At 39.4% G+C, this 71,875-nt stretch overlaps 2 protein-coding genes and 1 pseudogene across 3 annotated transcripts; 1 reads left to right on the top strand and 2 right to left on the bottom strand.

Annotated features, from left to right (window-relative positions):
• Positions 1–28,785: 28,785 nt before the first annotated feature.
• CEP19 (centrosomal protein 19) lies at positions 28,786–34,136 on the bottom strand. 2 transcript variants are annotated; one of them, XM_044252093.1, is made up of 3 exons: positions 33,794–34,136; positions 30,763–30,926; positions 28,786–30,143 (listed from the first exon to the last, which is right to left on the bottom strand). In XM_044252093.1, exons 2-3 carry the CDS (start codon positions 30,890–30,892, stop codon positions 29,782–29,784), a joined length of 492 nt encoding a protein of 163 aa, XP_044108028.1. In that variant the 5' UTR covers positions 30,893–30,926; positions 33,794–34,136; the 3' UTR covers positions 28,786–29,781. The 2 variants fall into 2 exon arrangements, with proteins under 2 accessions (XP_044108028.1, XP_044108027.1); XM_044252092.1 differs by having other exon boundaries at positions 30,763–30,959; positions 33,794–33,880.
• Positions 34,137–37,077: 2,941 nt separating this feature from the next.
• PIGX (phosphatidylinositol glycan anchor biosynthesis class X) lies at positions 37,078–70,912 on the top strand. Its single transcript, XM_044252090.1, has 6 exons — positions 37,078–37,258; positions 37,597–37,660; positions 53,554–53,695; positions 64,295–64,508; positions 66,948–67,048; positions 70,633–70,912. The coding sequence occupies exons 1-6, from the start codon at positions 37,225–37,227 to the stop codon at positions 70,774–70,776; spliced, it is 699 nt and encodes a 232-aa protein (XP_044108025.1). The 5' UTR covers positions 37,078–37,224; the 3' UTR covers positions 70,777–70,912.
• Positions 47,618–48,271, bottom strand: LOC122908835 (annotated as a pseudogene).
• Positions 70,913–71,875: the final 963 nt, after the last annotated feature.

Below are 71,875 nucleotides of genomic sequence, written 5' to 3'. Positions count from 1 at the left end.
TGGGCATGGATCCCTAAGATACTTATTTATTCAGCAAATATTTAGTGAGCCTCTGCTTTGTGTCAGCTATGTATTAGCTCTGGGGACTCATACAAAGCTATTTTTCTTTTCACTGATTGTCACTTACAGTTACTTTTCTTCACTTCCCTCTCCTGCTCCTCTTCCACTGTTCTTGACTCTGTTCAATCTCCTTGAGACCTGAGTCCTGAACTACTACTACTCTGATGAGTATAGGGCTGAGGTACTCCTTGTTATATTCGGGCAGTTTCAGAATGAGTGTGTCAGGAGACGCCTGGGTGGCTCAGTTGGTTAAGCGTCTGCCTTCTGCTCAGATAGTGATCCCAGGGTCCTAGGATTGAGCCCCACATTAGGCTCCTTGCTCAGTGGGGAGCCTGCCTCTCCTCCTGCTTGTGCTCTTTCTCTCTGACAAATAAGCAAATAAAATCTTCAAAAAAATTAAAAAGAAAGAAAGAAAGAGAGTGTCACACATCTTTTAACATATGCTCTTTTCTGTGTTTTCAGTTTTCTTAATTTGATGTGCTCCTGAAAGACGAAAGAGTTTCTGTTCCTATGTCAACTACGCATTTGACACATAATACAAATCTGCACAGGGCTCCCTTTTCCTTCTTGATGCTAAAGCTGGGTGACACAGACATCAATCCATCACAGGTCCAGTCATCCCAAAGATTCTTGAGTCCCTGCTCTGAGCCTCAGAATCCCAAAGAAACTCAGGAAAAGTAACATTGGTTTGAGCCCTAGTGCCAGTCAATGGCCTACTTATACTACTTTCAAATCCATTCTGGACCCTTGCCTGCCTTGCCCTGGACCCATCCACACTAATATAAAGAATGATTTAATAAATAATGAAAGAGGAGCGCCTGGGTGGCTCAGTGGGTTAAAGCCTCTGCCTTGGGCTCAGGTCAGAACCACAGGGTCCTGGGATCGAACCCCAAATTGGGCTCTCTGCTCAGCGGGGAACCTGCTTCCCCTCCTCTCTCTCTCTGCCTGCCTCTCTGCCCACTTGTGATCTCTGTCTGTCAAATAAATAAATAAAATCTTTAAAAAGAAAAAGAAAAAAAAACTAATGAAAGGAAGAAAGAAAGAAAGAAATATTCCCTACAGAAGAATTCCAAATAATGCATGTAGCTATCCCCCACTATATCCTCCCATCTCCTTTGGTTTTGAGTGTGGGCTCGAGTTAGCAACTGGCTTCCAAAGAACATGGAGATGGGAAAATAGCAACTTTACAGTAGAGGGATGTGGCAGGCATCACTTTTAATCGAGTGATCAAGATTAATATCACCAGGCATGTCATGTGGCTATGACATGCTCTCAGATATGATGTGGTGAGATGGGCACTTCATCTCTGTGGTATTCTTTCCAAAAACCCATAACCTTAGTCTAATCATGAGAAAAACAGAAGACAAATCCAATTTGAGAGACATTCTATAAATACCTAACCAGTACTCCTCACAACCTCCAGGTCATGAAAAACAAGGAAAGATTTAGAAACTAATAACTAAACACAACCTATTATCCTGGGTTGGATCCTGGAATAGACAAAGGTCATTAATGAGAGAATCTGGTGAAATATGAGTCTGGAGTTTAACTAACAGTAATGTACCAATGTCGGTTTCTTAGTTCTAACAAGGAGAAATAAATTGGGAGAGGTATGAGAACTTTCTGTGCTGTCTCTGCAACTTTTCTGTAAATCTGAAATTATTCCAAAACAACAATTTTTTTATGTAAAAAGTTGTCTAGCAAGACTGATAAAGAAGAAAAAAAACACAAATTATCATTATCAGGAATGTGAATAAGCATATTGCCACAGGGATGCCCGGGTGGCTCAGTTGGTTAAGCCGCTGCCTTCAGCTCAGGTCATGATCCTGGGGTCCTGGGATCAAGTCCCACATTGGGCTCCTTGCTCGGCAGGGAGCCTGCTTCTCTCGCTGCCTCTGCCTGCCTCTCTGCCTGCTTGTGTGTACTCTCTCTCTCTCTCTGGCAAATAAATAAAATCTTTAAAAAAAAAAAGAATATTGCCACAGATCCTACAACATTCAAAAGATTATAAGATGACATACTACCTTTGTGCAATAAATTTAGCGATTTAGGTAAAATTAGCAAAGTCCTTGAAAAATACAAGGAAACTGATACAGAAGAAAGACAAAATCTGAACAGTTCTATAAATTAAATCTCCAATTAAATCACCCCACAAAGAAAATTCAGTTTTCTTTCAGTTACTCAAAATAGTTTAAAAAGACACAATATAGGGCACCTGGGGGCCTCAGTCAGTTAAGCAGCTGCCTTCAGCTCCAGTCATGATCCCAGGGTCTTGGGATGGAGCTCCACATCGGGCTTCTTGCTCACTGAGGACCCTGCTTCTCCCTCTGCCTGCCACTCCCCATGCTTGTGCTTGCTCTCCCCCACCCTTATATCAAATAAACAAAGAAAATCTTTTAAAAGAGAGAGAGAGAGAGAAAGAAGGGGCACCTGGGTGGCTCAGTCAGTTAGGCGTCTGCCTTCAGCTCAGGTCATGATCACGGGATCCTGGGATCAAGCCTGCATCAGGGTCCCTGCTCAGCGGGAAGCCTGCTTCCCCACTCCAACTCCCCCCTGCTTGTGTTCCCTCTCTCACTGTGTGTGTGTCTCTCTCAAATAGATAAAATCTTTTTTCTTTTTAATTTTTTAAAGATTTTTTTTAAAAATTTGTTTGACAGACAGATATCACAAGTAGGCAGAGAGGCAGGCAGAAAGAGAGAGGAGGAAGCAGGCTCTCCGCTGAGCTGAGAGCCCGACATGGGGCTTGATCCCAGGACCCTGGGATCATGACCTGAGTCGAAGGCAGAGGCTTTAACCCACTGAGCCACCCAGGTGCCCTCAAATAGATAAAATCTTTAATAAAAAAAAAGAAAAAGAAAAAGAAAAACAGAAAGATACAATATAAATATTGCTCAAATACTTTTGAAGAGTAAAAGGAATTCTTCCCAGTCTGTTTTATGATGTGAAGATAATCTGATATCAAAAAAGAAAAATTACATTACATTACACAAAATTATTTATTCTAAAGATTTATTTATTCGAGAGTGAGAGAGAGAAACTGTATGCATGCACATCCAAATGGGGGAAAGGGCAGAGGGAGAGAATCTTCAAGCAGACTCCCTGCTGAGTGTGGAGCCCAATGGGGGGAGGCAGGGGCTCAATCTCATGACCCATGAGATCATGCCCAGAGTTGAAACCAAGAGTTGGACACTCAACTGATTGAGCCACCCAGGCACCCTCACAAAAGAAAATTAATAACCAATAAATATCTTTCATGAACTAGATATAAATATCTCAACCTAAAATATTAGCAAGTCAAATCCAGCAATGTACAAAAAAAAAATCACATCTTGATCAGTAATGTCATGTTTATTTCAGTAAAGCAAGATTAGTATAACAGTTGGAATCAATGAATGTAAATTTTACATTAAAGATTAAAGAAGATGGAGCACATGGGTGGCTCAATCAGTTGAGTGTTTGCCTTCAGCTCAGGTCATGATTCCAGAGTCCCAGGATGGAGCCTAGCATTGGGCTCCCTGCTTGGCAGTGAGTCTGCGTCTCCCTCTGCCTGTCACCATGTTCAAGCTCTCTCTTTCTCTCTCTATCTCAAATAAATAAATGGAATCTCTAAAATAAATAAATAAATATTAAAGGAGAATAATCATGTAATCCTCTCAACAGCAAAAATGCATTTGACAGAATTCTATACCTGTTAATGACAAAACACTTGGCAAACCATTCCCTGAAAGAAACCCTTTAATCTAATTAATGGCATCTATCTACACCTTGTAGGTGTCATTATACTTAATGCTTAAATATAGAACGCTTCCCCCAACATCAGAAACATGACTGATTGGTGGTGGTGTCACCACCAATATTCAATATTGTACCAGAGGTTGTAGCGATTACTATACAGCAAAAGAACAAAGGCATAAAAATGAGAAATAAATAAAACTGTCATTATTCACAGATTATATGACAATATACACAGAAAGTCTAAAAGAATCTGCAAATAAACTATTAGAATTCATGAATTAAATAAAATTACTAGATAGAAAATCAATATGGAAAAACCAGCTGTACTTTTATATGTTCTACAATCAATTAGAGGATCAAAATCTTAAAAACAGAACTTATAATAACATAAAAACACCAAATACTTAGAAATAAAAACAATGAAGGATACGCAGGAGAAGAGACCTGTACTAAAACCTATAAAACATTGCAAAGAGAAATTAAAGAGATATATATATATATATAAATGGAGAAATATACCATGTTCATGGATTGGAAGACTCATATTGCTAAGATGCTGCATGTCACCAAATTGATCTACAGATTCACTGCAATCCCAATCAAAATCCCAGGAAGATTATTTTTTGTAGAAATTGGTGGGAAAATTTAAAAATTTATACAGAAATGCAAAGGACTTAGAAGAGTCAAGATATACTCAAGAAGAGCAAAGCTGGAAGCATTACACTATCAGATTTCAAGACTTAGTATAAAGCTACAATTAATCAGTCCTGCATTGTATGGGGGTAAGTCAAGGAAATACATTCATAGAAGAGACTAGAGAATTCAGAAGTAAAGTTAACACATATACTGTCACTTTATGTACAACAAGGGCATCACTGAAATTCAGTGGGAAAGACAGTCTTGTCAATAAGTGGGACTAGAGCAACTGGATGGTCTCACAGGAAAAAAAAAAAAAGATCCTCTATCTCATATCACCTACAACATTTCATTTGAAATAGATCATAGACCTAGACATTAAAACTAAAACAATAAAATTTCTAAAAGAAATGAGAGCATATCATTATGACTTTGGGATAGGCAAAGATTTTTTAGGCAGAACATACAAGGCAATACACAAAAGGAATAAAAAGGATGCTTTAAACTGTTTAAAATTAAGACTGGATATCAAAGAAACACTATTAAGTGAAAAATCAGGTCTTATACTGGAGAAGATTTTCACAATTTCTACAGCCAAGAAAGGACTCATTATCAGAATATACAAAGAACGTCTACAAATCAGTAAGAAAAAACCCAACAATCTAATTCTTTTAATAGGCAAAAGCCACAAACAAGTTTTCACAGGAGAGGATATCCAAATGGACAAATAAGCACATAAAAAGAAGTTCAAATAAAGAAAGTGCAATTCAGTCCATAATAATTTAGTAAGACTCATTCACTACCATGACTTGTATTTTTAAGACTAATAATACCAAGTGTTAATGAGTAAATGAAACAATTGAACTCTATCCTGGTGGGAATGCAGGATAACTTTGGGAAATAGTAGGATAGTAGGTATTTATGCTAATTAAATGCCTATCCTACAAGCCAGCAATCCCATTCCTAGTATATACCCAAGGAAATCTCCACCAAAAAAATATGTGCTAGGACATTTCTAGCAGTTTTATTCATAATAACTAAACACTATCAACAAGCTAAAAGTTTATCCATAGAGGGCTGGGTAATTCAATTGTGATATTCATAGTGTAATTCATAGAATGGAATACCACATAGAGACATAAAAGAGGGAATTATTGTTACATTGTTACATATAACATTGTTACATATAACATATATATATATATATATATATATTTTTTTTTTTTTTTACATATAACAGTGGATGAAATCTTCCCACCCTATGTTAACCAAAGGAACTGGATGCCAAAGAATGCATATTGTTTGATTCAATCATGTTCAAGAAAGATGAAAACAATCTATGGTTGTAGCAGTCAAAGTAGTTGTAATATTTGAGAGAGGGGGGTAATGACAAGGAAGGGGCATAAGGAAGTCTCCTGGGGTGCTGGAGATGTGCTCTACCTCTATTTTGGTGGCATTACATAGGCGTATATATGAAAATATTCACCGAACTGCACATTTAAAATTGATGCACTTGGGGCACACTGCTGGCTCAGTCAGTATCAGATGCTACTCTTGATCTCAGGGTGGTAAGTTCAAGTCCCATGTTGGGTGCACAGATTACTCAAAATCTTTTTTTTTTAAGTTTTTATTTATTTATTTGTCAGAGAGAGAGAGCACAAGCAGAGGGAATGGCAGGCAGAGTGAGAAACAGGTTTCCAGCTGAGCAAGGAGCCTGATTCAGGACTTGATCCCAGGACCCTGGGATCATGACCTGAACCGAAGGTAGACACTTAATGGATTGAGCTACCCAGGTGCCCAAGAGTACTTAAAATCCCTAAAAAAAATAAAAATTTAAAATAAATAAATAAATAAAAGACACACTTTGCTACACTTCAATAACGTAAAAAGAACTATGGAACAAGAATGGTAACCAATCTAGACAATAATAACAATGCAGACAACAGATAATAAAAGTCAGGACCAATGCAGTGGGTATGGAGATGGATGTTCGGGCTGGTGGGGGTCATAATTTCTGAGTTGACTCTTCAGAACTTAGTATTATCAACAGTTGTATCAACTAATTCCTAAGAAAGAAAGAAAGGTGTAAAAATAGCCATCTCATAATAACTAAATATAATTCTTCTCTTTTCAATTGCATCTTGTATTTTAAAGTTGACTTTGGCTTTAAATATTTGATATAAATATTTTCTTTCAAAAAGTGAATTGCCAAGTGTTACAACCCAGTTTAGGAAAAGTTGCCAAAGGGCTTGTTAATTACCTAACACACACGCAACAAACTGTGAGAAAACAAAAATAAAAAAGGAGCTATGGGAATCAGGCCTGTGAGTAACAAAAAGATGCTTTCTCTGGCACGTGGTGAATGGTTGGCATTAAGTATGAAGGTGACTACTTTTCTCACGCAGAAGAAGGAAAGAGATGGAGATACGTCTGCAGAGAGGATTTTTTTTTTCAAAGCAGGGTGCAAACAAAACATATTGCACTACCCTAAGGCAACTGGGCTGTTTATAATTATTAGGGCTGATTTGGTAGCCAACAGATGAAGTTCCTACAATGAAAGCAAGTCTAAGCCTAAGTTTGGCCACACACACATAATGTTCATTATCAAGCGGGTATAAAAACAGTCCTAAAATTAGTTTTGTGGACTAGATGAAGCCCCAGGGCTCTGTCCCTTTAAGCACTCCACCTCACTGGAAATAAGTCGTTCTGTGTCTAGTTCCCATCAGAGGCTTTGTTAATGAGCAGAATGGATATTAGAGATGCTTTACTGCTGAAATTAGCAGTGTGACAACATGTGTGGGTTCTCTAGAAATCCTGAAGAGCATCTCTGCCATTGCATGTTCAGGGTCACAGGTTGGTGGCCCAGACCCCGAACGATGGTACTCCGGGCTTGTCGCCTTAATGGTCCCTGTGATCCACAACATTCCTGGCCTTTTGAGTTTGACAAGATGGTAGCTGAATCCTGATGAGAGAATAATATTTTTGTTTGTTTGTTTGTTTGTTTGTTTCAAAAGAAATGGAGTACAGAGTCCTGGGTCTTCATCAAGTCCTTTTTCTTTTTAGAGGTTGTAAACATTGGTAGGGTTTGTACGGGGCAGAATGTAGAAATCATAGCTACAAAGACAGGCTGAGTTCTAAAAGAGCCTAGTTGACGGATTACTGAAACCAGTGTTCAAATCCTACCTCTGCCACTCACATGATGCTAGGCTGCCTACTATTTGCTTCACTCTGCCTTAGTTTCTTAATCTGTATTATCCAAACAGAAATTTCTCTGTGAGGAAATTCTCTGGAAGGATTCCAAATCCAGCAGATTCAAGCATCTGACATTGGCACACTCCTGCCCCCTGGTGGTTACTTTTTAGAACTATGTGGGTTGAGGTAAGGGCACAAATAAAATGTGGAAACTGTAAAAACAAAAATCATGAGATGCCTTCCTTGTAGTGCACTTCAGCTTTTTGGTTGTTAATTTTCTTGCTCTTCAGTGCTTTTACCCTCCACTACTAGTCCAAGCACATACTTCAGGAAATTTCAAGAGTCATCCAATTACCCCAGGGGAACTGTAGTATATTTGCTTGCATTTGTACATTTCTTCCTCCTCCAGATCTCAAGGATTTGTGGAGCATAGTCATGTCTTTTTGTCATTAGCCTGGCCTTTTTAGGCGGTGTGACCACAGAGTCAAACAAAACCATGGGAGATACACGGTATCCACCAGGAGATCATTTAAATATGTAAAACTATTGTAGCACTAGAAGGTATAGAGAATATGAGAAAAATTCAAGATTGAATGGAGTAAATTGATAAATTGAATTTAATTAAGAAGTGAAGCCACTGAGTTATGAAACTTTACCCAACCTAATTAGGTGACTAAGTGGAAAGGAGTTCAAAGAATTATCAGGGCTTTTAATTGGACTCAACTGAATAGGATTACCAATTCAACCCTATTGGTAGAGCAGATTTCTTTCTTGTTATTTTTTTTTAAGATTTTATTTATTTACTTGACAGAGAGAGACACAGCGAGAGAGGGAGCACAAGCAGAGGAGTTGGGAGAGGGAGAAGAAGGCTTCCATGGAGCAGGATGCCCCCCGAGGACCCCAGGATCATGACCTGAGCCGAAGGCAGATACCCAACGACTGAGCCACCCAGGCGCTCCGCAAATTTCTTTCTTAAAAATATGTATTTTCGGGCGCCTGTGTGGCTCAGTTGTTAAGCAGCTGCCTTTGGGTCAGGTCACGATCCCAGGGTCCTCAGATTGAGCCCCACATGGGGCGCCCTGCTCCTCTGGAAGCCTGCTTCTCCCTCTCACACTTCCCCTGCTTGTGTCTCTATCTCTGTGTCTCTCTCTGTTTCTCTCTCTGTCAAATGAACAAATAAAATCTTTAAAAAAGTGTATTTTCCTGCTTTTCATGACGGCGAATGTGAGTTTGGAGTTGGAGAAAGATGGGAAGCAAAGACAGAAGGAAAAGGAGTTGGAAGAAGATCTCAGAAATGCAGGTGGGATGCTGGAAGGGGTAAGAGCAAAGAGCCTGGCCCCCTTGCTTCTTGGTTGACCAGGGTTCCTGCTCTGTCATCCCAACTGGACACCAGCTGGACACAAGGTGGGGTATAAGTTGGATGGCAGCCTGGCGTTTTCAGGTCCTAGTTGGGGGGGGGGGTGCTCATTACCCTAAACTTCTAGAGCTTGTATCAACTCGACTCCCCCCCCCCTTTTTTTAATGATTTTAAAGAAGTTGTAAAGATCAAATGTGTAAAATACATGGGTAAGTATTTATAAAAAGCCAAGTTCTTATTGAAAGATCCCCCCGGGGCTCCAAGCACCCCGGAATGGACCCCTTCTCAGGAGGAGACCCGCGGACCCAAAAACCAAGCCGAGTCCACTGGTCAGATGCAAACAGCACGAGGTTTATTGAGTAGACACAGGTACCTGCGGGCGGTCAAGTCTTAGGAGGACTCGCGCGCCAGCCCTTAGTTCAGGGCCTTTTTATGGGGTTTGGGGAAGCGAAAACATACGTACAGAAGCAAAAGCACGGTTACAAAGTTTTCATTGGCTGGTTTGAATGTAAAGGCATACTTGGTGTTTGTAGATTGGCTAGTTCAAATGTAAAGGCATACTTGGCGTGCGGGAATACCCCTGATTGGTTCGCTCAGCATCCTTCATTTACATAGTGAGAAGTTACTTTCATTGGTCGTTAACAAAAAGGGAAACAGACAGTATTGGCTAGATTTCAATCCTTCATTAGCATGTAGACTGACCATCGGCATTGGCCAGATCCCAATCCCTTATTAGCATGTAGACTGACCGTCGGCATTGGTCAGACTACAAACCCTTATTTGCATGTAGACTGACCATCGGCATTGGTCAGACTACAATCCCTTATTTGCATGTAGACTGACCTTTCAACATTCCTTGTAGTATCTTATCACTTTTTACAACATGAGAGGATTGTTTAAGGGAGTGGGAGAAGGGGGTGTTGGCTAAGCAAAGAGAAGGGGGAAGGAGGGGGAAAGGGAGGGAGAAAACCCTTTTCATTATCACTATCAAGCAGTGGCATTAAAAGCTAGTATGTGATAATCTGGGGCCTCTAGCCTCCCCAGATCAACTTTATGGTACTCTCAGATTCTCATTCCTTTCTGTCTTTCCCCTTCCCCTATCATGACCTGATCTTTGTGTAGAATTGCTATCCACACCCAACTAGTAGTAAATCAGATTTATACAATCTTATCTGAAATGATTACATCTTGTGCCAAAATATTTGCAAGTTAAACCTTACCTCTCTTCGGTAGTAAAAACATTTAGCCCTTGTTCAAGAATCAATAGGGGCGCCTTGGTGGTTTAGTTCATTAAGCAGCTGCCTTTGGCTCAGGCCATGATACCAGGGTCCTGGGATCAAGCCCTATATCCCCATATCTGGCTTTCTGCTCAGCTGGGAGTCTGCTTCTCCCTCTCCCTCTGTCCCTGCTTGTGTTCCCGCTCTCTGTTAAATGAATGAATGAATGAATAAATAAATAAATAAATAAAGTTTTAAGAAAAAAGAAATGTTAACCAGCAGTTTGTGAGAGGGAATAGAAGCAAGGCTTTCCCATGCTCTGAAATCACTCTTATTTTATGCTTGGATTATCCTATCTCAGCTGGAATTCAGAATGAATCTTTGGATCAGTATTTTTTTTTTCTTTTTTGGATCAATATTTTAAAAGGACAGCTCTAGAGAACCTAAATTCCATTTTTCTTTCTATGTGTATGGTTTGTTTTTAGTTAGGCTACTACTACACATATAGTTAATAGTCCGTTGAGAAATGTATTAGTAAGGGGGTTTAGTGCACAAATTCTGGAGCCAGTTAACCTCGGTTCAGATCCCTGCTCTTCTACTTGTTATCTGTGCAGCCTTGGATAGGCCATTGAAATGCAGCGTCTCCATTTCTTTATCTGTAAAATGGGGGAAATTAATAATACCTATCTCCATCGATTTATGGGAAAGTTTCAGTAAGTTAATGGGTCAAAAACAGTGTCTGGTACTCAGTAAGCATTAGCTGGTATTTCTTCTAATTACATGTAAAAAATCTCAAACCATACAGAAATTCAATTTTAAAAAATTAAAAATCCCACCTAAACTCCCAAGCTCCCCACCTCCCATGTTAACCTCCTTTCCGTCCTCAGAGACAGCTGTGTACAGTTCTCTTGTGATCATTCTTCAAGAGTTTTTACAGATATATTTTTCAAATCATGGGGTTATAATATACTCATTTGGCAGCTTGTTTTTCTCGCTTAACTGTGTAACTAGGAGACTTTTCCAGGTCACTAGTCCAGCCCTATCTCCTTTTTCCTATGCGTGTCACAATATGCCATCATGGGCAACTCTACAATTTATTTAACCAATGTCTTTTTTTTTTTTTTTTTTTTTTTGGCACCCTGAGCAGGAACAGGAATAACGTCTTACTGATGGATGCTTGGGCTGCTTCCATTTTCCACTATCAAGTTCACTTTTCTCTTTGTAATTCAAAACCATACAACTGAAGCCAGGCAGGACTTCCGCATTGCAACACGGGAGCTCATTTCCTATTGAGCAAAAGTTCTTCCTCAGGTCCGCTCTTGCCACACCCTGCACGGGTGGGGGCTTTTCCACAGAAAGAAGAAGTGGAATTATCTCTCCTGGGCCTTGGGAGTAAACACGCTCACTACCTCACGGGAGCTGCCCAGCCCACACAGCGCCGCTGCCCCCCACCTCCTCTGGGGATCCTCTACAGCCTAGCAAACTGATACAACAAAATCAACGCCTCCTGGCCTGCAGGGCTTCATATGTTCTCACAGTTGTGGCCACAGACAGGATGCTTTCCCATAGCAATACTTCACCGCTTTGTCCAAGAGACGTGTGGGCCAGGGTGGGCCCGTCTCCCCGCCCAGTGTCATCCCAATATATGTGTCTGTTTTCAGGGGTTGTTGGCTATTGGTTTACTTGTCGGGAATACCCTTTCCAAAACACTCTAGAGTTTTATTTTATTTATTTATTTATTTATTTATTTATTTATTTTTGAGAGAGAGCGAGCACGAGCAGGGGACAGGGAAGGGTGGAGGTAGGAGCAGAGGGGGAGGGAAAAGTCGGCTCCCCCCTGGGATCATGACCAGAGCTGAAGGCAGATGCTTAACCTACTCAGCCACCCAAGCTAAACAGACAATCTCCCTTTGAGAATGAACTGAAATCTGATCCCTTTTCTGGAGCTTTTCTAGTTGCTCCAGCCTATGTTAGTCTCTCCCTTCTCTGAATCTCCTCAGCAAGAAGGCTAAGTGTACAGCACCTCGTAAAGGGGATCCCCTGGGCCACAGATAAATGGGCACAGAACCAGAGGTTGTGGGAAGGTTCCAGATGGAAGGCCACAGTATACATGAATCTCATAGAAATCATGTTATTGCGAGAGGAGAGGCCAATAAGCAGAGGGCACTTTGGAATATGTTGGAGTTAATAGGAACCAAAGGGAATCGTACATTAGAAACAGGAACATCCACCACAAGAAAGAAGGAAAGCAAGTCTCAGGGAGTGTTTCTCACAAGGTGGTCTTGGGAATTCATTAGAAATGCCAATTCTCAGGGGGCGCCTGGGTGGCTCAGTGGGTTAAAGCCTCTGCCTTCAGCTCAGGTCATGATCTCAGGGTCCTGGGATTGAGCCCCACATCGGATTCTCTGCTCAGCGGGGAGCCTGCTTCCTCCCTCTCTCTGCCTGTCTCTCTGCCTACTTGTGATCTCTGTCTGTCAATAAATAAATTAATTAATTAAAAAAAAAAAAAAGAAAGAAAGATATGCCAATTCTCAGGCCCACCCCAGACCTTGAATCAGAATCTCCAAAGGTGGGTAGGGCCCAGCAATGTGTGTTTTAACAAACCCTCCAAGTAGGTGTGAAGAGACTTCTGCGATCCAAAGTCCTATGGGTTGTAAAGTAAGTGGAAGACTCTAGGCATTATTTAATGCACCCCATCCCCCTCCACTGTCAGTTGCTGAATTCCCACCTGGTGATGGAAAGTGGAGGAACAAATTCAGATGACACATGTTCCTTCATTTTAAGGGAAGACGGGATGCGTAAGATAGGAATCATCATGAAAGGTAAGATGGGCTCCGAGCCAAAGGGAGTGATAGACTCCACTGGTTCCCAAATGGGGTCCCTTGGGAGACACTTGTTACAAAGACAGGTTCCCAGATATTACCCTGCAAGATTCTGATTCAGCCCATCTGTGGAGTTACTGGGTCTGTACTTTTAAGAAAAAATTGCTCAACTTTTTTGAAGCTTAGTTTGGGAAGCTTTGGTATAAATGGTAGTAATGAGGAGGTTCTGAGGGAGGAGAGAGCTCAAGTCTGGGCAGAAAGGAATCCTACCTGGAGAGCTCCCCTCCAAGGGCTGTGCTGGTCCAGTCATGGCTCCTGAAGGCCTGCTGGACAGGAAAGGTACAGATGTCCAGGGCTAGACTTCTGACTGCACCTTGGCCCCAGGATTTCTCTCCCCCTTGGGGATGGAGAGGCAAGCCTTATCTGCCAGAAGTGGATATTGATGGAGGAGGGAGGACAGGAGGAAGGCCTGCACGAGGAGGCAAACCAAGGTGGGAAGGGGGCTTGTGAGGAAAAGCTCAAAGGTTAATGCTAGGTCTCCAGCATGCTGTGAGGGATTACAGACAAAGGGCTGCTGACGGAAAGGCTAAGACTACTGTGGAGGCTGAAAAAATCAAGGCCATCCCACCTCAGATTTAGCCTTAGCATAAGTACAGCCATCTTAGCTCTGGCAGCCATCTCAGACCCCTGTGCCCAAGGGCTGAACTTTCCCCCAACCTGCTTTAGTAAGCCCCACCCTGCTTTGGTTCCAGGAATCCCCACCCTGCTTTAGTAACAGGAACCCATAAATACTCCTGCCTTAACTAAGCTCAGGGTCCAAGTCCCTACTCCGCTGTGTCGGGTATACTTGGGCCCAAGCTTAAGCTTGTCGAATAAACCCTCATGTGATTGCATCGGTGTTGGCTCCTTGGTGGTCTCTCGGACATGAAAACTCGGATATAGCACTACCTTATTTTTTTTGTTTTAAGGGAAGAGAAGAGAAGGGCCATTTAGGAAGCTGCAGAAATGACTGAGCTCAGACAGAGCTAAGACTTATCTAGATAATATTCTAGAGTGCTCTCTGACCAGTCTTGGGCCAAAGAGATGGGTGTTAGGTCGACCCCTGAGTTGGTGAGAAACCCATCAGTCTCCAGTGGTTTTCAAAAATTTGATTTAACAGCAGAGCCCTTGACAAATACCTCAAGTAGAAATCGAAATGGGGAAAACTGAAAACGTAAGAACCGAGCTACTGTGGTTAAAGTAGGGATCTCATTTAGTCTCCCTCCTTTCTAATCATTCTGGAATGATTACCATTCCCCTCCCCCACCCTAGTTCCCTAGGATGCCACTCCCTAGAAAGCAGTTTGAAAACCACTGATCCACTTAACCTCCCAATCACTGCCTTCCTAGGTTGCTTTCAGGAACGGTGAGGTCATTATTTAATGGAAGTCATCCTTCCTATTGCTGAAACTGATCCTCAGAAAGTTCTTCCTTTTATTGAGGTGAGATCTGCTCCTTAAACGGCTACCCACTGTGCCAGAGTTGCCCTCCGGAAGTACTGCTGCATTCTTCCATACAAAAACTCTTTAAATAACATGCATTAAGAGCAATCTTCTCTTTTCCAGGCAAAAACCCCAGCATGTCTCCCCATAGATTCTCATGTGGCATGGTCCACTTTGTCAATGTCCCTTTTAAAATGAGGGTCCCGAAAGAACGTGGCTCCAGACAGGAACTGGCCAAGGGAGAGTACACTGGGCCATTCCTTCCCTGGATCTGGACATTAAACCTCAATTAGTGCAGCCTGGGATTACATTAGTGTCCTTGGCAGCTGCTCTGTGGTCTGCTCAGGCTGAATCTACTGTCAATTAAACCCCCTCTGTCTCAGGCTAATTGCTGTTAAGTGAATTCTTCCCCAGCGTGTGCTCCTGCAGTTCATATTTCTTAATGGAAGCTCTGGACTTGACTTTGATCTCCGTAATATTTCATCCTATTGGTTTTAGTGCAGTCCTTCAAAATACTACAAAATCTTGATTCTGTTCTTCAGTGAGCTATTACTGCCCAGTCTCAGTTGCTTTGAATTTTAGTGTTCCTTCTGTATGTCTGGAAATACAGATGTACACACTAGCGTGTATCTGGAGCTTACAAGAGCACTAGAGGGGGGGGGGCATGCCTGGGTGGCTCAGTCATTAAGCATCTGCCTTCCGCTCAGGTCATGGTTCCAGGGTCCTGGGATCAAGCCCTGCATCTGGCTCCCTGCTCTGCGGGAAGCCTGCTTCTCCCTCTTCCACTCTCCCTGCTTGTGTTCCCTCTCTCCCTGTGTCTTGTTGTGTCAAATAAATAAATAGAATCTTCAAAAAAAATTTTAAATAAAAATAATTTTTTAAAAAATCGAACTGTAGTTGACACAGAGTGCTAAATTAGTGTCAGGGGGCCAGCATAGTGCTATGACAAGTCCATGTGCTGTGCTGTGCTCGCCGCAAGGGTAGCTCCCATCTGTCGCAATACAACTCTATTACAGAATTATTGACTGTATTCCCTATGCTCTTTTATTTCCGTGGCTTATTCATTCCATTAACTGGAAGCCTGTGTCTCCCACTCCTCACTCATTTTGCTCATCCCCCCACACCTCTCACCTCTGGCAACCATCAGCTTGTCTTCTATACTTGTGGCTCTGTTTATTGCATTTAGTTTATTTTCTGTTTGTCCCTTTTGTGTTTTTCGATTCCACATATGAGTGAAATCTTATGATATTTGTTTTTGTCTGTCTGACTTACATCACTTAGCATAATGCCCTCGAGGTCTATCCATGTTGTCACAAATGGCAAGATAGTTCTTTTTTACGGCCAGTATTCCATTGTGCATTATGGCTAATAGTCTGCATCTTCTTTGTCTGCTCATCTCTCAGTGGAACTGGGTTGCTTCCGTATCCTGGCTGTTGTAAATACTGCTGCAATGAACAGAGGGGTGCATGTGTCTTTTCAAAGTTGTGTTTTCATCTTCTTTGGGTAAATACCCAGTAGTGGAATTATTGGACCAAAGGTTATTTCTAAGTTTAATTTTTTGAGGAAACTCTACACTGTTTTCCAAAGTGGCTGCACCAGTTGACATTCCCACCAGCAGTGCATGAGGGCAAGAGACATTTTTTTAAACTTCCATCTATTGAATACTGACTCCTTGCCGGATGCTTTGTACGCATACACTACCTTATGAGTCTTTACGGGGGCCCAGTGAAAACAGGTTGTAACATCTCACTTCACACAGGAGGAAATGGTGGGGAGGGGACAAGAGGAAGGTATTCTGTTCTCTAAGGGCCTCTGAGGGGTCTTTCTCAGCAGTCATTGGTCTCAGAGACAACTGAGTGTACAGGTTCTCCTTTGCACACAAACCTTATCAGCCTCCCCCTAAAGGGAGTCTTTGGCTCAGCTGTAGCTGAAAAGATTGGCCCCGGGGGGAGGGAGAGCAGAAAAACTAAGCCCTGGCTCCTTTCCCTTAAGGTGACCTCTCATTAGCCTTTTGAAGAAGATGAAGCCACGCATGAGAATGGACAAAAATTAGAAACAGCTAGAAGATGAAGTTGGAGTGTATTTTTAATTTTTATTTTTTTTAAAGATCTTATTTATTTATTTGACAGAGAGACAGAGAGTACACAAGTAGGCAGAGACGCACACAGAGGGAGAGGGAGAAGCGGGCTCTCTGCTGAGCAGGAAACCAAATCCCAGGACCCTGGGATCAAGACCTGAGCAGAAGGCAGCCACTAACCCACTGAGCCACCCAGGCACCCCTGAAGTTGGATTTTAAAAACAAAGTTTAGGGGCACCTGGGTGATTCAGTCGTTAGGTCCCTGCCTTCAGCTCAGGTCATGATCCCCGGGGTCCTGGGATCAGACCGCATCAGGCTCCCTGCTCAGTGGGAGGCCTGCTTCTCCCTCTGCCTCTGTCCCTGCTTGTGGTCCCTCTCTTGCTGTGTCTTCCTCTGTCAAATAAAGAAATAAAGTCTTAAAAAAAAAAAGTTTATTGGGCATAAAATGTTACAAAATGTGACTTGGTCATACAGGTGTTTTAGTTACATGATCTTGGAATTTCCATTCGTGGCTTTATCAGGCTGAATTTTCTTTCCCTGTTTTCCTTTCTACATTTTGTAGGAGGAAATGATGATTAAGGGAAGGATTAACCCCAAACAGCCCTACTTTATCTGCACAGCATTTATAGTCATATGAGATTTTTCTTATTTACTTATTTCTCCCCACTGAAATGTGAGCTGCAAGAACATGGGTTCCTGTCTGCCATGTTCTCCTCTGTATCACTATTATCTAGAAGAGTGCTCGGCACATATTAGATGCTTAAAATAAATGAATCTAAGTATGCCCCAGAAAACCTAGCATTTTAAAAAGATTATTTAAAAACTATGTAAAGGTTCACCCCAGCATTCACTCTGGATGTGAGTGTAGGCACATGGCTTACCTTTTAAGAAAATATTACTAACGTCCTTCCAGTGCCAAGCCAAAGCTGCCTTTTGATAGATTAAACACACACACACACACACACACACACACACACACACACACTGCCCTCTAATGGTAGTGGGGGCTTTTTGTTTTCAGTTTTAGCAGAAATACTTAAATTCCAGTTCCCTTTAAGGTGGAACTATGGCTGCGGATAATGGCAGAGCCAAGGAGTGGCTGGAGAGGGACTTTGAGTGTAAGATGTATGATGTACTTGCTATGGGGATACCTGGGTGGCTCAATGGGTTAAGTCACTGCCTTCGGCTCAGGTCATGATCCCAGGGTCCTGGAATCGAGTCCCACATCGGGTCCCTTGCTCAGCGGGGAACCTCCTTCTCCCTCTGCCTCTGCCTGCCACCTTGCCTGCTTGTGGTCTCTATCTGACAAGTAAATAAATAAAATCTTAAAAAACAAACAAACAAAGAAAACAATGTACTTGCTATATGTGTTCAAGGCAAGTGCCCTGGCTACCACCTTTCCCCAACCTTTCCAGCAAAATTGCTGCCCTCCGCACTCTTAGTCTGGAGTTCCACTGGTTAACTGGGCTGGAGAGGGTAGGCCTGCCTAGGGGCCAAATCAGGAAGATAGGGACACTGCTTGCTTGCCAGGGCCAGCTGGAACCCAAAGTGGGGTGACTCCTCATAGGGCAGTTTTCCTTTATTTGTCTGACTTCGCAACTTGGCCTCTTCATCTTCTGCCTGTTTCCTGTTCCCAGCTCTTCTCACAGGTGGAAATGTCAAAAGTTGAAAGTTTAAATTATGTCACCCCATTATGTCAAAATTATGCTCCCATTAATCCTTTTATCAGATGGGCTACCAGGTGTCAGAGTATAGTTTAAAAAAATATAAAAACCTGTAACTCTCATACCAATATAAAATGAACACGTGTCTGAGACTTACTAACTTACTGACGAAGGGGACCAGTAAGACCATAAAACTGGTTCAAAAATATTCTGAAGAGGGGCGCCTGGGTGGTTCAGTGTGTTAAGCCTCTGCCTTTGGCTCAGGTCATGATCTCAGGGTCCTGGGATTGAGCCCCACATCGGGCTCTCTGCTCAGCAGGGAGCCTGCTTCTTCCTCTCTCTGCCTGCCTCTCTGCCAACTTATGATCTGTCAAATAAATAAATAAAATCTTTTAAAAAATATTTTTAAGAACTAAGAATGTGTAGGCTTTCACAAAGGAATGTTAGAATAGGTTGCTATGTTAATATCCTAGAGGCAAATAAACCTATTGATTATCTTCTCTACTGGACAGATATTTTTTAATTAGCAGGTGAATGGACAGTATCTGGGCTTTAATCAAATAGGAAACAGCCAAGTCAAACATAGTTTGCCATAATGCTAGCAGTATGGTAATGAAAAGATGTGTGGCCCTCATCTTTTCCCTTATTTTCAAGTTTTGGATAATTTTTTACCTCAAGTCTTTATATTTTTCATATATATGTATATATATTTTATAGAACTAAACTTTTTAAAAAAAATTTTAAAGATTTTATTTGTTTATTTGACAGAGATCACAAGTAGGCAGAGAGGCAGGTAGAGAGAGAGGAAGGGAAGCAGGCTCCCTGCTGAGCAGAGAGCCCGATGTGGGGCTCAATCCCAGAACCCTGAGATCATGACCTGAGCCGAAGGCAGAGGCTTTAAACCACTGAGCCACCCAGGCGTCCCCCAGAACAGAACATTTTTAATATAAAGCTTGTATATACTTCTACTATTAGTCTTTTCCCTGTTTTGGAGTATTAGTACTTCTCAAACACTAAACAGTGGATACTCCCCCCAAACTGCTTTTGTTGTAAGGTGATAACTCATTTCAGGGTGAGAGTGTTTGGTGTAGAGCAGAGGGAAAAGAGGTCAAGAGAGGGAAGATATTAAGTTTTGGGTAAAATGAACTTTTGAGGATTACATTAGGATTTTAAGGCATCCTTCCATTTTGTGGTTCATTATCAGAAATAAGGCATACCTTTAAGTTTCTTATCAGTGGCGAATGCATCCAATCAGAAATGTGAAAATTATGTAGTACCCAATATCCAATAACAGGAAAGAAGGACAGTGGAATCAACAAATACTTAATGGTGGTGATGACAGATGCTTGGCTCTAGTTAAAATTCCCTTTTAAGTAGTGAAGCATATGGTAAACGTCAAGAAGGCAGTCCTAATGGAATTTGCTAACCTAAGAGTTTTTATAAGAAACTCAAAATCTGGGCGCTTGGGTGGCTCAGTGGGTTAAGCCGCTGCCTTCGGCTCAGGTCATGATCTCGGGGTCCTGGGATCCAGTCCCGCATCGGGCTCTCTGCTCAGCAGGGAGCCTGCTTCCTCCTCTCTCTCTCTGCCTGCCTCTCTGCCTGCTTGTGATCTCTCTCTGTCAAATAAATAAATAAAATCTTAAAAAAAAAAAAAAGAAACTCAAAATCTCCTACAGCCATAATCATACAGTAGGTGTCCCTATTTAGGCTAGGAACAAAGAGCATCGGGGTGTCTGTGAGGCTCAGTTGGTTAAGCGTCATGATCCCAGTGTCCTGGGATGGAGTCCCACATCAGGCTCCTTGATCAGTGGGGGAGCCTGCTTATCCCTCTGCCTGCAGCTACCCCTGCTTTTGCGGATGCTCTCACTCTCTCTCTAACAAACAAAATCTTAAAAAAAAAAAAAAAATGGAACGAGGAGCATTCATTCAAAGAATATCCTACCTGTCTTGAACGTGTACTGCCATTTTGTTTGTTTGCTTCTGATAGAACAAGAATTTTTTCTGACTTAAAAACAAAACAAAACAAAACCTAATCTTTTATCATTTTTTCCTCTGTACCTGTTCTCTTCCTCTTTCCACATATCCACTATTAATTCTGTCTTTTTACATTTTCTTCTTTAAATTATTAACACTGTTGTCCCAAATCATTAAGCATTTTATATCTGCCCAATGATTTTAGGATCTGGCTGATTTTCTGCTGCCCTCTGCCTCTCAGTGTTCCCAGAACCTTTCAACATCCAAGCAGTTGCTTCCTCCAGACTCTGTAATTTAGCAGGAGTCCCTAACTCTGGGTGTTAGATGCTAGGGTTCTGGATCCATCTTCCTGTGATTCTCTCTGTTCTGCTCTCATTAAATGACCAGTGTTATCCTCAGGCTGTCTACAGTATTTCCAGGTGTCACATCCAGATATAACATGTCCAGAGTATTAGAGGGGACTTTTCTTTTCTCCAACAAATAAAGAACACTTTTTCCACAAGTCCTTGTAGATCCTCTACACATGTCATTGGCTATCACTGAGTAACACACCCATCTCTAAACCAATCATAGACAAAGAAATGGGACCACTGGGATTTATTGAGACCAGTCAAATTTGCCTCTGGATCTGTGACTTCTGTGGGAGCAGTTACACCTTACCAAATAATATTGGGCCTCTGCAGGCAATGAAGAAGAGGGAAAGGATATTGGGTGGGTAATCCACAGCATCTGCTATCATGTGAAATGGTAAACCATTGAGACAAGGACTTTTATAACCATAAAAGCTAAAAGTTTTGAGCTTGAAGATTGGTTGTAAATTCAGTCATCCAACACTCCTATAAATTTGACCACCGGAAGTAATTTTCTTTGTTTTTAAGGGAGAGGAGGTAAGGATGGGGAACATTCTTTTTCATTTATAACTCCTGGATTGTAGATTTTCATTCAACCCCTGTGTTCTACTTTCTCCATGTATGTTGAACACATCCAACATTATCCTTCCATCTGAACAAAAGTTCTTCTGCTCACTTCTCATTTTCACCCCACTTCCTCACACTCTCCTCTAGGTTCTTGTCACTGCAATCAGATGGCTCTGCCAGGTTCATTAAGGAAAAGACCAAAGTCATAAACTGAAACTTGCTCCTGCCATCCTATCTGGTCCTTATCAGTCTTCTGGCTCTTCCACCTCTTTTATTTTTTTTTTAAGATTTTATTTATTTGAGAGAGAGACAGTGTGAGAGAGCATGAGAGGCAAGAAGATCAGAAGGAGAAGCAGATTCCCCGTGGAGGTGGGAGCCCAATACAGGACTCTATTCTGGGACTCTGGGATCATGACCTGACCTGAAAGCAGTTGCTTAACCAACTGAGCCACCCAGGTGCCCCTCTTCCACCTCTTTTAAAACCAGATGTCTTTTCCAGACTGCCTGGAGAGTTTCCACAGAGTAAGTATTCAAGAAGTGTCTATTAAATGAATGCCTTTATTCCACCCCTCCTCCAGTCTTTTTCAAGCTCCATCTCTTACGAGTGTTTAGAGAGGTTTAATGCATTTTTAACCCTCTTGTTCATTATTAGAACAAATGATCTGATGACATTAATTCTATTCTGTTTCCAATTTTTTAAAAGATTTTATTTCTGTATTTATTTGAGAGAAAGAGAGAGCAAGTTGGGGAGGAGCAGAGCAGGAGGGAGAGGGAGGAAAAGAATCTTCTGTAGACTCCACACTGAGCCAAAGTCGGGGGAAGGGGTGTCGGATCCCACAAGCCTGAGATCACGACCTGAGCCAAAGCCAAGAGTCAGATGATTAATCAACTGAGCCACCCAGGTGCCTCCCTACTTTGTAATAACTCTATTGAGGTAAACATGCATACCTAAATATATACACACCATAAAATTTGCTTGTTTTCAAGTGCCCAGATCAAGTATTTGTAGTGAATTTACAGAATTGTGCAAACATCACAAAATCCAGTTTTAGAGTGTTTCCATCAACCTATCATTCACTGACCCATGTGCAGTCAATTCCCATTGCATAGCCTCAGCCCCAGGCAACCACTGGTCTGTTTACTGTCTCTATAGAGTTGCCCTTTTGTATTTTCATATAAATAGATCATACGATATGTAGTTTTTTGTGTGTCTGGCTTCTTTCATTTAGCATAATGTTTTACTGCTGAACAGTATTCTATCATGTAGGTACTACACTTTTGTTTCTTCATGTGCCAACTGATGGATAATTGGAGCATTTCCCTTTTTAGTCTGTTATGAAAATTCAAGTACATTCTTCGGGTGGACATATGTCTTTATTTCTCTTGCATAGAGTACATGGGTGGAACTTCTGGGTAGTACCATAAGTTTATGTGTTTTTTTTTTTTTTCTAATTTCACTTATCCGGGACGCCTGGGTGGCTCAGTGGGTTAAAGCCTCTGCCTTCGGCTCAGGTTGTGGTTGCGGGGTCCTGGGATTGAGCCCCGCATAGGGCTCTCTGCTCAGTGGGGAGCCTGCTTCCTTTCCACTCTCTCTCTGCCTGCCTCCCTGCCTACTTGTGATCTCTGTCTGTCAAGTAAATAAATAAAATCTTTTTTAAAAAAATAATAATTTCACTTATCCATTTGAGAGAGAGGGTGTGCACAAGCTGGGAGGGCCTGTAGGGGAGGGGCAGAGGGAGAAGGAAAGCAGATTTCCCACTGAGCAGGGAGCCCAGATGCAGGGCTGATCCCAGTACTCACTCAGAGATCATGACCTGAGCCAAAGGCAGACGCCTAACTGACTGAGCCACCCAGGTGCCCCAATATATGTGTAACTGTTTATAAAAGTGCCAAACTGTTCTCTGAAATGGTTCTACCATTTTATATTCCTACCAACAACATTCCAATTTTCTACATCCTCACTAACACTTGTAATTATCTTTTTATCATTATAGACATTCTAATGGATGTGAAATAGTATCTCACCATAGTTTTGATTTGTATTTTTTGTTTGTTTGTTTGTTTGTTTTGAGGTAGGCTCCCTGCCCATTGTGGGGCTTGAACTCACAGCCCTGAGATCAAGAGTTCTATGCTTTACTGATTGAGTCAGACAGTTTTCCCTGTTAATTTGCATTTCTTTAATGGCTGATGATGTTGAACATCTTTCCAAGTGCTTATTAACCATTTGCATATCTTCTTTGATGAAATGTGTATGTAAGTCTTTTGTCAATTTTTAAAAAAGATTTTATTTATTTATTGAGTGAGTGTGTTGGGAGAGGGGGTAGAGGGAGAGAGAGAGAGAACCCCAAGCAGACAGTGTGCCAGGTGCAGAGCCTGACTTGGGGCTCAATCTCATAACCCCAAGATCATCCCTGAGACAAATTCATGAGTTGGACACAACCAACCAAGCCACCCAGGCATCCATCTTTTGTTCATTTTTAAATTGTGTTCTTTCTTTTATTACTGAGTTGTAAGAATTATTTTTTTAAGGATTTATTCTTATTTTTTTAAAAGATTCTATTTATTTATTTGACAGAGAGGTAGAGAGCACAAGTACGCAAAGTGGCAGGTAGGGGGAGAGGGAGAAGCAGGCTCTCTGCTGAGCAGGGAGCCCGAGGCAGGGCTCGATTCCAGGACCCTGGCTGGGATCATGATTTGAGAAGAAGGCAGATGCTTTACAACTGAGCTACTCAGGGACCCCTACGATTTTATTTTTAAGTAATCTGTACACCCAGCGTGGGGCTTGAATGCTTGAACTCACAACCCTGAGATCAAGAATTGAATACTCCACTGACTGACCAGCCAGGCACCCCAAACTGTAAGGGTTCGCTTTATATGCTGGATACAAGTACTTTTTCAGTTATATGATCTGTGGATATTTTCTTTCAGTCTGTTTTATGTTCTCAACATTGTCTTCAGAGTACAAAACTTAAAAATTTTTGATGAATCCAATACATACATTTTTTCCTTTTACAAATCAGATTTTTGGTATCAAATCAAAGATCTCTGCCTAATTAGTTTTGTGCCCTGAATATTTACTAGTCCTCTCAAAATTCATATGTTGAAGTCCTAACCCCCAAAAGTGATGGTATTACAAGGTAGGCCTTTGGGAGGTCATTAGAATTGATGGAGTCATAAGGATGGAGCTCTCATGAATGGGATTAGTGCCCTTAAAGTGGCACATGAAGGAGCTGGCTTGCTATTTTCGACAAGTGCGTAGCTTGCAACATGGAAGATCTTCTTACCAGAAACTGACAAGGCTGGTACCCTGCTCTCAGACTTCCAATCACCAGAACTATGAGGAATAAATTTCCGTTATTTAGCAGCCACCCAGTTTATGGTATTTTGTTAAAATAGCCTGAAGTGAGACAAAGAGGTCATAAAAATTCTCTCTTTATTTTCTTCTAAAAGTTATATAGTTTCAGCTCCCCCCCACCCAGTTTTAGCTTTCTCATCTAGGTCTGTAATCCTATGTTTCCTTCATAATATCCTGCAGTTTCTTTTTCTTTCTTTCTTTCTTTTTTTTTTTTTTTGAGATTTTATTTATTTGTCAGAGTAGACACTTAACTGAATGAGCCACCCATGTGTCCCTATCCTGCAATTTCTATCCAATCACCCCCCTTCAATCTTCATTCTTTTTTTTAAATTATTTTTTATTTTTAAAGATTTTATTTATTTGACAGAGACACAGCAAGAGTGAACACAAGCAGGAGGAGTGGGAGAGGGAGAAGCAGGCTTCCTGCTGAGCAGAGAGCCCAATGCGAGGCTCGATCTCAGGACCCCGGGATCATGACCTGAGCCGAAGGCAGCGGCTTAACCCACTGAGCCACCCAGGCGCCCCCAATCTTTATTCTTGAATATTAACAGAGACCTAGTTGCCAAATCCAATGACCTTTCCTCAATTTTCATCTACTACTTTTGTCAAAATACTAGGTAGATGATGAAATAATTACCAAAAAAAAAAAAAACCTGAGTAAAATAATTGCAAAAGTGCAAGGGAGCAGATCTGGTGAACCTCTCAGGACATAATGTTTAAGGTGACCACTCAGTACCTTGATGTGCCTGGTGCTTGATTACATACTTTCTGAATTGGTAAAGAGAAAAGACCCTTTAGCTCAATTCTTATGCTGACCCAGGGATTTCTATACAATCTTTGATGAAGACTACACTACATTAAGTACACTAAGAGATCCAAACTGAATTGTATTTCCAGGCTTACATGTGAACAAACCTACACCTCTCAATGAACCAGAGGTTCTTAGGGATCCAACAGAGTGAGAAGAAGCCAGAGCCACATTGAACTTTAAAGGCAGCTCTCGGGGCGCCTGGGTGGCTCAGTGGGTTAAGCCTCTGCCTTCGGCTCAGGTCATGATCTCAGGGTTCTGGGATCGAGCCCCGCATCGGACTCTGCTCAGCAGAGAGCCTGCTTCCCCCTCTCTCTCTGCCTGCCTCTCTGCCTTCTTGTGATCTCTGTCTGTCAAATAAATAAGATCTTTAAAAAAATTTAATAAAGGCAGCTCTCAAAGTATTGAGTTTCATAGGCTGAGCATGTCTAGTCTAGTCTAATCTAGAATCAGACTACAGACAGATCTGCTCTAAAGGGAGCAGTAGTCAGTAGTCAGGGAAGGGTTAGATTTATCTAATAACTAGATGAGCGATAATTTGGTTAGATACGATATGAGGTAAAGAAAGGCAAAGTGATGTTTTCTTGTTTTAATATGGCAAGAACTTATGCATGTTTACAGACTGTAGAGAATTAGCCAGAAGGGAATGAAGCTGAAAATGAGAAAGACAGAGGCAGAGAGAGAAAGAATACTAGTGAGGCAAGGTCACAAAAGAAGATGGGATCCAGAGCCTTCTAGGGAAGCCAAATTCTCTGCAGAGTTGGAATTGAGTAAAGTTGAGAATTTTCCCATTTTACTTTTATACTCTACCTAAATTTTTAAGATAATGGTATTGAGGGGCGCCTGGGTGGCTCAGTGGGTTAAAGCCTCTGCCTTCGGCTTAGGTCATGATCCCAGGGTCCTGGGATAGAGCCCTATGTCGGGCTGTCTGCTCCGCGGGGAGCCTGCTTCTCCCTCTCTCTGCCTGCCTCTCCGCCTACTTGTGATCTCTGTCAAATAAATAAATAAAATCTTTTAAAAAAAGAATAATGGTATTAAGTATATATTCATTTTATAATGGAAAAAAATGTGAAAGAGGTCAGCAGAATTTGCTTTGGATAAGGTACCTAAGAAAAAAAAAATCCACAACTCCTCAGCTCACATGATCTCCCCCTCCTGCTTTAGACAGAGTCAGTACCTCTAGCTCATATATGCTAGTTTTCTTGTTTTGGTAAACTATGTTAATATCTCAATGGCAAAAGTTATGGCCCATTTTGTATCTTACTGTAGCTCTTCACAGGATGTGCTCAATAAACATCAAAAAACATAGATTGGGAATGTGCTATAGATGACATTAATATAATCAAAAGATAACTATTCTGACACATATGGGAACTTGTATATAATAAAGCATGAACTTCAACTCAATGGGGGAAAGATAGTTAATTCGGTATATAGTAGTGCGGGAAAGCTGTATGGGCATCCGGAAGTAAGGTTGGGATTCACATCTTTTATCTTATACCAAAATAAATTTCTATGTAGAAAATACCATGGAATTTTTTAAAAAGATTTATTTATTTGACAGACAGAGATCACAAGTAGGCAGAGAGGCAGGCAGAGAGTAGAGGAGGAAGCAGGCTCCCCGCTGAGCAGAGAGCCCGATGTGGGGCTCCATCCCAGGACCCTGAGATCATGACCTGAGCCAAAGGCAGAGTCTTTTTTTTTTTTTTTTTTTTAAGATTTTATTTTATTTATTTGAGAGAGGGAGACAGTGAGAGAGAGCATGAGCGAGGAGAAGGTCAGAGGGAGAAGCAGACTCCCCATGGAGCTGGGAGCCTGATGTGGGACTCGATCCCGGGACTCCAGGATCACGCCCTGAGCCGGAGGCAGTCGTTTAACCAACTGCGCCACCCAGGCGTCCCCAAAGGCAGAGTCTTGAACCCACTGAGCCACCCAGGTGTCCCAATACCATGGAATTAAAAAAAACAACAACAAAACTTGGAGTGAAGGATGCCTCTCTCAGTATGACAAAAATGCAGAAACACAGAGAAAAATATTGATCAATTTGACTTGAAAAAAAATCTGCCCGGAAACAGTATCATAAAGTCAAAACACAAATGACAAAGGTAATGTATCTGCATCTCATATCACAGACCAAGGTCTATTTTCCTTAATAAATAACTTTTTTTTAAAAGAATTTATTTATTCGACAGTGAGAGCACAAGCAGGGGGAGTGGCAGGCAGAGGGAGAGGGAGGAGGAGACTCCCTGCTGAGCAGGGAACCCAATACGGGGCTCAATCTCAGGACCTTGGGATCATGTCCAGCACTGAATGCAGACGCTTAACCAACTGCGCCACCCAGGTGCCCCAATAAAGAACATTTTACAAATCAATAAGAAAAAGACCAGTAACACAACAGAAGAATGAGCAAATGACATGCTGTCATAAAAAACTGTCCTTAAGTGTATGAAAATGCTCAATCTCACTCATAATAAAAGACATAGAAATTAAAACCATGAGGTGCCGTTTTTAGATTATAAAATTGGCAAAGATCAACAAGTTTGAGAACACTATCTGTTGATGTGCATGTGGGGAAAATGGGTACCTTCATGTACTGCCAACAGTTTAAGTTGGTACAGCCTTCATGGAAGTACTATGCATTGGTAAGAACACTCCAACCTCATTTCCTACCATTATTCTCCTCCTCAGTCTGTATTAGCCATATCTGTGTCCTTGTTATTCCTCGGTAAGCCAAGCACATTCCAGGTCTGGGGGCCCACACACCTACCTTTCTCTACAACTCATGAAATGCACGTCATTTCTTCCTTAACCTCCTTCAGGTCTTTACTCAAATGTCCCACCTCTACGGTGAGGCATTCTCTGATCACTGTCAAAAAAAAGTGGCTCCCAACCCCTCCATCATTGTCTTTTTACCATGTTTTTAATTCCAAGCACATATGTGACATTATTCTATGTATTTATGTTTAATGTCTCTCTTCTGCCACTTGATTGTAAACCTTGTAAAGGCAAGCAGTGTATACTGCTACGTACTCAGACTCCAGAATAATACAGCTCAGCATGTAATATGTGTTCATTAAGTACACATACTGAATGAATGGATGAATGAATGAACTTCTTTGAAGGACAAGTTAGCAACTATCTATTAAAATTTGGAACAGACATACCCAGCAATACCCTTCTAGGCATTACTTATAGTTTTATAAGTGCACAAAACAGAGAATGTACAAGGTTATTTGCTGTGGTGTTGCTTGTAATAGTGAAAGGAAAAACAACCTAAGGTCAACTTTTAAAATGTATCATCTACATCTGTACAATGAAATACTGTGTAGATATAGGAGATCTCTGATTCTGAAATTTTTTTCCTACCTTTGGCAAATATACATATGATGCCTGACCATCTTAAGCCCCTGGTGATACCACTATAAGAGTAACCCCTTTCATGGGGCTTTTACTGGTAAAGACAGTGGAGATGAATAGGTGGAAAGAGTGAATTATTTTTACAGCTTTATTTAATGAGTATTAATCTCCTTGCAGAAAATATGGAATATCTGCCAATTAAACAATATTCTAATGAGAAGAAAGTTGTATCTGTACACATTTAACCTGGTTCAACAAAGATCTTCTCTTTGTAGATCCAAACACATGAATAGGCCTAAACTGGCAATGCCTATTTATTCATTATGGCTAGATTTCCCATTTTACAAACAAACCACTTCAGTTATGGGAAGACCTTCAGGATTTCAGAGTATCTTTAGTACAGGTTTCCTGATCCTGGAGTGGCAGAATTCCCCTACTGTCTATCAGATGACACCCCTTGCAGCTGCAAGGCATTCTGTAGGACTGGTCTCCTCCTCCACAGTACAATACATATAAAAACATAATGCACACAGCGTAATCCCCTGGAAACAATAAATACCCTCCAATCTTACCAAACTATAATTTGCTTACTGTTCCTCAAATAAAATGTTCTAGTCCCTATCTCTTTACCACTACCCTCCCCAAAGCCTCTTTTTTCTCCCAGCTTCTCTCATCTGGAATCTTATAAACTTCTATCCAATCACTACCATTTCGAGGACCAGGCAAAGTGCCATCTCTCCACTAAAGGACTCAGTCTTCCCCGACTATTCTAACCCTATCATCATCTACATCATCTAGGCTCTGACCCCCTTTAACTTTTATCAAGCATCTGGCTCTAATCTTTTTGTTGCCTAATTCTGTTAATTAGCTTTTCACAAGTTTCTGAGTTATCTTCCAATTAGATTGTGAGCTCCTTAAAGGCAGATTCCTATATTCTGGTTTTTGTATATTCCTCATGAATCTACACAGTAGATACATGTCCTGGTTTTGAAAAGTAACATGGTCAATCCAAACTTGACCCAACACGTACATTTAGTGTTCTTTACAGATTTTTCTAGAACCATGTTTATATATCCTTTGTATAAACATGCAGTTTCTGCTAGCTCAATTAATTCTTTGAGTTTTTGGTATCAGAACTCGTCAGCTGACTCTGTGTCCCAGCCGCAAGACTGCAACTGTTCATCCTGTGGGAATTCAACTTCAATGTCATAAACGAAATCTGGATCATCCTTCTTCTTCTGATTTTTCTCAAAAAGTTCATCCATGATGCTCTTTCTCTTAGCAAGTTCCTTATCATCTAGTTTGTTCAGGTCTTCCTCAGGATCAATTGTTGTTTCCCGTTGAATTTGTTCCATTGTTTCTGCCAAACTCTGCCCCAACAAGTAACCTCGTAAAAAACTGAATAACTTCTCTAGCTGCCTCAGGGACACTTGTTCCAGGTAACTCTTGTGTCGCGGATTATTCTTTAATTGTTCAGCAGCTCTGTTGCAATCTAGGAGAGAAAAACAAAATTATATACCACACACAACAGACACATCGCAAACTACTGAAAACATTATCTGCTGTGAGAGCCAAGTAGCTAAGTGACTGCTTCAGAATAAATAATTTTGCAGAACTATTATTCTTTTATATTGAGCTTTGAGTGTGGTGGGGGGAAGAGGGACGCATTTTTTATTTTCTTAACTTAAAAATCACTTTAAGGAGCTGTCAAACACTTGCAACTGGAGAAAACATCTACGGTGAAAAGGATTTATTACAGTTTCAGATATTAGTACTGGTACCAAGAAAATATCAAGACTAAGAAAATATCAAGACAAATACAAAACACATTTGGAGGGAGAGAAGGGAGTCAGTATTATTGAATAATGCAATCTCATTTAACCCATATCACAATTCTGAAAGGGTGGGATTATCAATATCCATTTACAGATCAGGAGACTGAAGCTCACTGACAATTTAGCTGGGGTTTACCTACCTACCCTGATAGTCATGATTTGAACCAGAGGCTGTCTAACTCTGAAGGCCATGGTGCTCTATTACAAGACTGAAATCATTCTTAATAAGTAATTAGAGAATATTTAAGATAGGAAGCAAGATAAAACATGAGGTACCTGAAAACTTTGAAAAGTTTCGGACTGGCATGATGCGTTGGCGACGTTTTCCCTTCATTTCATTCTCATAGATTAAGATAATAGCTGGAGGCTGGAACCTAATTCCACATTTCTTGGCAGTGCACATCATACTCACATGCACTTCAGGGCAAATCAGAGGAAATCTGATGAAAATATGTTAGTCACATAATGACTTCCTGCTAAAGGGGAAAAAAATATAAGTGTTGAACAAATCACACTCCCCAGTACCCCTTCTGCCCAGCAGATCTGGCTCTAGTCCAGTTCTAGAGATGCATGCTCAGCCCATCAACTTCAATACTTTGAGAGCTACCCTGAAAGTTCAGTATAGCCCTGGGGTTATCCTTCAAGTTGTTGGATCCCTGGTTCAATGAGGTGTGTAGGTTTGTTCATACATGAGCCTGGAAGTGCAGTTGTCTGGACCTCTTAGTGTACTGCATTCTTAACCAAAGATTGTACATGAACCTGAGTCAGGCCAAGAATCAACTTACAGGATCTTTTTATTTATCAATTAAACAAGTACGTACAAGCACCCTCTATGGCAAGATACTATGATTTTTTTAACCTTAAACATTAAGTCCTGAGAGGTTCATCAGACTGGGTCTGTCTCCTCTGTACTTTCCCATTTTACTCACCAAGTTTTCTATGATTACTTATTGAATCACTTATCTTCCCTTCTATTGTATATGCTGCATGAGGGCAGGGAACATATCCACTGTTCACCAGAATATCCCAGCAAAATACCATACATACTTGTTTAATTTAATGTACTAAGGGCACCTGGGGGGCTCAGTCAGTTGAGGGGGCTCAGTCAGTTGACCTTGGTTTCCGCTCAGGTCACGATCTCAGAGACCCACACTGCCCTCTGCACTCAGCGGGGAGCCTGCTTTTCTCCCTTTCCCTCTGCTCCTCCCCTCGCTCACTTGCGCACACACAAGCTTTCTCTCAAATAAATAAATACAATCATTTAAAAAATTTAATTTAATCTACTAATATAAGACACAGCCTCTGTATATCCTTTAAGTGTTTCTAGTCTACAGGTCTGATAAAAAATGCAGACCCGGTACAGATTCAATCTCTACATATACAAGTCAATAAAGTTTACATCGTTTTTATTTCAACTTCTTTGTCTCTCTGTTTTCTCAGTTACAAGAAACACAGCTATTTTGCAGTTAATACTTTCTATTCCCTCTTGTTGGTGCCCAGTGCCAAAATACGCTTAATTATAGCGACTGCTTTGGGTAGGACTTTGATATTCTCAGGAAGATTTGTAAAAGTCAAGGAACCTAAAGGTAAAGGAGTATAGAGTGATGATACCTTCATAAACTTGATTTTTCTAGAGAATCACCATAGGAACACAGTACATTGGAGAAGACTGGAGGTAGGGTGGGGGAAGTGGAGGAGGAAGAAACATATATATAATGATTACCTTTGATTTGTTTTTTTCTACATATAGTTTTTTTTAGTATAGTAGGTTTTACATTATACATCTATTTCCTGCCTTGTAAATGTAATAACTTATGTGATTCTGTCCTTCGATGCTTTACTAAAACACACATTTCTATGACTGTCAAGTGTTTTGTCTTATGGATATACCATCACCTATACTTTTCACTTCTTATTGTTGAACATCAGAATTTTTACTCTTAAGAAATAAAAAAAAAAAAAGAAATTAATCATAAATGGGCGCCTGGGTGGCTCAGTGGGTTAAGCCACTGCCTTTGGCTTAGGTCATGATCTCAGGGTCCTGGGATCGAGTCCCACATCAGGCTCTCTGCTCAGCAGGGAGCCTGCTTCCTCCTCTCTCTCTCTGCTTGCCTCTCTGCCTACTTGTGATCTTTCTCTGTCAAATAAATAAATAAATAAATAAATCTTAAAAAAAAAAGAAATTAATCATAAAGAACTGCCATTTCAAATTACTGTGCTCTGATCTGACACAAACGATCCCACCCACCCCCTTCTTCAAATAATACTCCCAGTTCATGTCATTAAAATCTGGTCTGTTAGTAAGCTTTCTAAGAGATCCTACTGAGCACAATATAAATTCCACACACTCAAGCAAATGGCTGTACTCATGATGGATGTATGCAACTGATAACAATGTTTTTTTTGACTAGAGTCTTTTCTCTTTAAAATTTCTTTTTAAAATTTAACTTTTGGGGCACGTGGGTGGCTCAGATGGTTGAGCATCTGATTTTGATCCCAGGTACTGGGACTGAGTCTCGCATTGGGCTTCCTGCTCCGCGGGTAGCCTGCTTCTCCGACTCTGCGCCTCTCTCTCTTTCTCTCATAAATAAATAAATAAATAATCTTAAAAACATTTTTTTTAAACTTTCATTTGTACTAATATGTTTATATTCGGTTAAAAATGTAAAATAATTCTGAGGATTATAACAAAAAAACTGTTGTCCCCTGCCCTTCCTCTCTTCATAGTCAACCAGCTTCAATTCTTTTAAGTGTTTCTTCCAAAATTTATCTCCTTATTTCTTAATATCATGCTTATACTGCTATTTTCACTTTCCGATGGTACATTCTGACATCTTTCCTCTTGCAAACACCTGTCCTAGCTCCAGTCTGCATCCAGGCCTACTTACAGATTCACTTTAATTCAAGAAGACAGACCACACATTTACCTAACTCTTCCTCATAGGCATTAATACTTTTCTCCCCAGGAATCAGTGACCACCATAATTTTACTAAACATCCCCCACAGCACCTAAAACTGTACGGATTTTGCCAACACAGAGACGATCCTCTCCCAAACTCATGTCCCCGCTACTGCAAGGCTGACTTTCTTACCCTTAGAGAAATAGAGAAAGTGCATCTTCTGCGGCTGGGAAGAACTTAAAACCGCCGTGAGGGGCTTGTTTCCCCCCAACCGCAGTGCACAGAGAACTTAAGTCGAGTTTGAGGCCGGGCGGAGCCTGGCGCTGCAGGAAGAGGCGACAGCCATTGCCCCGCAGACGTGACTGTGGGGTGAATTCCCCCGCAGGAGGGCCGAATGCGCAAGTACCTGGAAGTGGAGGTGGAGGCAGGGAGCTCCCCGATACCGCTCGCAGGACTGCTCCAGAGCCCGGGTCTGGATGGGGGCCCAGGTAGTTGTTCCCACAGCAACAGCCCAGGCGTACGCACGGCGCGTGCGCCGCTCTTTGCCCCGCCCCCTGACCCGACGGTGAGGGGCGGGGTGACAGGGGAGCAAAGACGGCGGTGAGGTTGCCGCCTCCCGCAACGCCGGAAGTTTCGGGGGGACCGGGGCTGCGGGGACCGGGGGAACCGCAGGACCGCAGGCGCGCGTCGTCGTCTTCCGTGCGGGTCACTAACTCCGTGGCAGCACGCTCTAGGAGCGGCATAAGGCGTGCTCGGGCTCTTCAGTCCGCAATTCGTCCCCGCGCGCTCTGGGGAGCGCGTTCTCCAGCGTCCTGGCTGTCACGGCCGTGGTCGTCCGGGCGGTGGCCTGGCTGCACCTCTGGGAGGCGGCTGGACTCACCACACCCGCCACGGCCTTTACTGCCAACCCCACCGACGCTGGTAAACGAGGGACGGGGTTGGGGGACTGGCGGGTGGGGGGCGGTCCGGACTCCCAGGTCCTCCGAGGTGTGCCTCTAGTCACGCGGACCTAGAACCTGTTGGGTGACCTGGAGGAGGTTAAGAATGGAGGTCACGTGCTTCCCGCCTTTCCCACCTGCCTAGCCACTGCTCCGAGGCGTCTGTTGGGTCTCTGGAGAGTCGGGCTTTGTCGTTCAGAGGTAGTTACTGGCCGTACTCTTACTAAAATATCGGGAAGGCAGTACAGCCGTCAAGTGTCTTGAGATGCATGAAGCTTGGGACCCCTGAGAGGATCAGCAAGGCCACAGTGCCCTATGGGGTGTGAGAATCCCAATCCAGAATGGAGAGACTGACGGGGTGAGGGCGTAGGAAGGGGTGAACAACTAGTTTTATTTAACAAAAAATTTTTTGTAATAGACCGGATTGGGCTGGGGCTTTTCTTCTAACTACAGGCTGGGCAAGTGAGTTGATTTCATTTCTTTGGGTCTGACTCGGAGGGCCGATCTAAATAATGGCCCCAACCCTCGCAAAACTTGCAGAGTAGTGGGGAAGTGCAGTAGTAATTACAATAAGGAAAGTAGTACAAATTAGGTTAAGTTTCTCCATCTGTAAAGTGAGAATATTAGACTAGGGTCAATCACTGATTTGTGTCTTCACATACTAGGTTTCCAGATTTACTTAAAGTATTATGAAGCCAAAATGAATTTTTAAACAGCTGGACTTGGTGATTTCTAAACTCTTCCAGCCCTGGTTTTTTATCATTAAAAAGAGGTCAATTTCCAGAGCCTGTTCCAGCCGCTGTAATCAAAGTAATATTTAAGAGGAAAAGTCTTTAAAAAAAAAAGGAAAAATCTTGACGGTCAGTTCACATGCGACAAATTTATTTTGAAAATGATATTTTTGCTTGGGACACCCGCGTGGCTCAGTCATTAAGCTTCTGCCTTTGGCTCAGGTCGTGATCTCAGGGTCCTGGAGTGGAGCCGCACATGGGACTCCCCGCTCCGAGGAGCCTGCCCCTCTGTCTAGCTCTGTTTCTGTCTGTCAAATAAGAAAATACATAAATAAAAATCTTAAAAAAAAAAAAAAGGAGGCCAGCCTCTCTCTCTAGCGCTCTCTATCAAATAAATAAATAAATAAAAATCTTTAAAAAAAAAGAAAATGGTATTTTTGCTTTAAAAAATTATGAGTAATCTATTTGCTATACTGTTTGTGAATTAACCTTTCTACCCTTCCGAGATGAAAGGGGTTTAGTATTCTCCAGTATATATCCCAACAGAATTTAAGCCTATTAATCCAATTTTTTTTTCTAATTTAAGTTCTAGATAGATATAAATCCTAGCTCTCCACCCCTATTAAAATTAAACATAGTGAAACATCTGGATTTGTAAAAAAGATACCCAAAGGTATTTTTAGGGAATGATTATATATGGTCTCTGAAGCAAATAAGGGTGTTTTTTAGATAGCTAGGAAAGTGGAAATATCTTTATTTTTTTTATTTTTTTTTTTAAGATTTTATTTATTTATTTGAGAGAGAGACAGTGAGAGAGAGCATGAGTGAGGAGAAGGTCAGATCGGAGAGCGAAGCAGACTCCCCATGGAGCTGGGAGCCTGATGTGGGACTCGATCCTGGGACTCCAGGATCACGCCCTGAGCCAAAGGCAGTCGTCCAACCAACTGCGCCACCCAGGCGTCCCCCGAAAGTGGAAATATCTTAAGCTTTAAATCTCTAGGAGATCTTGCTTCTAATCAGTAACTTACTTAGTGGTATGGCCTAGAGCCGGTGAGAACTGTTTGTTAATCAGTTTCTTCCCATGTGCAAATGGCAGTAATTTCGCCTATTTTGCTGGGTTGTAAAAGTTAAAATATGTGAAAGCCCCAAGTAGAGGATTTGTCATGGATATCATTTAGTAAATATTATTTTTTCTTTCCTTGTAAATTTTGGTGTTCTCATATCTTTTTGTGTGTGCGTGTGTGTCTTTTCAGGAATGAATCTAATAGACTTAGCAATACATAATAGTATATGGGGTTTTTTGTGTTTGGGGTTTTTTTGGTTTTTTTTTTTTTAAAGATTTTATTTATTTGTCAGAGAGAGTGCTCACTTCGGCAGCACATATACTAAAATATTTGTCAGAGAGAGAGAGCACAAGCAGGCAAAGTGCAGGCAGAGGCAGAGAGAGAAGCAGCCTCCTTGCTGAGCAAGGAGCCCAATGTGGGACTTGATCCCAGGACCCTGGGATCATGACCTGAACAGAAGGCAGCGGCTTAACCTACTGAGCCACCCAGTCATCCCTTTTGTTTTTGTTTTAATGTTAGTGCACTTCCAGCTTTTGAAAATGGATTAATGTTCCATATAGCAGGGTACCCAGAACAGTTGATGGTCATTAGTAATGGAATTGTTTATTTATTTATTTGTTTGTTTGGAGTTGGGAGAAAATCTTAAGCAGGCTCAACACCCAGCGCAAGGCCTGTTTCAGGGCTGATCTCACAACCTTGAGATCATGACCTGAGCTGAAATCATGAACTGGACGTTTGACTGAGCCACCCAGGTGCCCCTGAATTTTTAATTTTATGATGCTGACCTTCAATAATAGTTTTAACATCTGAATTCTGCATGGTGTCATTACAGTGAGATTTTAGATATTCTAAGTTTAAAAGGAACCCTTTGAATCTTTGAAAACCCTCAAGTTTTTGTTTCTGTTTTAAACCTTCCCAACATCTCCACAAGGTGTAAGTGTACCATTTTCTCAGTTTTACAGGTGTGGACAATAGAATACAAAAGTTGGCAGTATGTATCTAAAATACGGTTTCGGTGAACCAGGATTAAAACTGAGATTTCCTGGCTCTTTAGCCAGTCTGTTCCTTTTGGTGTCCTAGGATCATCTGAAAAAAACAGTATTAATGACAAACACTTATACAGAGCTCTTACTATCTGGTAAGCCCTGTTCTAAGTGCTTCTACATGTATAAAATACTCATGACAAATAGCAGAGAAATAAACTATCTTGTCCAAAGTCACATAGCTTTAAGGGACAGACTGGGGTTATAATTAGGCAGTATTACTCCAAGGTCAATGTTCTAAATGCCTCTGCTATATTAGAAGTAGCTTTTTAGATAGCTCAAATTCTTTAAGTCTTAAAAGCTTTTCTTTTGTTTATAGGTTGGTTAGATTTTCCAGGCAAGTAAAGCTATTCAAGCAATTGTTTTCTAATTATTTAAATGTTCTTTCAACTGAGCACTTACTTTATTTTAAGAAATCTTCTGATTCTTATAGGCATAAGGGCTACTTGTTCAGAAATTATTTTGAGGCAAGAAGTTTTGAAAGATGGTTTCCACAGGTAAGTTGCCCACTGACGTTCACTAATGTCAAAATACTGTTTCATATAATTTAGAGCAAAAAATCAATAGCTGCAAAATGGATAAACCGAAAATCTCTTGCTTCCTTACAAATGTTATAAGTGACAGATTTATCATATGTGGTTCACAGTTTGAAATAATGATTAAAATAACAGTAGAGGAGCGCCTGGGTGGCTCCTGTAGGTTAAGCATCTGCCATGGCTCAGGTCATGATCTCCAGGTCCTGGGATGGACTCCCCCTGTGTTGGCCCCCTACTCAGCCAGGGGTCTGCTTCTCCCTCTGCCTGCCACTCTTCCTGCTTGCGAGCACACTCTCTCCCTCTGTCAAATAAATAGTTAAAATGAATACATAAATAAAATAACAGTAGAGAAGAGGAGAAAAATGTTTATTATTTATCATGCATGTGTGGGTTTTTTTAGGATTTTATTTATTTTTGTGAGTGAGAGAGCACACATGAGCATGAGTGGGGGAGGGTGGAGGGGCAGAGGGAGAATCAAACTCCCACCTGAGCAGAGAGCCTGACATGGGACTGGATCCCAGGACCCCAGGATCATGAACTGAGCTGGAGGCAGGCATCTAACCGACTGAGCCACCCAAATCCTTGCATGTGTATTTTATGTATATATATATATATGTAACATACATACAGCCAGATTCACTTAATCTTCACAGTGGGTGTGAAATAGATGATATCTTTCTTCATTTTCACTTCATCTTAGCCAGGAGGCCAAGAAGTGATTCCCTTTTTTCCTTTTCAGATGAGAGAAGTAGGGTTCAGAGAATTTAAATAATTCAGTAGAAGTTAGGGTGGTAAGGTTCTAACTCAAATTTATGACTGTCATACTCCAAAGCCATGCCCTCATGTACTAAGATATTATATCACCCTAAATAACTGTTTCTGATTTATAGGAATTGGTTCCAAATGACCATGCTGTTTCCAAAATAGAAATTATTCTTGGGCAACCCTCTCAGGTCCCCTTTCTCTTTAGGAGCTTTGTACTCTTTATCTTTCAGTAAACTTTACTATCACTCAATAAGCCTTGCTTTGTAGCCCCTTAAAAAAAGATTCTCAAAAATGAATATTTGACCAGTATTGAAGATACTTAAAAGACGAGTAGGGATGCCTGGGTGGCTCAGTCAGTTGGGTGTCTGCCTTCGTCTCGGGTCATGATTTCAGGGTCCAGGAAATGAGTACCACATGGGGCTCCTTGCTTGCCAGGGAGCCTATCTCTCCCTCTGGCTGCCTCTCCCCTCCTTGTGAGCTTGCTTTCTCTCTCTCTAATAAGTAAATAAAATAGTTTTTTTTTCAAAGATTTTATTTATTTGTCAGAGAGAGAGTGTGCACAAGCAGGCAGAGTGGCAGGCAGAGGCACAGGCAGAGAGAGAAGCAGGCTCCCTGTGAAGCAAGGAGCCTGATGTAGGACCCGATCCCAGGATCCTGGGATTGTGACCTGAGCCAAAGGCAGTGGCTTAACCCACTGAGCCATTCAGACATCCCAATAAAATATTTAAAAAAAAAAAAAAAGACTAGTAAAAAGTTGTAGAAACTGTTCTGTAAGAAAACTTCCCAAACTTTAAAGCTTTCAAGGTAATTAATTTGAAATAGTTCTGATACATGATTTACAAAATCTGATACGTTTATTTTTTAAAAATCATTGCATTTTATAAGCCACCTTAAACTGAGACATCTCACTCTCCACCCTGTTCAGAGTCAGCCCATGTGTGAATGGCTGGGAGGTACAGTAGAAAAAACTTGGGATTTGTTTCGTTTTGTTTTTTAACTCAGACAGACTTGGGCTCAGAGTGTAGCTCTTTTATTTAGTAACTATGTGGCTTTAGTCAAGTTACTTAAATCTTTACCACCTTACCAGTAAAATTAGATAATGATAGTATTTCCTCATTGGGTTCACAAGGATTAACTCTAAGAATATATGGGAAGTCTTTTAATATAGTGCTTGTCATATAGTACATCCATAGGAAATGTTAGCTCTTATACAAACAATGAGATAGATGATCAAATTGGGCACTACAATTTCAGTAAAGAGGAGATGTGACTACATGGTAATAAAACTGATTTTGGGAGGGAAGTCACTTCTGAAAGGAATTTTTATCTGGGTTTCAGACAAATTTAAAGCAATGTCAGGGTAATTATGCCAAGGTTATAGCTTTTTTTTTCTTTTTAATTTGAGAGAGAGAGGGAGAATCACAAGCCAACTCCCCATTAAGCACCATCCCAGGACCTGAGATCGTGACCTGAGCCGGTATCAGAGTCAGATGCCTAACTGACTGAACCACCCAGGTGCTCCATGCCAAGGTTATAACCTGTTTTTAGAGAAATTGGGATGTATTCTCAAGAGAAATGGGAAATACTAAGTAATGCAAATTTGGCAGTGCAATTATAAGTGACTCCAGTGAGGAAGAAAGAAGTGCCTGAAGAGGCCATTGTGACAGCAAAAGTAGCTGTCCAGTTAGAAGTACTGAAGATAAAAACCAGGATATAAAACCAAGGATGAAGAGTGACAGAACCCACAAGAATAAACTCAGAAACTAGAAATCTCAGAGTTACTGGAGACCTTCAGAAAATGCCAGTGGAAGGCTTTTCTGTTACGTTTAGAGCAGCTGTAATCTTGCTGCTGGGTAGAGAAGGAAACATTAACAGATTGTAGAAAGTAGAATTAGTTACCTTCTCTTATTTCTGTCTTCTTGGTCAAGAAGAATTACTTCCACTCTGGAGAAGGCCAAGCAAATACTGGTAGGAGGAAACTGAAGTGCAGAATACATAAGGGAATTATATAAAAGGACCTTAGTATTTTAATTGAGTTTAGGGTCTCCCTTCTGTGATAATCTATAGTTTAGTGCAGTAAAAGAATTTACTTAAGTGATTGCTGAACTTCTGTTTGTAATCTTTGGATAATCTGGGAATTAGTTGCTGTAGCTTCTGGTCTAGCCCAGATTGTTAAAAGGATGGTGTATAAACACAAAAGAGGAAGCGGTAGTCTCTGGGAACTAGCATGAATTTATGACAAATTTATGTCCTTCGTACAGATCCATTAGGTAGATCAAAGAAATGCTCAAGATACAGTGTATCTTACTTTCTGCAAAACTTGATGAAGTTTTACATTTTGGATTTGTGAACAAGATAAAGAATGTGAACTGAAAGCTAGAACAGTTGAATGACTTCATAAAGATCAACAAAGTTATCCAACATGTTCCGATTAATAGATTGACTGTCATCTTGGAGAGAGGTCCTGAATAGTCTCTGTCTTTTTAAGTATATGTATTTTTTCTAATTATAAAATAGTACATGTTCATGAATAGATACCCATTATCTGGAAGAAAAGAGATTATAGGTATATCCTACTTTTATAGAGGCAGAGTGATATAGTGGCTAAGAATGTGGGCATTAGAGTAAAACTATTGGGGTTTGAATCCTGGCTCTTGGATAAGTTAGTTTCTGAGTGCTGTGGTTTTCTTTCTTTCTTTCTTTGAGGAGGGAAAGTATTTGAGAAGGAAAAATACTTGTTTCTTCAAATCCTTTTGGATTTAATTTAAACCCTTTTAGATTTAATTGATTTGCGTATTCTGCCCTTAGCTTTTACATCACTAGAAATGATATATTTGGATAAAAATAGAATATAACAATACTGTGAATATTATTAAGAATTCTTTCAATGAATATAAATTATTAGGAAAATAAAATTCTATATGTAAAATTACCTATTTGGAAGAATATAAGCAAAAAAAAATCCAAACAATTCTTTTTCTGTATAGTTGCTCTTAATATTCAATTCTCGAAGTTGCAGCTGTGTTCTTGGAGCAATGAGTCCATAAAAATTTATTGATTATCTGAGAATCAAAACCTAATATCATACATTTATATAAAGTCTCAAAGCATTTCCCCATACTTTTTGAGTTAGAGGTAACAAGTTTTCTATAAAAACGGTAAGACTGGGGCGCCTGGGTGGCTCAGTGGTTAAGCCGCTGCCTTCGGCTCAGGTCATGATCTCAGGGTCCTGGGATCGAGCCCCGCATCAGGCTCTCTGCTCAGCAGGGAGCCTGCTTCCTCCTCTCTCTCTGCCTGCCTCTCTGCCTGCTTGTGATCTCTCTCTGTCAAATAAATAAATAAAATCTTTATAAAAAAAAAAACAAAAAAACAAAAAAAAAAACGGTAAGACGGGTGTTTTAACCCTGGTGCTTTAATTTTTTACAGGTAAAAGAGGAATTATTATAGTACTATTTCATAGTGATTTTTAAAAATATTTATTTATTTATTTTGGTGGGGAGGGGTGTGGGAAAGGGGAAAAGAATCTCAAGCAGACTCTGTACTGAGTGTGGGGCCTGATGACTGTGAGATCATGACTTGAGCCGAAGTCAAGAGTTGGTCTTGATCCACCCAGGTGCCCTCATAGTGACTTCATTGAGTTTTGACAATTCTGTATACCCATGTAACCACCACCCCAGTCAAAATATAGAGTATTGGGACGCCTGGGTGGCTCAGTTGGTTGGACGACTGCCTTCGGCTCAGGGCGTGATCCTGGAGTCCCGGGATCGAGTCCCACATCGGGCTCCCAGCTCCATGGGGAGTCTGCTTCGCTCTCTGACCTTCTCCTCGCTCATGCTCTCTCTCACTGTCTCTCTCTCTCAAATAAATAAATAAAATCTTTAAAAAAAAATATAGAGAGAGTATTTTCATCATCTCCCAAAATACCCATGTGGTGCTATTTGGAATTATTCTATCTCACCTATACCCAGATCAGCCAACCAGTGATCTATTTTCTTTCACTATATAGATTTTCTAGAATTTTATGTAAATGAAACCAAGTGGTCTTTTTGATATCTGGGTTCTTTCACTGCATTATATCAGTGACATTTATCTATATTGTGCATGGCAGTAATTTTTCCCTTTTTGTTGCTGAGTAGTAAAATTTGTTTAGCCATTCACATTTTTATGGCATTGGGGCCATTTCTAATTTTGGGCTAAGATAAATAAAACTATAATGAACATCTGTATACAAGACTTTGTGTGAACATGTTTTCATTTCTCTTGGGTTTCTGGATATATGGTAGGTGTATGTTGAATTTAAGAAACCACCAAACTGTTTTCCAAAGTGGTTATACTGTTTTACATTCCTACAAGCAGTGTATGAGAATTCTGTCCCTGCCACATCATTACCAACACTTGGTATTGTCAGTCTTTTTAATTTCAGAGATTCTGGTGGGTGTGTAGTGGTAACTCATTGTAGTTTAATTTCCCTGATGATGGTGTTGAGCATCTTTCCATGTGCTTTTTGGGGACTGGTTTATCTTCCTTTGTGCAGCATCTGCTTAAATCTTGCCCATTTTTATTTTATTTAATTAAAATTTTTAAAAAGATTTTGTGTATTTGTCATAGAGAGAGAGAGAGAGCATAAGCAGGGAGAATAGTAGGCAGAGGGAGAGGGAGAAGCAGGCTCCCTGCTCAGCAGGGAACCTGATGTGGGGCTCAATCCCAGGACTTTGGGATCATGACCTAAGCTGAAGGCAGATGCCCAACCATGTGATTACCCCCCCAGGTACCCCAAATCTTCTCAAAAGCTTTTTCTGTATCTACTGTAAGAGAATCATGATTTTTTTTACTTTATTTTGTCAGTATGGTACAATACATATGTTGATAATTCCAGTAAATCTGTCACCTGGTCATGATGCATTATCTTTTTGAAATATTACTGGGTTTAATTTGTTAGTATCTTGTTAAGGATTTTTACTTCTCAGTTCATGAGGGATATTGGTCTGCACTTCTCTTTTGTTGTGATGCCTCACTTGGGTTTTTGTGTCAGGCCAATTCTAGTCTTGTAAAAAAATTGGGAAATACTTCCTTCTCTATTTTCTGATGGTGTAGCACCAATATTATTTTTTAAAGTATGCAATAGAATTCAACAATAAAAAGGCCTGAGGTTTTTTATATGGAAGGCTTTAAATTTTTTTAAATTACAAATTGAAGATACAGAGCTATTCAGATACTCTGTTTTTTCTTTTGTCAGTTTTGGTCATTTTTTTCTTTCTAAGAATTTAGCTATTTAAGTTGTTTAATTTATTGGGATAATTGTGCTCGCTTCGGCAGCACATATACTATAATTTATTGGGATAATTGGAATAAAATTACTCAAATATTCTCTTATTGTGCTCTTCATAGGTAGAGGTTGTATAGTAATGTTCCTTTTATTCCTTTTTTTAAAATAATTTTTTATTTTATTTAAAAATTTTTCTGTTTTTAAAGATTTTATTTACTTGAGAGAGAGAGAGACCACATGAATGGCGGAGTGGGGGAGATGTTGGAGAGAGGGAGAGGGAGAAGCAGACTCCTTGCTAAGCAGGGAGCCAGGTGTGAGGCTCGATCCCAGGACACTGAGATCATGACATGATCCAAATGCAGATGCCTGACTGAACCCAGGCACCCCCCAAATTTTTTTTTAAGTAGGCTCCATACCCAGCATGGAGTCCAACATAGAACTTGAACTCATGATCCTGAGATCAAGACCTGAGCGGAGATTAAGAGTCAGTCACTTAACTAACCAAGCCACCCATACAACAGCCCCCAACTCTTTTATTCCTAGTATTGATAGTCTGTGCTTTTTCTCTTTCATGATCAATACAGAGATTCATCAATGTTACTGACCTTTGGAAAGAAGACGTTTCGTTGTTTATTTGTCTACTTTCTGTTTCATTGATTTCTGTTCTTTATTATTTCTTTCCTTTTTGCTTTGATTTTAATTTCTTCTTCCTTCTTAGCTTTTTAAGATGGCAGCTTAGGTCGTTGGTTTTAGATCTTTTTCCCCTAATATAAGTGTCTTTGCATTTATGTCAATAAGTTTCTTTCTGTACAGGGCTGTAGGTCTATTCTATAAATTTTGACATTTGGTTTTTTTTGTTTTTTTTTTTAAGATTTTTTTTTTTTTAATTTGATAGACAGAGAGAGATCACAAGTAGTCAGAGAGGCAGGCGGGGGGGGGGAAGCAGGCTCCCCGCTGAGCAGAGAGCCCGATGTGGGGCTCGATCCCAGGACCCCGAGATCAGGACCCGAGCCGAAGGCAGAGGCTTAAACCACTGAGCCACCCAGGTGCCCCGACATTTGTTTTCATTTCCATCTAGTTCAGTATATTTTTAATTTTCTTTTTGATTTCTTCTTTGACACATTAGTTATTTAGACATACATTGTTTGATTTTAAGGTTTTGGGAGATTTTCCAGAAATTTTTTACTGCCCTTTTTTTTTTCCTTTTTGTACTATTTTATTCCACCCTGGGCATCTCAATATAAAACTAAATACTGGTGAACTGTTTTCCTTACTAATTCTGAATTGCTGTAGATGTATAAATTCTGCTAACTGTTCAGCACCTTAATAGATGAAATCATTTCTGACACATAGTGGAAATACCTAAAACAATTAGTGCAATATATCGAACGGATCAAAATAAAATGAGTTTGGGAAAACAAGGCTGCAAGACTACCAGTATATTGCAACATTCATGTGACAGATTACAGGTATCATGTTTATGGTGGTTCTGGCCATATAGGAATAACTGAAGCCCTTCATTTCAAAGGAGGAGAGAGGAAATAATTAGCTGTTTTAGTAACTGTACAGTTCATAAACTTTTAAACAAGTCTTAGTATTACAGAAAAGTAGTAAACATATATGGAATCTTCAGTGTAGTACCCTACTTACAATACAGTTGAAGATTGAATTTAATATGAGTTTAAATGTACATATTGTTAGTGCATTGACTTTATTGTGTCCAAAAGGAAACAAAAGCCCCCTTTTAGCCCCTAAACAAAATCAAAATCAGTAAGTAAACAGAATCACATCTGGTTTGCTTCATTTTTATTGCAGAGCTCACATGTTTGCAGGAATTGCTATTCATTAAGATGCATTTATCATGGGGTGCCTGGGTGGCTTAGTCTGTTAAAGGTCAGACGCTTGATTTGGGCTCAGTCATGTTCTCAGGGTTGTGGGATCAAGTCCCACGTCAAGCTCATGCTGGGTGGGGGCCTGTTTGAGATTTTACCTTTCCCTCTTCCTCTGCCCCTCCCCCACAAAGATGCATTTTACAGTTTCATATTCCTAAAGCTAGCTGTGGTTACATTTGATTTTTTAAAAAAAGATTTTATTTATTTGTTTGACAGACAAAGATCACAAGTAGGCAGGGAGGCAGGCCCCATGCTGGGCAGGGAGCCTAATGTGGGGCTCAATCCCAGGACCTTGGGATCATGACCTGAGCCAAAGGCAGAGGCTTTAACCCACTGAGCCACCTGGGCGCCCCACATTTGATTTTTTTTAAGTCTATTTTATTTTATTTATTTCTTTAAAAGATTTTATTTATTTATTTATTAGAGAGAGAGAAAGATTGAAAAAATGAGTGTTAAAAGAGGTAGAGGGAGAAGCAGACTCCAGGAGGAGCAAGGAGCCCCACACGAGACTCCATTCCAGGACTCTGGGATCATAACCTGAGCCAAAGGCAGATGCCTAACTAATAGCCACCCAGGCACCCTTACCTTAAAGGCTATTTTTAAAATAACAGAACTAGTTATAGTTTAGATGCCACTGATACTCATTCTTTAGCTTGAAGATATGGGACTCTCTTTTTTAAAAAAGATTATTTATTTATTTGTCAGAAAGGGCGAGTGTGAGCGCACAAGCAGGGGCAGCAGCAGGCCAAAGGAGAAGTGGGCTCTCTGCTGAAGAAGGAGTCCAATGTGGGACTCGCTTCTAGGACCCCAGGATTATGACCTGAGCCAAAGGCAGATGCTTAACCGACTGAGCTACCCAGAACATCCATTGGGACAGTTTTCTTGTGATTAATTTGTTTTGTTTTATGATTTTATATTTTATTTTTATTTTTTTTGAAGATTTTATTTAAGAGAGAGAGTGGAAGAGAGCACAAGTGGGGAGGAGAGGGAGAAGCAGAGAGGAAAGAGAGAAGCAGGCTCCCTACTGAACAGGGAACCCTATGTGGGGCTCAGTCCCAGGACCCTGAGATCATGACCTGAGCCCCAAGGCTTAATCAACTGAGCCACCCAGGTGTCCCTTAAGATTGTATTTCTAAGTATTCTCTACATCTGCCGTGGGGTTCAAGATCAAGAGTTGCATGCTCCGTGGACTGAGCCAGCCAGCTGACCCTGTTAATTTCTTAAGATGTGGAATATATGCTTTAAAGGTAGATACTAGGAGAAATTACTATTTATCTGAGTTACTGTAGCAAACTATAAGCATCTTTAGAACCTCCTTTTTAAAAAAGAATCTTTTTGCAAAGTCTAAATGAGTAAGTCAAAAGTCTTTTTCGTAGACTTTTTCATAGAACTGTCTGGTTAACTGGTGGTCCAGATAGTCATTTGTTAGCTCTCTGGTGATGAGAAGTGATTTCCCCTAACCTTTCAGTAAAGCAAGTAGACACACAGCTCTCATTTTCTTGTATTGCTGAAACAGGCAGAGAGACACATACATGTTATTAAAAATTAAGTTTGAAACATTTAAAATAACTCTGTATTAGAAACTTGACTCTGGGACACCTAGGTGGCTCAGTCGTTAGGTAGTTGCCTTTGGCTTGGGTCATGATCCCAGAGTCCTGGGATCAAGCCCCACCCTGGGCTTCGTTCTCAGCGGGAGGCCTGCTTCTCCCTCTCCCACTCCCCCTGCCTGTGTTCCCTCTCTCGCTGTGTCTCTGTGTCAAATAAATAAATAAAATTTTAAAAAAGAAAGAAAGAAAGAAACTTGACTCTGGATCCCTGGGGTGGCTTTGTCCTTTTGCATCCCCCTCACCCCCACTCTTCCTCTGTCTTTGTCTCTCAAATTAATAGATAAAACCTTTTTTTAAAAAAAAAGGACCATCATAAGCCTCTTTTTGGAAATTAGACTGGACTGGACTGGTTAGGTGCATCAGTTTCACTGCTGTTTACATTTAGGAAGCAGAAGAATAGTCCAGCTAGCTCAAATTGGAGGTTTAATTACACTGTCCCCTGGTTGGCTGTGTGGGTTCAGTAAGTTCTGCTACTCTTCTTGGGCAGAATTTACTCCTAGATTCTGTGGTTCATTATTTGGCAGCTTTTTAGCCATAACTGTAAATATTTCATTCACATACATTGAGGTTTTAGCTGATGTCTCCATGAATAATAAACTTGTCATCTTCATAGGGCTGTGCTTCCTGTGAATCTATAGCCCTTTTATTCTAGGTCAGCTTTATTTCCTGGTAAAGCTATGACAGTGTTGGGACTTGTTTTCCTTTGAGTTTTTTTAACCCAGTGTTTTGCTCTTGCAAGGGACTCCTCATTGGAGCTCTCATATTCAACTATGGCTTCCTGTGCTCCTCTGTAGTACATTGGTGCTAGGCTGTAGTATCATTCTTGACCACTGTATCTCATATTTCAGACTTCACTGTTACATTATCATGGTAGACGGCTTGGGTTAAAAAGCAGCCACAATGGTACCGTCTTGAAATTCATGAAACAAAGAACTAGGCTTCATTAGCCAACGGCAGACTCTCCCAGAAGTACTAGTTTCAACTGGTGTATTTTATTTATAATATTTGGCCTGTTGGGTCTTGTTGCTTCTCAGTTAGCCATGTCCAGATTTGAAAGAAGTCCCTAATTTCAATCTCCTAAATGAATTTTCAGGTTATGAGGTATCTTTTTTTTTTTTTTTTTTTTCTGGAGGTAAGAAACCTGAGATGACACAAGCAGCCGTGAAGTCAAAGCTTCCTGGCAGCAGATCCCAGGCATAACCAAAGGAGGAGACTGAGCCTCAGGCTGTGGCTTTGGTGAAGACTGTGTCGACTCCTCCTTTTGGTTTCTAACTTAATTCCATGTGCTTAGAGACTATATGCAATATAATTTCAGTCTTTTGATACTTCTGGAGACTTATTCTATTGCCCAGCATATTGTTATATATATGGCCCGTGTAATGTGCTTTTGTTTGGTAGAACATTTATATATATCAATTAGATAAACTTGATTGAAAGTTGTTCATGCCTTCTATATCCCTCCTGCATTTGTACTTAGTCTGTCCGTTATTGAGAGAGGGGTATTAAAATCTCTGGCTATAATTGCAGATTTATCTATTTATCCTTGAAGTTCTCCCAGTTTTTTTTTAAAGATTTTACTTATTTATCAGAGAGAGAGAGAGGGAGAGCGAGCGAGCACAGGCAGACAGAATGGCAGGCAGAGGCAGAGGGAGAAGCAGGCTCCCTGCTGAGCAAGGAGCCCGATGTGGGACTCGATCCCAGGATGCTGGGATCATGACCTGAGCCGAAGGCAGCTGCTTAACCAACTGAGCCACCCAGGCGTCCCATCTCCCAGTTTTTGTTGTGAAGTAAAATACATGAATATTTTGAAGCAGTGTTTTTAGGTTCATACAGCACATTTAGGATGGTTATATCTTCTTGATGAATTGATCCTTTTATCTTGGTGTAATGTCCTTTTTTTATCCCTGACAGTGTTCCTTGTTCTGAAGTCTGCATTTTTTTGCATTTTTTGTATTAATGTGGCCACTCCATTTTTTATTATTAATGTGTATCTTCTACACAGCATGTAATTGTTTCTATTTAACCAGTCTGTCAATCTCTACATTCTAATTAGAGTGATTAGACCATTTGCTTTTAATATAAATATTTATTTGGTTGGTTTGGTTTAAATCTACCCATCTTGCCACTTCTACCTATTAGCTTTTATTTTTTTTTCTTTTTCTTTTTTAGAAAGGGTGAGAGAGGAGGAGAAGGGGTAGAAGGATAGAGAGAGAGGGTCTCAAGCAGGCCCCTCACCCAGCATGGAGCCTGACTTGGGGCTTGATCCCACAACCTGGAGATCATGACCTGAGCCAAAATCAGGAGTCGACTCAACTGACTGAGACAACTGGGCACTCCTCTGTTTGCTTTTCTATTTGTCCCCGCTAATCTTTTCTCTCTTTTCTTGCCTTATTTTAGATACATTGAGTATTCTTTAAGCATTCCACTTTATCTCCATTTTGGCTTATTAATGATACTTCTTTTTTTAATTGGTTGCTTCAGGGTTTACAGTGTGCAATTTTAACTTAACTTTAACTTAACTTAGAATACTTTACTTTTTTCTCCTCCCTTTTACGCTTTTGTTGCCATACATGTATCAACTTTATGTTTTACTAATAATCCTCTCTACTGTTATTTTTGTTTTGAATAGTCATATGTTTCTTCATTACTATTTAATTGCTGTAGAGCACCCATCACATAAAACTTACATCACTTAAAAAATTTTTTTAAGGGGCGCCTGGGTGGCTCAGTGGGTTAAAGCCTCTGCCTTCAGCTCAGGTCATGATCCCAGGGCCCTGGGATCGAGCCCCGTATCGGGCTCTCTGCTCAGCAGGGAACCTGCTTCCTCCTCTCTCTCTCTGCCTGCCTCTGCCTACTTGTGATCTCTGTCAAATAAATAAATAAAATCTTAAAAAGAAATTTTTTTTTTAATTTAAGTAGGCTTTATACTCAACATGGGTCTTGAACTCATGACCCTGAGATCAAGAGTTACATGCTCTACCTGGGTGTCTCAGTGGGTTAAAGCCTCTGCCTTCAGCTCAGGTTATGATCTCCGGGTTCTGGGATCAATCCCCGCACTGGGCTCTCTGCTCAGCAGGGAGCCTGCTTCCTTCGCTTCCTTCTCTCTCTGCCTGCCTCTCTGCCAACTTGTGATCTCTGTCTGTCAAATAAATAAAATCTTTAAAAAAAAAAAAAGAATTACATGCTCTACTGATTGAGCCAGTCATGCATCCCCCATCTTAACCATTTTTAATTGTACACTTGGGTGTCATTTAGGACATACACATTATTGTGTTACCATCACCACCATCCATCCGTCCGTCCACAGAACTCTTTCATCTTGCAAGATTGGAACTTTACCTATTAAATAGCCCCTGGTTCTCCCCTTCCTCCAGCCCCTGGTAACCACCATTTCACTTTCTATTTCTGTGAATTTGACTATTCTTGATACCTCATATAAGCAGAATCCTACAGTATTTGTCACTGGCTTACTTCACTTAACATAATGTGTTCATCATTCATGTTAATTTTCTGTGGACTCATCATCCTGTTTTCCTTAGAGCTGTACCAGTTGACGTTTCCACCAAGAAATGAACAGAGTTCCAATTTTTCTATCAATCAAATTTTAAAGCAATTTAAAAATAATCAAAAAAGTTCTTATATTCACTCACATACTTAGCATTTGCTCTTCTTTCTTGTCTTTCCCTATTTCCATGTTTTACCATTTTCTTTCTGCCTGAAGAATTTCTCGTAGTGACAAATTCTCTTAGTTCATATTTGTTTTAGCTTTTTTTTTTTTTTTTGCCTTTATTTTTGAAGGGTTATCCTTTTGGATATATAATTCTATATTGATAGCCTTTTCTCATTTAATAGTTTAAACACTTTGTCCTATTGTCCTCTGGTTTGTTCTTTGTTATTCTCCATAATGCTGCCTTTTCCTCTGATGGCTTTTAAGATTTTTTCTTTCTAGTGACTGGTTGATAATATGTCTTGGTATGGTTTTCTTTCTTTCTTTCTTTCTTTCTTTCTTTCTTCTTTCTTTCCTTCCTTCCTTCCTTCCTTCCTTCCTTCAAGATTTTGTTCATTCCACGGACAGAGATCACAAGTGGGCAGAGAGGCAGGCGGGGGCGGGGTGGGGGGGGAGGCAGGCTCCCTGCTGAGCAGAGAGCCCGATGCGGGGCTTGATCTCAGGACCCTGAGATCATGACCTGAGTGGAAGGCAGAGGCTTTAACCCACTGAGCCATCCAGGTGCCCCTTGGTGTGGTTTTCTTTATGTTTATCCTGCTTGGGACTTGTTGAATTTCTTAGATTTATGGGTTTATAGTTTTCATGAAATTCAGAAAATTTTCAGCCATTATGTCTTAAAATATTTTAATATTTTATATATAATACTTAATATTATATATTAAATATATATGTATATTGTATATGTATGTTTATGTGTGTATAGAATATGTATTATATATAATATATATAAATACCTCACATATAAAATCTTATATATATAAAATAATATATATAATTTATATTTTTATGTCTATAAATAAATTATAAATATATAAGTATATAAATTTTTATTATATTTATAATTTATAAATATGTACATATATTTATAAATCATTTATTAATATATAAATATGTGTATGTCTATTTTTAGACTTTTTTCTATTGATGTCTGTTTATATCTATATAAATATATAGGTATAAAATCTCTTTCTCTCACAGTGTTCATGTTTTTCTTTAAACCTTTGAACGTGTTGGGCATATTTAAGAGGACTTTTAACATCCTTTGCTAATTCTGTCACTTCTGTCATTTCTATGTCTGTTTCTATTGAACAGTTTCTTTCTTGGTTATTGGTCGCATTTCCCTTCTTTTTTGCATCTTCAGTGACTTTTTTTGAAAATGATTTTATTTATCTATTTTTTAAAGAATTTATTTATTTGAGAGAGAGAGAAAGAGAGAGAGCCAGAAAGAGCCCTTCACAAGTGAAGGGGAGGGGCAGAGGCAGAAGCAGACTGCCTACTAAGCAGGTAGCCTGACTTAGGGCTCAATCCCAGGACCCTGGGATCATGACCTGAGCCGAAGACAGACGCTTAACTGACTGACCCACCCAGGTGCCCTATATATTTATTTTAGAGAAAAAGAGAGTGTGCTTGTGCTGAGGAAGAGAAAAAAGATCCCAAGCAGACTCTGTGCTGAGCATGGAACTCAGCTTAGGGCTCCAAGATCATGATCCAAGCCAAAACCAGGATTTGGACGCCCAACTGACTGAGCCACCCAGGCACCCCATATGTTTAGTGAGCTTTGATGGGATACTGAACACTGTGAATGTTGTAGATACGAGCATTTTTTAGTGTGTTTGTCTTATTTTTTTCTGTTAGCAGTTAAGTTACTTGTTTATCAGCTGGATTATGTTAACCTTTTTTTGTATAGGTCTAAAGTTAAAGTGACCTTTACTACAAGGCTAATTTAAGAGTCTCATGCTCTACCGACTGAGCTAGCCGGGCACCTACTACAAGGCTAATTTAGCCACTAAGGCCTTACCCTATTGGTGTCTGTACCAAAGGCTGTGATCTCTATACTTTGGTTGATTGGAATGCAAATTTCTCCCAACTGTGTGAAATTTTTTAATTTCTCATATTCAGTTCCCTGGTCATTCTTTGCACCGTCTTTTGGAATTACACTTTGCTTTTGCTTTTCTTACTATTCAACAAAAAATCAAGGGGAGTTTATAGAACTCTTTCTGCATAGTTCCCTCCTCTCTGGAATTCAGCACCTTGACTTCCAGCCACTTTAGTCTCTCTTAACCTCTGTCTCTGTTTTATAATTTAAGCAAAACCACCATGTTGTGCTTTGGATTTCCTTCCTTGCATTTGGTCCCATATGTGCCTTCAGACAGAAAGCTGGGACAGTTATACATTTAGGTTTATAATCTGTTTCAAATCAATACTTGTATGTGGTATGAGACTGAGGTCAAGGTTCATTTTTTCTACATAGGTATTTGTTTCAGTACCATTTGGTGAAAAGACTCTCTTCTCCCCATCAAATCATGTTGGCACCTTTATTGCCATATAAATATGTGTGTGTCTATTTTTAGACTATTTGTTTCTGTTGATTGTTGTCTGTTTTCATACTAATACTATACTGTGGCTCTTGACAGAAATTTATGAAAGATATAATTGAGTGATTCTGACATGAAATAAATACTTACTTGACTTTATAATGTTTTGAGAATAGATTTTGAGTTTGAAATACAGTGTGTCCACTAATTTGAATGTAATGTTATGTGATCTCATTTAACAATTGAATGAAGAGATATATTTTAAACATGCTTCTCTTACAGAGACCTTTTAATAAAAGTGAAATTTGGAGAAAGCATTGAGGACTTACAGACCTGCCGACTCTTAATTAAACAGTACATCCCGACGGGACTTTTTGTGGATCCATATGAGTTGGCTTCATTAAGAGAGAGAAACATAACAGAGGTATAACTATTAGAGGATTTTTTTTTGGAGAGAAATTATTTTAGGAATGCTGTCATTTGGATTAAGGAAAAACAATAGATAAGACAACATTGTACTTTTTATTCATTTTGTTAAAGTGCATAAAGTAACCTTTTTTTTTTTAGGTAGTATGGGAGTATTATTTTTAAAATGAGTGATAATGTGTCAAGCTTGTCAGTAATAAGCCAACTAAACTGAGCTAGTCAAAATGGTTTTTGTTAGAATTGTTCCTAGTTTCATAACTAAGAAAATTATGTATCTTTGAGAAGGTTAATGATTATAAATACTGCTTCAGCAGCATTTGACAGTATTGTTTGAGTGACCTATACATCAACACCTGTATAATTTGGATGTGGGAGGAAAGGAAGCTGATATTTATTGGATATCTGTATGTCAGATATCTTCTTCTCTTTTTTTTAAGGAAGCAAGGTAAAATTAAGCATTAGATAAAGATTATGTCCCAAACCCATGCGTAGATCCATTTTTGTGTGTGTGTGTGATTTATGTTTTTTATTATTTTTATTAACGTATAATGTAGTATTTGCCCCTGGGGGTATAGGTCTGTGAATCGTCCGTTTACACACTTCACAACACTCACCATGTCACATACCCTCTCCAATGTCCATAACCCAACTACCTTCTTCATCCCCCTCTCCCCCCGATCAGTCTTTATAACAACCCTAGAAGTATTATTTCTCCATTTTATAGATAAGAAACCTGAGGCACAAAGAGAATAGGTAAATTATCCATGATCTCACAGGTAAATGGAAGAGCCAAGAGGTATATCCAGGGTTGTCTAATTATAAATTTGCTCCTTTTTCCAGAAATGAATTTTATTCCTTAATTAATGGGTTCTCTGACTTTTGGTAAGAATCACTTGGGGCCACTTTTTGTGCAGATTATGTCTTCCTGGGAAAGCTTAATTCAGTAGGTCTAGATTGGACCCAAAAATCTGTTTTAACAACTCAGATAATTTCTATTAAGAAATTACGGCAAATAACATCTTCATTCTTAAGATTATAATCTATATGTGAATATAAAAGAGGCAAAATAGATATACTTGGAGTCATTTATGATGACAGTTTATAATTGTGGTTTAGGCCAATTTCTTCACCTATTTTAATTACTTGTTTATCAAGTAATTATTTAATTATTTAAATTTTTTTGAATAGGTGATTATATTCTCAAAGTTCAAAATTTAGGAGATATAAAAAGGTGTACAATGATAAGCGTCCACCTATCTTGACCCGCATTCACCAAGTTTCTTCCTGTGCTGTTTTTTTTGCACACATATTACAGTTTAAATAAACATGTTCACTTATATGGCAGTCTCAGTACATTTGCACATGTAGAAAGACCTCATTGCTTTTTCCCTCATTCCTTTCCTTCACTGAGTCGTGAATTCTGAATGAGGCTTTTAAATTTTTAAATAATTGGTTTCAGATTTAAATGTGGTTTTTGGCTTATAGTGACATGGATTGGAATCATATTTAAACCTACTTAATAAAATTGCTTACAACGTTTTAAGAAAATGGAATTTTTTTTTTTTTTTTTTTTTTTTTGCATAGGAGTACCCAAAAAGAGATCACATGCCCACCATCTTGGTATGAGATTGGGGTATGTGCTGATTAATTGTAACTATAAAACTGTGCAGGCAAAGGATGCCACTCTGGATAGATTGACAAGCTTTTCTTTATCTTAATTTTCTGTTTCCTAATTTTCTAATCCCTAATTATAAGACGTTTAAGTGAATTTACTTTTTCATTTCAAATAGATGTCTCATTTGTAACACATAGATAATTAGAAGTTGATTTCCTGATAAAGGAGATGCTATTTCTTTCTGCCTAGCTGAGTTGAGACTGTGGCCCAATCCTTTGTGTAGAGAAACTTTGTCTCAAGAAATGGTATTGAGGAGTATAACTGGAAGGAAAGAAATTTATATTTAGGGAATGATTGATACTTATGTATTTAGATTGAGATCTTAACTATTCCATGAGACAAAATTTGTGACTGCAGCACATAGAACAATGGGTTCAAATTAAATGAGTTATGGTGGCAATAAAATGTTTTGTAAGGAGTTTGTGATGGTTTGTGAGCAATTTGAAAATAAATACAAGCCTTAAACAGAGTCATAATGAATAAAGTGCTTCAAATGAATCTCACTTCGTTTTTAGGTAGGGCTATTTGATATATTTAATTAAAACCTCTCACGTTCTTTGAAAAAGGCATAATAATAGATTGAAGCATATGAAACTGCTGTTCTGTAAGTCAAAATGGAAATGCTGTGTTTTTGAAATCATAAATTTTACTCAATCAAAGTATTTACGTAATAATAGGACTTAATCCCCTCACCAAGTCGGAGGACAGGGACCAGATTTACTCTCCCACTTGAAATAACCAAGAAATAGACAAAATATATGAAATAATGGGAAAGATCATTGAATACCAAGCAGTGAGGACAGTGATGTCTGAAATTAATGGAAAATAAATAAGATGAGCTCTATGACTTATTGCCTTGAAGAGTTTTCGAGCTCTAGCATAGGGAGCCTAGTGGACTGCTTGAGTTTAGGAAATGCACATGAAATCCTGGGAAGATGAAGGTCACCAGAATTGACAAGGCAGTATAGAGAGAGCTGCACAGAGACAACTCCAGAGATCCGTAAAAGGTTTCCTTCAAGTTCACAGTCGAGTACTGATTAGTGCATTTTTGTTAGGAAACTACTTGCTTCTGAGAAAAGACCTTATGAAAAAATTAGAGGTTACAATGTCAGACACTCACATAGGGCCAGTGGTAGTGTTTGTTCTCAGCACCCATGCTAGGAAAAGCCTCATAATTCATTGGGCATTCAGTAGAGTAAACAGAAGAACTTTTACTCAGTAGTGGGGAATATTTAGCCCTAGAAGGAACATCATGGCAGTTCTGTTTAACAAATCTTAAAAGCACGACCTTTAAAAGGTCAAACTGTTTATAAGTAAGTTTACTGCATACAAACAAATTCTGTTTGTATGCAGTACAAAGTAAGAATTCTTATAGGAATACAGCACCCAACAATATCAAAATCACAGTGTCTTGATTCTAATAAAAATTTTGATGCAATGATGGGGAGAAATATGGCCTGTAATGAGGAGATAAATGAATCTATCAAAACCAATCCAGAACTGACCCAGTTGTTAGAATTGGGCTATGAAAACAGTTACAATAACTGTATTCCATATGTTCAAAAAATCAAGTACAGATATGGAAGAGATATAAAAGGAGAACGTTAAACTTGTGAAGATTAAGACTACAGTGTATGAAATAGAAAAGATTGTAGATAAAATTAATGGCATTTCAAACAGTGCAAAAGAAAAGATTAATAGATTTGAAGACATAGTAATAGAAACTACCTAAAATAGATTTTTTAAAAAAGATAGAAACATAAAAAGTGAATAGAGTGGGGGCACCTGGGTGGCTCAGTGGGTTAAAGCCTCTGCCTTTGGCTCAGGTCATGATCCCAGGGTCCTGGGATCGAGCCCCGCATCGGGCTCTCTGCTCAGTGGGGAGTCTGCTTCCTCCTCTCTCTCTCTCTTTGCCAGCCTCTCTGCCTACTTATGGTCTCTTCCTGTCAAATAAATAAATAAAATCTAAAAACAAAAAAGTGAATAGAATAATAGTGAGTTGTGGGACAACTTCAGGTGGCCTCCTATACCTGTGATTGGACTATCTTGAAGAGATATCTCTATCCCCATGTTCCTTGCGTTGTTCACGGTAGACAAGCTGTGGAAACAATCTAAGTGTCCGTCAACAGATGAGTGGATAAAGAAAATATGTATGAAAATAGGATACAATGGAATGTTATTCACCTATAAAAAAGAAGAAAATCCTGCCATTTGCTACAAGCTAAGTGAAATAAGTCAGAGAAAGACAAATACTGTATGATCTCATTTGTATGTAGAATCTAAAAAAAACCTGAACTCATAGAAATAGAGTAGATTGATGGTTGCCAGGAGCAAGAGTGTGGGAGAAACAGATGAAGGTGTTCAAAGAGTATAGACATCCAGTTATAAGATGAGTACACTCAGGGGTTCTAGTGTATAGCATGGTGACTATAGTTAACAATAGTGTGTTATATATTTGAAGATTGTTAAAAGAGTATACTTTAGGGCACCTGGGTGGCTCAGTGGGTTAAGCCGCTGCCTTCGGCTCAGGTCATGATCTCAGGGTCCTGGGATCGAGGCCCACATCAAGCTCTCTGCTCAGCAGGGAGCCTGCTTCCTCCTCTCTCTCTGCCTGCCTCTCTGCCTGCTTGTGATCTCTCTCTGTCAAATAAATAAATAAAATTAAAAAAAAAAAAAGAGTATACTTTAAAAGTGTTCATCAGGGGTGCCTCGCTGGCTCAGTAGAGCATATGACTCTTGATCTCGGAGTCATGAGTTGGAGCCCCGTGCTGAATGTAGAGATTACTTTAGAAAGTTATAAAATAAAAGTTTTCATTGTACACACACATACACATAAGAGGTAACTATGAGTGATGATGGATGTGTTAACTAACCTTACTGTGGCAATCATTTTGCATTATAAACATATTTCAAATAGTGATGTTGTATGCCTTAGACCTATACAATGTTATATGTCAGTTATATCTCAGTGAAGCTCAGTGTGGGGAATGGGGTAGGGAAGGTGTGATTGGAATCTCCAAGGACAGAAGAGAGAAATGGAGATGGAAAAAAAATTTAAAGAAATAATGGCTGAGAAATTTCCAAATTTGGTGAAAACTATAAATCCATATGTCTAAGCTGCTCAAGTACCAGAAACATGAAGAAAACTATCCTGAGGTGCATGTACTCAAATTGTTTAAAACAGTGAGAATGAGGGGCACCTGGGTGGCTCAGTTAAGCGTCTGACTTTGGCTCAGGTCTTGATCTCGGGGTCCTGGGGTTAAGCCCCATGTTGGGCTCCATGCTCAGTAGGGAGTCTGCTTCTCCTTCTCCCTCTGCCCCTCTCTTGCCTTGTGCTCACTCACTGTCTTTCTCTCTCAAGTGAATAAAATCTTAAAAAAAAAAAAACAATGAGAATGAGAAAAAAAAACTTTAAGTTTTTATTTAAATTCCAGTTAGTTAACATACAGTGTAATATTAGCATCAGGTGTACTAAATGGTGATTCAACATTTCGATATATCACCCAGTTCTCCTCATAACAAGTGCACTCCTTAATCCCCATCACCTGTTGAACACATCCTTCCCCCATCTACCTCCCTTCTGGTAACCATCGTTTGTTCTCTTTATTTAAGAATCTGTTTCTTGGTTTGCCCCCACCCCCGCTTTTTTTTTTTTTAATTCTCCTTTTTCGTTTGTTTTCTTTCTTAAGTTCCATGTGTGAGTGAAATCATACGGCATTTGTCTTTTTGTCTTTCCCTGACTTATTTCACTCAGCCTAATACTCTCTAGCTCCATCCATGTCATTGCAAATGGCATTCTTTTTTATGGCCGAATAATAGTCCATTGTATATATATACTACATCTTTTTTTTTTTTTAAGTAGGCTCCCAGGCCAACGTGGGGCTTGAACCCACAGCCCTGAGATCAAGAGTCACATGCTCTACGGACTGAACCAGCCAGACACCCCTGAATCTTCTTTATCCATTCATTAATTGATGGACTTTTAGGCTGTTTCCACAATTGGGCTAAGAAAATGCTGCTATAAACATCAGTGTGCATGTATCCCTTTAAATTAATATTTTTGTATTCTTTGGGTAAATACCTAGTAGTGCTATTGCTGGATCATTAATTTTTGAAGAACATTGATACTGTGTTCTAGAGTGGCTGTATCAGTTTGCATTCCTATCAACAGTGCACAAGGGTTCCCCTTTCTCTATATTCTTGCCAACACCTGTTGTTTCTTATGTTGTTCATTTAAGCCAGAGAATGAGAAAATTTTAAAAGTGGCAAGAGGGAAAGAAAAACATGTAAAATATAAGGGAACAAAGATAAAGATAACAGGTTTCTTGTCAAAAATAATGCAAACTAGGGGTGCCTGGGTGGCTCAGTGGGCTAAAGCCTCTGCCTTCAGCTCAGGTCTTGATCCCAGGATTCTGGGATCAAGCCCCGAATTGGGCTCTCTGCTCAGCGGGGAGCCTGCTTCCTCCTCCTCTCTCTCTCTGCCTGCCTCTCTGCTACTTGTGATCTGTCTGTCAAATAAATAAGTAAATAAATCTTTAAAAAAATAATAATGCAAACAAGAAAATAGTACAACACCATCCTTAAAGTATGGAAAGAAAAGAAACCTGTTGAGTTTTGAATTCTGTATGCAGTGATAATATCTTTCAAAGTGAAGGTGAAATACTTTTCAGACATCTAAAAGAATTAATCACTAACAGACCTCCACTATAAAAAATGTTATAGGAGGTCTTTCAGGCAGAAGGAAAATAATACCAGATAAAATCTGTATCTATACTAGGGAGAGAAGAGCACTTGAAATGATAACTACATGGGTAAATATAAGACTTTTCCCCTCTTATTTAAATTTTTTATTTATCAGATAATTGAAAAAATAATATAACATTCATACCATATGTAAAAATAAAATGCATGACACCAAATATCACAAAGTTGGGAAGGAGAAGATGGAAGCATACTTTTATAAGTTACACTAAATGTGAAGTAGTTTAATACCACTTAAGGGTAGACTGTGCTACATTAAAGATGTAAACCTTAAAGTAAACATAAAAATAGCAAAGAGTTTTGGGGTGCCTGGCTGGCTCAGGTGGTGGGGCAAGGCAACATTTGATCTCAGGGTCATGAGTTCAAGCCCCACATTGGGCCTAAAGCCTACCTAAAAATAAGTAAAAGTTAGAAAAACACGAAGAGTTTTAGCTAGTATGCCAGCAAAGCAGATACAATGAAATTATAAAAAATATTCAATCCAAAAAGCAGAGAATGTACAGAAAAGGAGCAAAGAATGGATGTTAAATATAGAAAACAAGATGATACATTTCAACTTAACCATATCAATGGTCACATTAAATATAAATGTCTAAATATCCCCATTAAAAGACAGAGATCATCAGATTGGATAGGAAAGCAAGATCCAACTGTATGTTGCTTACAAGAAATGATTTATTTTAAAACATTTAAATTTTAAAAGATATAGGGGTGCCTGGATGGTTCAGTGGGTTAAGCCTCTGCCTTCGGCTCCAGGTCATGATCTCAGGGTTCTGGGATCAAACCCGTATTGGGCTCTCTGCTTAACAGGCTCTCTCTCTGCTCAATCGGGCTTGCTCTCTGCCTACTGCTCTGCCTATTTGTGGTATCTCTCTCTATATATACGATAAATAAAATCTTTTTAAAAAAGAAAAGAAAAGATGTGATGTGCTCACACTGATCAAAGGAAGCTGAAGTGGGATTATTAATTTTAGGTGAAGTGGATTTCAGAACAGAGACTATCACCAGAGCTAACAGAAGGCATTTTGATAATGGGATCAATGCAGCAGGAGGAAATAACCATAAACATTTATGTACCTAATAGCACAGATTCAAAATGGATGAAGAAAAACTGGTAGAACTGTAAGGTATAACAGACAAATCTACACTTACAGTTGATGGTTTCAGTACACTTTTCTCACTAATTGATACAGGAAATTAGTAAGACTTTATAAGATTTGTATAAAACTGTCAACTTGACCTAATTGGCATTTATAGACCACTCTTCCCAGCCACAGTGGAATATACATTCTTTTTAGGTGTACATGGAACACTTACCACGATAGAGCATATTCTATGTCATAAAACAAGTCTCAATATATTTAGACAAATTCAAGTTTCACAAAGCACGTTCTTTGACTACAGAGAAATTAAAGTAGATATTAAGAATGGAAGGATCTTTGGTGTCCTGGGTAGCTCAGTTGGTTAAGTGCCTGCCTTCATCTTAGGTTATGATCCCGGGGTACTGGGATCAAGTCCCATGTCGGGCTCTCTGCTCAGCTGCGAGCCTGCTTCTCCCTCTCCTTCTGCCGGCCACTCTGCCTGCTTGTGCACGAGCTGTCTTTATATCTCTCTCAAATAAATAAAGTCTTTAAAAAAAAAGAAAGAAAGAAAGCTCTCTGGAAAAGGCTCAAACATTTGGGAGCCAATCAACATACTTCTAAGATGTCCGTGGGTCAAAGAAGAAATCAAAAGGGAAATAAGGGATTTTGAACTGAATAAAAGTGAAAACACAATATATTAGAATTAGTAGGGTGCTGCTAGAGCTTCATGTAGGGGGAAATCTGTAGTCCTAAAATGCCTGTTTTAGAAAGAAGAAAGATCTCAGATTAGTGATAGCCAAGCCTCCCTAAATTATAAAAAGAAGAGCACGTGAAACCAAAGTTAAGGAGGAGAATAGGAATAGAGAAAACAGCAGAAATCGATGAATTAGAAAATAGAAACACAATAGGGAAAACCAGCGAAACAAAGCTGGTTCTTTGAGATGGGTAAAATTGGTGAACCTTTAGCCAGAGAGATCATTTTTAAAATGTGCTGTTAGAATGAACATCCCAGTGTCAGAAAAGTAGTCTACATTCATTTTTTTATAAAGTCATATTTTTAGATTGTATAAGTTGTTCAAAGGCACCAATTACTGTGTCTTAATTGGGAGAATTTTTTCCTGTTTTTGAAAGAACCGTAGTTCATAAGAGAAAGATCTGGCAAATGTTACAGACATGGCACAATTTCATAGCTTAACTCATTTAACTTAGCTCTGGTGGTTTGTGATGTGTTAGGTGAGTATTGTGAAAAGCAATAGGTCCATGGCTGTTAAGTATATGCTCTTGTTTGATGAATTTTTTGTGTATCATTTCGGTTTTTTGTTAATACATTATTGCTGTTTACCCAGGCACCCCTAAGAGAACTATGACTGTTTCTCTGAGGAGGAGAAAACTTAGTGGAGATGTTTGAGTGACCCTTAGTGAAATAAGGAACAGATTTATTGTAGATACTGTAAGCAAGGACAGTTGCGAATGTTAAAGACCAGAGCATCAGACTTCTACTTATAAAAAAGGAATGGGGATACCTAGGTGGCACAGTAGGTTGAGCGTCTGACTCCTGGTTGTCGGCTCAGGTCATGACCTCGGGGTTGTAGGATCGAGTCCTTTGTTGGGCTCTGGACTCAACACTGAGTCTGATTAAGACTCTCTCCATCTTCTCTCTGCCCCTCCCTCCCACACTCTTGTTCTCTCTCTCAAATAAATAAATCTAAAAAAAAAAAAGGAATAACCTTTTAACGGAAGATAAAATGATATGACTCAAAGTAATAACCTCCATTTTAGTCATTGAGCATATTCAAGCAGCGGCTGGATTCTTGAACAATGCCCTCATTGACAGTGGTTTAATTTAATCACCTTTAAAGTTCATTATGACTCATAAGATTATATTCTTTGCCCTTTGCCAATGAACTTTTTTATTCCTGTGATTAACAGAGAAGGAAAAACATGAAAAAATACAGCACTTGGTGTCACTCTGAAACAGAAGAATTAGGATGTTTGCCATGATGCGAAGACGTTAATTCTGTTTTGTTTTTGTTTTTTCCTGGAGATATGTAAGGGCTTCACATAGAGAATCTAGAGACAAGTTGTGTGTGTATACATCTGTACATAACACATACACACAGACTCACAGATTATGTAGTGTCTGTATATATGTGAATGTGAGTGTATGTATGTATGTTTATACAGAAATATGTGTGGGTGGATAGATATACATACATATATAATATGTACTTACATTATAATTTAGGACTATTTTCTCTCACATATGCATTTTTAGTTTTGGAATAGTATACCTTTTTCTTTTTTAAAGATCTTTTTTATTTCTTCATTTGAGAGAGAGTGAGCAAAAGCATGAGCAGGGGGGAGGGGCAGTGGGAGAGGGAAAAGCAGATACCTCCCTGAGCCGGGAGCCCAATACAGGGCTCAATCCCAGGACCCTGAGATCACGAACTGAAGGCTGAAGGCTGACACTTAACTGACTGAGCCACCCAGGTGCCCCTAGAATACCTGTTTTAAAATGGTTTTTACCATATTATTTTTTTAAAGAATCATTTACTATTTTCCTTTTAACTTTTTATACCTAATATGGGAAGAGTACTAACCTTTGCTTTGACTTCCTCACCACAGTGCTCTCTCTTACACACTGCCATCTTACCTACTTTTCTGAAGAACAGGAAACTACCAGAATGATACCAATCATTTCAACCAATACTGGGTTAACTGTTTTTGTCATAGTTTTCATATTTATTAAATGATTCTGTATTCACAAAATTTCTCTTTTCTTAGTACCTGTTTTGTCACCTAAACAAAGCTTGATAAGGATATTATAAATACATAATTTTTGTTACGGGGAAATTTTACACCCCAGAGTATAATTTCCTCAGTTTACTTTTAGTAAACAAACTTTTATTAAACATAGATCACATCTTATTTTTCTATTTAAAATTGAGGATAGAATGAATTGGGAATTGTTTATAGGGGGAGTGAATTTGACATTTCTGTTCATCTGTATAGCATTCTTCTGGTTTTATTAATCTTCTCTGTTTCTTCTTTGGATTAATATTTGTTTTCTTTTTGATAGGCAGTGATGGTTTCCGAAGACTTTAATATAGAAGCTCCCAATTATTTGTCTAAGGAATCCGAAGTTCTTATTTATGCCAGACAAGATTCACAGTGCATTGATTGTTTCCAAGCTTTTTTGCCTGTGCACTACCGCTATCATCGGCCACATAGTAAAGATGGAGAAACCTTTATTGTGGTCAATAACCCTGATTTATTGATGTATTGTGACCAAGGTGAGAGTTGCAAGTCTTTTCTGCGGGTTGAAAATAAAAATAAAGGTATGGTGGCAAACCCAAAGTCAAGAACAGGGGTGACAGAAGGTTTCTTTTTACTTTCCTTTTTAACTTGTTTTTGTTTTGTTTTGTTTTTGTTTTTGTTTTTTTAGAAGATTTTATTTATTTATTTGTCAGAGAGAGAAAGAGAGCACAAGCAGGGGGAGCAGCAGAGGGAGAAGGAGAAGTAGGCTCCCTGCTGAACAAGGAGCGTGATGTGGGATTTGATTCCAGGACCATGACCTGAGCCAAAGAAGAACTGACTGAGCCACTCAGGCAGCCCCCTTTTTTAACCTTTTCATTGTAAAATACACCATAGGTATAGAAAAACTTCACAAATAAAAGACCCTTGTAACTACCACCCAGGTAGAGAAATAGAGCTTTACCAGTCACCCTAGAAGCAGCTGTGTGTCCCGTCTCAATCATAGCCTCCTCCTTTCCTCTAAGACTAACCCATATCCTGACTTTTAATCAGTTGCTTATGTTTCTTTATACTTTTTTCACCCAAGTGCGCATTCGTGGATAAAGCCTCACCTTCCCCATTTGAAGAAATGTATTTCCACTAAGTCTCTTAATTTACAAGTTTCCCCTCTTTCCCTTTCTTTTTTTTTAGATTCACCTGTTGAGAAACCTGGGTCATCTGACCTGTCTAGTTTCTCATAGTTGGGGTTTTGGTGATTTTGCTTATGCCATTCATCTAGCCTCTTTATTTCCTGGAAATTGGCTGCTGGCTCCAGAGCTGTGATCAGATTCAGTTTGATTCTTTTGACAAGACTATAGGTGGTGCTGTGTTCTTGTATGAGGACTCATATAATGTCTGGTGTGTTTCTTTTTTTGGCCATTGATCCTCTGTGCTGCTTTCTGTTTCTTTATGCTGATTTGCAGGACTTACAGCTGTTGGTGTTTTGTCTACTTGTATAGATTTTTTGTGTTTGAGGGAATACTTTACCACCTAGTTTTGTGTAAATGTTAGCCATGAGTTTTTGGTTTGGGAAATAATTGTTCTTTCTGTTTTTATGTGTGCATTTGAATTAAAAAAAACAACAACAAGGAACTATGCTTCCTCATTTTCAGTCTTCCTAGAATCAGGACTTTAAGAAGTCCCTTTCAGATTTTGGTTCTTTTTTTTTTTTTTTTAAGACTTTATTTATTTATTTGACAGACAGAGATCACAAGTAGGCAGAGAGGCGGGCAGAGAGAAAGGAGGAAGCAGGTTCCCTGCTGAGCAGAGAGCCCGATGTGGGGCTCAATCCTAGGACCCTGGGATCATGACCTGAGCTGAAGGCAGAGGCTTTAACCCACTGAGCCACACAGGCGCCCCCAGATTTTGGTTCTTTGTGTCTCCAAATTTAGGTTGATTAGAATATTCACAAATCAGTAGCACCAAAGATTGGGAGATAGGAAGTTTTTAATCATACTTTGCTGCCATGATATATTTCATGATGAGGAAATAATAAACTGTTCAACTTTGTTAGATCTGTTCATCCAACCTAGTTTTTTTTTTTCTTTTAATTACTCAGAATAAAGTTTGGAAAAGTGTCCTCTCCTGGAGTTCTGGTATTGTGTTTTGTTTTGTTTTTTTAGTCTGAATGTTCTTTATATGGGTTTGTTTAGTCTATGGAAATTTTTTTCAGTTGTATGCTTAGAATCTGTTAATTTTTCTGAGTATATGTTATACTTCAAAAAAAGTTTAAGTTAACGTTTTTAAAAAATTGTACCCACTGGGGACACCTGGGTGGCTCAGTAGGTTGGGTGTCTGCCTTCGGCTCAGGTCTTGATCTCTACATCCTGGGATTAAGCTCCACAGCTGGCTTCCTGCTTAGTGGGGAGTCTGCTTCTCCCTCCCTCTGCTCGTTCTCTCTCTCAAATAAATAAATAACATCTTTTTTTTTTTTTTAAAGATTTTATTTATTTATTTGACAGAGAGAGATCCCAAGTAGGCAGAGAGGCAAGGCAGAGAGAGAGAGGAGGAAGCAGGCTCCCCACGGAGCAGAGAGCCCGATGTGGGGCTCGATCCCAGGACCCTGGGATCATGACCTGAGCTGAAAGTAGAGGCTTTAACCCACTGAGCCACCCAGTCGCCCCAATAAATAACATCTTAAGAAAAAAAGTGGCACCAAAAAAAAAAAAAAAAGAAAGAAAGAAAAAAAGTGGCACCTACTGTAATGGGATTTATTAAGAACTCAAGCTTAACTTCTGTATAGTCTTGGTAATTTTGTAATTTCTTAGGCATCCTCTTAGAATAGGTTGCTAAAATAAAACGGCATGTGATAGATGGATTTAGGTCTTTTACATTGTGTGGCAAAGAGTATGAGTACTCATACCTCAACATGGAAGATTGGCTTAGTGTCTAGTCCAGATGCATGTTTTCTGATATGATGTTCTACCACTTTTTCTCAGAGTTTCCAATTTTGAAATGCTGGGCTCAGTCACAAGTGGCAGCTCCTTGTGCTTTGAAGAATAAGGATATATGCCAGTGGAACAATATGAAATACAAATCAGTAAGTTAATATTTTGAGGTGTTTTTCAATCATGCTGCATTATTTAAAACTCATAATGTTTCTGCCACATTTAAGGAATTAGCATTTTATATTCTACCATTAAAAGCTGTTTTTTGTTTGTTTTTTTTTTAGCTTTTAAAAAAATATTTTATATATTTATTTGACAGGGAAAGAGAGAACAAGCACAGGGAGGGGGGGCAAAAGGAGAGGGAGAAGCAGGCTCCTGCTGAGCAAGGAGCCCAATGTGGGGCTCAGTCCTAGGACCCTGGGATCAGGACCTGGGCCGAAGACAACTACTTAACCAACTGAGCCACCCAGGAGCCCTTTGTTTGTTTTTAATGTAGTTTCTTTGCTACTGATGGCAACAATGGCTCCTCATTTCCGTAGAGTCATAGAATCATTTAATTTGGGGACTGGAGATTTAGGGTTAGTTCCATGCCTTATATTAGTCCAGAGCCCAAGTAAGCTAATATGCTTTTTAAACGTGTGGAGTAGCAACAAATAACAGTGCTATGTCCATCTGGTTTTACTTTATCTAGAAAAATGTTTCCATAGCTGATGTCAAAGAAATCACTGCCTATGTTTTTTCCAGGGGTTTGATGGTTTCTTGTCTCACATTTAGGTTTTTAGTCCATTTTGAGTTTATTTTTACGTATGGTTTAAGAAGGTGGTCCAGTTTCATTCTTGGTTTTACTTTATAGGTACTTTATTTTATTTGGAACTTTTTATTAACTTTTGAACAACAAAATAAATTAGTTAACTTCAATATATTACATAGAAAAGGTGAGAAAAGGGAAATAAAGACTCCAAGTAGTAATATTTCGACTATGATAAAGTTTCTAGACAGTTGTATTGCAATTTATATATCTAAATCCAGGTTGTGGCCAGCCATTTTAATAGTTTTGACCCCGACCTTGTTTTCAGTTAATAAATTAGGTAAGTATTCTTATTTCACTAACCTTGGTTTTGTCTGAGGAGTGTACAGTTTTCTATTTACCTTCTTAAGTTATCATGGTCTACTTCTCTCTGTTCAGAGTGGCAAGTCTTATACAACCATCTCTCTTCTTTCCCTCTTTTCCTGACCTTTCCTTCCTCTTTTATGAGCTGCATTTTAACTGATGGTTGTACTATCTGTTTGTGTTTCACTTCGACCCTAATTCTCTTTAAGGTCTGCCTCCTTTGGTGGAATAGCACAATCTCTGTCAACATTTTTACAATTTAGTTTTACAAGGAGTCAAATGAGTCTGCAATAAAAGTAAAATCAATTAAAATGTTAAGCCCACAGACAGATAAACATAAAGCAGATTTGTTTGTATGTGCTGTTGTAGATTAATATAGATTTGAAGTATTTTCCTTGGAGTTGCTTTGAAGCCTGTATACCAGCTAGCCTAGAAAACAACTAGTTACCGTTAAGTTTTACTATAAAGCACTGCTATTTTGTAGTGGGGAACTCTCTTAGAGCTGACAATTGTAAGAAGTATGACTCTGCTAATATGTTTTGCAGTGTAGAGTTGTTTTTGAGTAGATTTCCATTAGCATATGGAACCTGAACTTTTTTTTTTACACTCTAAAATACATCTGGAGAATCACATGTGATTTTCTTACGTGAATGAAGAGTATAATTAGTGTTTACAATTTATTAATTTAAAATACTGGTAGTGTGCATTGCTACAAAATAAGTAATTACCTTATTAAAACATTCTGAATTCAGTTCTCTTTTAGACCATGTAACTTGAAATAAAAGGTCTTAATGAACCCTTTGATTTGTGTGTATGTGTGTGTTAACATTTCTTGTTTATATATATCAGGAAAATACGTGACCATCACTGAGGTGGTGATCTACACTGAGTCTTGTTTGTTTAAGACACCATTTTTTAAAAAGATAATTTAAAAGATAAAAAGATAAAGATAAATAAAAAGATAAAAAATTATCTTTTTTAAAAGATAATTTTAAAAGATAATTTTTTAAAAGATAATTTGAAAAGATAATTTTCAAATTAACATTTGTTTTGGATGTGAAATTATACTCCAGATATTTATAAAAAGGAACCAAAAATAAGAGCATTCCCAAGTTACCTAAATTTTAATATTTTTAAAAACCGATTTTATTGGGGCGCCTGGGTGGCTCAGAGGGTTAGGCCTCTGCCTTCGGCTCAGGTCATGATCTCAGGGTCCTGGGATCGAGCCCCCCATCAGTCTGTCTGCTTAAGGGGGAGCCTGCTTCCCCACCTCCCGCCCCTGCCTCTGCCTACTTGTGATCTCTGTCTGTCAAATAAATAAATAAATCTTAAAAAAAAAAAAACCCAATTTTATTTTCTTTTTTTATGATTTTACTTTCTTTTTTTAAAAGATTTTATTTATTTATTTGACAGACAGAGATCACAAATAGGCAGGGAGGCAGGCAGAGGGAGAGAGGGGGAAGCAGGCTTCCCGCTGAGCAGACAGCCTGATGCAGTGCTCGATCCGAGGACCCTGAGATCATGACCTGAGTCGAAGGCAGAGAGGCCTAACCTGCTGAGCCACCCAGGCGCCCCCAAAGGCAGAGGCTTAACCCACTGAGCTACCCAGGTGCCCCGATTTTACTTATTTATTTACCAGAGATTGAGGAAGAGAGAGAGAGCACATGAGTCAAGCAGGGGGAGCGGCCGACAAAAAGAGAAGCAGGCTCCTTGCTGAACAGGGATCCCCAATGCAGGACTCCATCTGACTGGGATCATGACCTAAGCGGAAGGCAGACAGTTAACCGACTGAGCCACCCAGGTGTCCCTAAAAAACTATTTTTTTAAAAATATTTTTATTTATTTTTTTGACAGATGGAGATCACAAGTAGGCAGAAAGGCAGGCAGAGAGAGAGAGGAAGGGAAGCAGGCTCCCTGCTGAGCAGAGAGCCTGACAGGGGACTCGATCTCAGGACCCTCGGATCATGACCCGAGCCGAAGGCAGAGGCTTTAAACCACTGAGCCACCCAGGCGCCCCAAAAAATCTATTTTAAACCACAAAATTTCCTAGAGTTTTTATCCTCTTTATCTTCAAAACCAAATAGAAAATAGAAACCGAGTTGAACTGTAGGAGAACTGTTTTGTTGTCAGGATTACAGTGACTTTGATGTTTTAACAGTAAAAGACACATTCACTGTGTAATTTGTGAATAATAGACTTTTTAAAGGTATTTTGGAGAGAGAAACAGCAAAACAGAAGTGATTGGATACTTTAGCTTTATTGTTGTTTTAATGTTTTTCCTTTAGGGCTTTGACTGAGAGAGAATTCTGTATTCTAATAGAAAGGTAACAAAAAGAAGTAAATGTTTATACTGATTACAGAGGTGACAATGGCAGATAGCTAACATCAGTAAAAAGTAGAAATCAAAATTAATGAGAATTTAAGGATTATTGTGATGAATCTGATTCTGTTACATTAAATGAAATGTTGAATCCAGAAGAATCACTCAAACAATAATGTTACATGTAGTGTAGCATTGGCTGAAAGATACTAAAAGAAAAAAATTACATTAAAAGTCAAAGAAATAGGCTCACCTTAGGGCCTGCATTTTAGATGTCTCTAACCTCTCTCTCTCTCTTTCTCTAGGTATATAAGAATGTGACTCTACAGGTTCCAGTGGGACTAACTATACATACCTCCTTAGTGTGTTCTGTGACTCTGCTCATTACCATCCTGTGTTCAACTCTGATCCTTGTGGCTGTTTTCAAATATGGCCATTTTTCCCTATAAGTTTTGTGGAGCTTAATGCTTCCCATAAACCTAAATAAGACCTATTTACTTGCGATCAGAAGTGTTCTTCTAGGGGTGCCTGAGTAGCTCAGTTGGTTAAGTGGCTTCCTTCAGTTCATGATCTCAGGGTCCTGAGATCCGGCTCCTTGCTTCACAGGGAGCCTGCTTCTCCCTCTCCCTCTGTTGTTCTCCCCTGCTTATACTCTAGCTCTCAAATAAATAAAATAACATGTTTTTTTTTTTTTTAAAAAAAAAGAAGGAGTGTTCTTCTAGAATTATGTCATTGTTTTTGTCTTCATTTATGGCTATAATTTTGTGTACTAGAGGAAATTTTGGAACATTTTCAACCCATTCCAGAATTTAGTACTCTGTTGTATAGACCACTGATAATCTTTAAACAAGTACCAATAGGAGAGGAAACTTAATTTTGTTGAATTTATATTTATTTTGTGAGAAGTGATTTCAGTTTCATTTTGGTCATGAAAAGAGTACTTTATGTGTTAGAGACAAATTATTCTTATTTTATGAATAGAAACATTTTAATTTCAGCTAAAAATTGAGAAAATCATTTTAAATGAAAATATTTTGGATGAATCAGTTTATTTAAACATTAGTTTTATAAGAATATTAAAGTTACTCATCCAGAGTTTAAAGAAAATAAAGTAGGACAGCTAAGAAATTATTAATATCAAGATTGATTATTCCTTAAAGCATTTCTATTCTCTTTTTGTATTTTATTTACTGTTTTGAATATATGAATGGCTAGATGAAACTAAATACTAAGTACTAAGACACAGTTTTTGTTTAGTACTGAATTTGTCAGGAAGAGAATTCAGATTGTCATTTTAGAGTATGTTTTATTAAGTTGTACATTTATGAAAAAAATATTTTTGTATCTTTTGCTCCATGCTGAACTTGGGTCTTTTTTTTTTCCAATTTATTTATTTTCAGAAAAACAGTATTCATTATTTTTTCACCACACCCAGTGCTCCATGCAAGCCATGCCCTCTATAATACCCACCACCTGGTACCCCAACCTCCCACCCCTCCGTCACGTCAAACCCCTCAGATTGTTTTTCAGAGTCCATAGTCTCTCATG

Source organism: Neovison vison, chromosome 6 (assembly GCF_020171115.1).
Source record: "Neovison vison isolate M4711 chromosome 6, ASM_NN_V1, whole genome shotgun sequence".
Taxonomy (NCBI): Eukaryota; Metazoa; Chordata; class Mammalia; order Carnivora; family Mustelidae; genus Neogale; species Neogale vison.
Note: the sequence above shows the minus strand (reverse complement) of the source record. Positions and strands in the feature narration are given on the sequence as shown.

What these genes read in the sequence shown, in the direction of transcription:
- CEP19 (XM_044252093.1), bottom strand. Translation starts at nt 30,892, where the DNA reads ATGATGTGCACTGCCAAGAAATGTGGAATTAGGTTCCAGCCTCCAGCT. An exon ending in AAACTTTTCAAAGTTTTCAG is followed by an intron (nt 30,144 to 30,762) that starts GTACCTCATGTT and finishes TTTCTCTCCTAG; the next exon opens with ATTGCAACAGAGCTGCTGAA.
- PIGX (XM_044252090.1), top strand. Translation starts at nt 37,225, where the DNA reads ATGACAAACACTTATACAGAGCTCTTACTATCTG. An exon ending in TTGAAAGATGGTTTCCACAG is followed by an intron (nt 37,661 to 53,553) that starts GTAAGTTGCCCA and finishes CTTCTCTTACAG; the next exon opens with AGACCTTTTAATAAAAGTGA. An exon ending in ATTGATGTATTGTGACCAAG is followed by an intron (nt 64,509 to 66,947) that starts GTGAGAGTTGCA and finishes ACTTTTTCTCAG; the next exon opens with AGTTTCCAATTTTGAAATGC.